This window comes from Drosophila suzukii (genome assembly GCF_043229965.1).
Source record: "Drosophila suzukii chromosome 2 unlocalized genomic scaffold, CBGP_Dsuzu_IsoJpt1.0 scf_2c, whole genome shotgun sequence".
NCBI lineage: Eukaryota > Metazoa > Arthropoda > Insecta > Diptera > Drosophilidae > Drosophila > Drosophila suzukii.
In genome coordinates, this window is record NW_027255896.1 from 3347265 (window position 1) to 3406553 (window position 59289).

At 43.8% G+C, this 59289-nt stretch overlaps 1 protein-coding gene, 3 long non-coding RNA genes and 1 pseudogene across 15 annotated transcripts; 1 reads left to right on the forward strand and 4 right to left on the reverse strand.

Annotated features, from left to right (window-relative positions):
- Positions 1-17534: 17534 nt before the first annotated feature.
- On the reverse strand, positions 17535-18688 carry LOC139354035 (ribosomal RNA-processing protein 7 homolog A-like). 2 transcript variants are annotated; one of them, XM_070998276.1, is made up of 2 exons: positions 18538-18688; positions 17535-18482 (listed from the first exon to the last, which is right to left on the reverse strand). In XM_070998276.1, the coding sequence occupies exons 1-2, from the start codon at positions 18560-18562 to the stop codon at positions 17707-17709; spliced, it is 801 nt and encodes a 266-aa protein (XP_070854377.1). In that variant the 5' UTR covers positions 18563-18688; the 3' UTR covers positions 17535-17706. The 2 variants fall into 2 exon arrangements, with proteins under 2 accessions (XP_070854377.1, XP_070854378.1); XM_070998277.1 differs by having other exon boundaries at positions 18542-18678.
- A 584-nt stretch (positions 18689-19272) lies between these two features.
- Positions 19273-20919, reverse strand: LOC139354036 (uncharacterized). Its single transcript, XR_011605137.1, has 3 exons — positions 19883-20919; positions 19538-19771; positions 19273-19480 (listed from the first exon to the last, which is right to left on the reverse strand). It is a non-coding gene; the product is annotated as an uncharacterized lncRNA (long non-coding RNA).
- Positions 20920-29469: 8550 nt separating this feature from the next.
- LOC139354261 (uncharacterized) lies at positions 29470-30162 on the forward strand. The gene is made up of 2 exons (XR_011605406.1): positions 29470-29642; positions 29718-30162. It is a non-coding gene; the product is annotated as an uncharacterized lncRNA (long non-coding RNA).
- Positions 30163-36476: 6314 nt separating this feature from the next.
- On the reverse strand, positions 36477-44080 carry LOC139354137 (uncharacterized; annotated as a pseudogene).
- On the reverse strand, positions 39225-40823 carry LOC118877280 (uncharacterized). Of its 11 annotated transcripts, none has more exons than XR_011605283.1 (4): positions 40645-40823; positions 40070-40248; positions 39762-39968; positions 39225-39677 (listed from the first exon to the last, which is right to left on the reverse strand). It is a non-coding gene; the product is annotated as an uncharacterized lncRNA (long non-coding RNA). The 11 variants fall into 11 exon arrangements; XR_011605279.1 differs by having other exon boundaries at positions 40414-40823; XR_011605287.1 differs by having other exon boundaries at positions 40719-40735.
- Positions 44081-59289: the final 15209 nt, after the last annotated feature.

Here is a 59289-nt window from a genome sequence, read left to right on the forward strand (position 1 = left end):
TGCAACGCGGCACAACGCTTGGTGCGGCTCGTGGATCGGGTGATAACAGCGGAGCTCAGATGTATCGCTCCAGATTTTCAGACGCACTTGAAATACTTGCGTCGAGTAGCCCACAGTCTGAAATCAGCCGGATTGACCATAGGGTTAAAGAAGTCGAAGTTTTGTTTCAAATCTTTGACTTACCTAGGTTTTATAGTTGGAGGTGGACTGCTGCGGATGGATCCTGGACGTGTTTGGGCAATCCAGAGTTGCCTTACCCGAAATCCATGAAGGAAGTACGTGCCTTTTTCGGCACAGCACGATGGTATCGGAGGTTCGTCAAGAACTTCGCTACGCTATCCGCACCACTCGACGGTTCGTCAAGAACTTCGCTACGCTAGCCGCACGACTCTCAGAGTCCTTGAAGAAGGCTGGAAACACAAAGTTTTCCTTAAGTCCCAGCGCCACCCAGGCAGTGGATGACCTGAAGTTGGCCTTGACGAGCGCGCCGGTCCTGGTTCATGCGGATTTCAAGAAGCATTTCTACATCCAGTGCGACGCATCCCACGTTGGCGTCGGCGCGGTATTGTTTCAGCGGAACCAGAACGGAGACGAGCAGCCCATCGCGTTCTTCTCGGCCAAGATGAACAAACACCAGGTGAATTACTCGGTTACGGAAAACGAGTGTCTGGCGGCCATCCTAGCCATTCGGAAGTTCAGACCGTATGTGGAAGGGATGCCCTTCACATGCATTACTGATCACGCCAGCCTTAAGTGGTTGATGACAATGAAGGATCTGTCCGGACGACTCGCAAGGTGGTCTCTCCAGCTGCAGGGCTACAATTTTAACATTGAAAATCGCAAAGGCAGCGAGAACGTAGTCGCCGACACTCTATCCGCATCATCGAGGAAGTCCGGATAGATCCAACGGAATCTGCGACCCCAGTTCTATTGGCCAGGGATGAATATCCAGGTACGGGAATACGTCCGTGGTCGCGAGGTGTGCTAGGAATCCAAAGCGCACAAACTTCCGGATGCAGGTCGGAATCGGAAGAAGGGTAGAGACGGAGAGGCCATTCCAGAAACTGTACATCGATTTCCTGGGCAAGTACCCGAGGTCCAAGAGTGGACACGCCTGGATATTCATCGTGGTTTACCACTTCTCCAAGTATACCTTCTTAAAAGCGATGAAGGAGGCGACGGCGTCGAACGTTGTAAATTTCCTGGGAAACGAGGTATTTTACAAGTTCGGGGTGCCTGAGATGATACATTCGGACAACGGCAAACAGTTCGTATCTAAGGCGTTTGAGGAGATGATCGATGGCTTCCGTATACAGCACATGAGGACTCCCGTATACTCACCACAGAGCAATACCGCGGAGAGGGTAAACCGGAACGTCTTGGCCGCAATTCGCAGCTTCTTGGACGAAGATCACCGGGAATGGGATGCACATTTGCCGGAGATTGAGGTGGCCATCCGAAACACTGTCCACTCAGGCACAGGGGAAGCGCCGTTCTTCACCGTATTCGGCCATCACATGTTCCTCAACGGTTCCAGCTACAAACTAGCCAGACGACTCAGGTCTCTGGTCGACCATGAAATGGCCGGAATGCAGACCAAGGACAAGCTTCGGGTTATCCACGCCAAGGTGCAGAAGCAACTGGAGGGTGCATTCCAGACGAACCGGCAGCGCTACGATAAGCGAGCCCGTACGCTGCTCGCCAAGCCAGGCCAAGAAGTCTTCCGCCGCAACTTCGTGCTGAGTGATTTCAGCAAATCTTTCAACGCCAAGTTTGCTTGCAATTTCCTTAAAGCCAGGCTGGTCAAATCCGTCGGTAGCAATGCATATTTGCTGGAGGACCTCCAAGGCCGCAGTCTGGGAGTGTATCATGCCAAAGACATCCGGTTGTGACCTGAAAGAAGGACAAAACAAAGTATACGAGCATCGCGATCACATCTGTAATACTTCCCGTCATGCGTGGGCCCCGCGTTAGGCGCCGATCGAACTGCAGGATGGTATCAGTGCCGTGTTGAATCCCATCGTATCTCCAAAGTCCGGATAGATCCAACGGAGTTACTGGGGTTCGAGGCGACCGAATTTGCTGCGGAGGACTACAAGGAATTAGAGCAAGACGTGGAGTCCAACAGGGAGCACTTACCGGACCTCAAGGTGGACGGCGGACTCATCTTTAAGCGCATGAGTAACCCAAAAATGGTCGAGGAACTGGAAGGATCCGAATGGAAGCTGTGGATCCCGCAAAGCCTGACGCACAGCTTGATAGAGCGTGCTCATTCGGACCCCAAGGCTGGCCATGGTGGGATGACGAAGACCTTGGAGATCCTGCGACGCCAGTTCTATTGGCCAGGGATGACTATCCAGATACGGAAACACGTCCGGGGTCGCGAGGTGTGCAAGGAATCCAAAGCGCTAAACTTCCGGATGCAGGTCGGAATCGGAAGAAGGGTAGAGACGGATAGGCCATTCCAAAAACTGTACATCGATTTCCTGGGCAAGTATCCGAGGTCCAAGAGTGGACAGCCTGGATATTCATCGTGGTGGACCACTTCTCCAAGTACACCTTCTTAAAGGCGATGAAGGAGGCGACGGCGTCGAACGTTGTAAATTTCCTGGTAAACGAGGTATTTTACAAGTTCGGGGTGCCTGGGACGATACATTCGTCTCCTAATTCAGGCTGCATCAGCTTTCGACGACGTTGACCGGAACGCTGCTCCTGCTCGTCCTCTTTGGCGAACTCATCGCGGGTGCGAATTCCTTGCGGCGCTATGCCAAACTCTCCCAGATCCTCCTGATCCATGAAGTCCTCCGGTTTCAGCTGAACCCTCGGCGTGGCCTTCTCCGCCCGCGAGCTCTGAAAGGTCTGCGTGATCGATGGCTTCCGTATACAGCACATGAGGACTCCCGTATACTCACCACAGAGCATTGCCGCGGAGAGGGTAAGCCGGAACGTCTTGGCCGCAATTCGCAGCTTCTTGGACGAAGATCACCGGGAATGGGATGCACATTTGCCGGAGATTGAGGTGGCCATCCGAAACACTGTCCACTCAGGCACAGGGGAAGCGCCGTTCTTCACCGTATTCGGCCATCACATGTTCCTCAACGGTTCCAGCTACAAACTAGCCAGACGACTCAGGTCTCTGGTCGACCATGAAATGGCCGGAATGCAGACCAAGGACAAGCTTCGGGTTATCCACGCCAAGGTGCAGAAGCAACGCTACGATAAGCGAGCCCGTACGTTGCTCGCCAAGCCAGGCCAAGAAGTCTTCCGCCGCAACTTCGTGCTGAGTGATTTCAGCAAATCTTTTAACGCCAAGTCTGCTCGCAAGTTCATTAAAGCCAGGGTGGTTAAATTGGTTGGCTAGGCCACCGATAGCCACCAAACGTAATCCATTTTCCCGTCAATATCTGTAGATTTTTGCATTGTTTACGTTTTTTTTGTCATTAGTGATGACCGATTAGTAATGTGAGACCGTGAAGTTATCGATATTTATGTTGCGAGCTGTGGCATTAGGGGTACTCTGCCCTGAGAAAAGACTGAGCTAGCGGCACTGCCACCGAAAAAAGCAGTTCGTAACATATTGGCGCCCAATTTAAACAAAATAAATTGTCGAGGCGACGACGTCTCGCCCATTTATGACCCTGACGCCCCCGCCATCACGACCTATGGCTTGCAACATAGATTCCAATTGCTAGGGAGTGGTGACGGGGAAGTATGCTGTGTAGGGAAGTTGGAAGTAGAACGGGAGGCGGGTTGGCGACATTGCCGACGATTTGCTCCTGGTCACAGGCTTACCAGTGAACCGGTGATGGCATCTTGGAGCAAACCAAGATTTGCATCACGGGATGCACTGAAGAAAATCTGTGATAATTTCTGTGAAAGAGTAGTTTTAAAGCTTGTATTTTGTTATTTATTTATTTGAAATGTTTTTTTGTTAGGATGTTGGGTCCTGGATTTCTAATTTTATGTCGGTTGTAAACTTAATTGCGTAGTCGTGACCCTACGCGCTGCACGGTTGCCTCGATGTAAAATAGAAAAAGAGGGCGGGAAAGAAAAGCCAACAGGAGCCAAACCGAGCGGATGTCCTTAACTGGCGGCTATCACCACGGGTGATAGCTAATCCAGTTGACGAACGGCTATGCGGTGGCGGAAAATAGGAGTTTTGGAGAAAGCGCGAGACGAGTTAGGTCGGAAGCCCACCGGCGAGGGTCAGTTCCATCTGCCCAGGTCCAGCTGTAAGGAAAATAAAAGAAAATAGGAAGGGAGGAAGATTTGTTCATTGTTATTGATTTTTGCTATTAGTTATTTTCGTATTTATTTTGATATTTATTATATTATTTATTTTTGTATTTATTTGTTGTCTTATTTATTTATTTATTTATCATATTTATTATAGTATTAGTAGTTATTAAGTATTTATTTAAAAATTCTTGGGAAGTATGTCCGAGGGTAAGGACGTCAGGGATAGGCACGGACACCAGCTCAGGTCGATGGGTCCCCCTGGCGACGACAAGGACGATGTCTGGTCCACGGATGTTGAGCGTGCTGCTAGCTTGCCGCGGATATCGCTGGCTGGGGGCTTACCCAGAACGCCGGTAGGCGGTAGTGCGGTGGATCGGATTAGGGATCAACCGGCGGATCTGGAGCACCATCGGTCGGCCAGGGTCCTGGATTTCAAGGCAATTGTCGAGGCGCAGGATCGACTTCTGGTTCCGGAGCAGACGGGACCACAAAAGCTGAACACGGAACGGGATACAGCGGCGGAGTCTGCGATGAACGCAGCTCTGGCACATAGCAAACATATCATAACATAAACACATGGCAAACATATCGGGCATCGCAAGAGTTGGGAGTGAGCCAGGCCTTGCGGGAGAAAATCAAGAAAGGATTCATGGACATGATGAAGTTGTTAAACGATGTCCTTAGGCAAGCCGAAAGCAAACCGCAGCCGCTCCAGGAGGGCGCGAGTCGCCAAGTGTCAATGGTGCCCACTCCGTCGTGCCTGGAAGGCGGCGCAAATGGTCCAGCGGAAGTTCAGCAGCGGCAGGAGACAGGAGGAGGCTACCGAAGGCCGCCGGAATTGAAACCCAGGCAGCGACCTCGACCTCAGGTGAACGACTCTCCAGGGATCGACAGCAGCCTGAGCCAGGAACCGGAGTGATCGCCACGCACGGCCGTGGCGCATCGAAAACCGAAGAACGGCGGATTTTCGTGACGAGCCGCGGGAGCCGGCAACGGAAACCGCTACATCCGAGTGGACCGCTGGAACCTCTCCTTCGGCGGCGATGGCCATTCCGTGAACGACTTCGTGTTCCGTCTGGAGTTCCTGCAGCGGCACCATCAGTGTCCGTGGAGTGAAGTTCTGCGCAACTTCCACGTACTGCTATCGGGCAGAGCGAAGGAGTGGTACTGGGTACACGTACGCCAGTCCAGAGTGGACACTTTGGCCCAGCTGCGCAGGGCTCTGATGGATCGGTTCCGTGGTCACCAGACGGAACTCGAAAGGATGCACGAGCTTCTACAACGTGAGCAACAGCCGGGAGAGAGCGCGGATGACTAGATCCATGCGATGCAACAACTCGCCTCACGCCTAAAAAAACCAATGCCAGAGCGGCAGTTTGTGAAGGTGGTGAAAAAGGGCTTGAGGGACGGCATCGCTAGGTACGTTTACGCGATGGACGTACTCACGGTGGACGAACTTCGCGAAGAGTGCGTCGAAGTAAAGAGGAGCTTCGGTCGTCGAGGGCATGCGGTTAACTTGCAGCAGAGCAAGTTACGGGTCAGCGAGGCGTACAGGACGAAGTCGACGAGCAGCGAAACCTGGAAGTGGACGAGCTACGTGGGCGAGTCCGAAATCCATTCAGGCCAGGTTGCTGGAATTGCGGGGCTGCGGAGCACGGATTCCAGGATTGCGAGGCTACGGAGTGGAGGAGGTTTTGTTTCCGGTGCGGCAAGCTGGGCGTGATTTCTCCGAAATGTCCCGATTGCGCGGAAAACGGTGGGCTGGGCAGTCCGAGTGCGGGAGGGACTCGCCCAGGTTGGAGTTCCGCGAAGTAGTTCCGAAGAAAGAAGAAGAAGAAAAGAATGTACATAGTCCATCTGATAGTCACAAGTATTTGTTAAGATACCTGCCGGAGGATGATAGGCCTCGCAGTTATATGGAGGCACGGAACCGGATCTTCTCGGAGCATCAGCTGAGCGGCATGCGTTTGGTCTCACGGAGAGTCCAGAAGGCAAGGGAGTGCTTCAGGATGAGGAGATCCAGACGACGAGAGGTGGTGGCGGCCGTTAAACGCATAGATTCCGCCGATCCTTGACCCTTCGCCGACGTGGAGACCTTGGGCAAGCAGGTCACCGGCTTGTTGGACACAGGCGCCAGCGTAAGTGTGCTGGGCAAAGGCTGTCGAGAGCTCGTGAAAACGCTGGGAGTTACCGTCCAACCGTATTTTTCGGTAGTCCGGACAGCTTCTGGCGAGGATCGATTCATCATCGGACGCTTGGAGCTGCCTGTGAGGTACAAAGCCGGTCACGTTCTACCTGTGTCCATACCTGGAACAAACTGCGTACTTCGGAGTCAACTTCTGACGAGCCTTCGGACTAGCTCCAGCCGTCGTGGGGAAGCCGGCGACGAGAGGCGTCAAGGCAGCGGAGGAAATCCATGCCAGCCAGATGGAGCACTATGTCGACCAGGAAGATGAGGACGAGGTAAGGGAGGAACCCGAATCCTGGAGCCTTTCTGCGGAGGAAAAGCTAGCGTTAGGCAAAGTCAAGGAGGAGTTCCTTACCTTTGAGAGGGACGGCCTCGGAGTCACCAGCATGAAGAGGCATTCTATTGAGCTGATGGAAGAAGCTCGTGTCTTTAAGGATCGTCCGTATTCGATGTCTCCGGTGAAGCAGAAGGTGGTCAAAGACGAAATCGACAAGATGTTGGAGCTGGGTGTTATCGAGGAAAGCAAAAGCCCGTGGAGCAATCGCAAGAGCGGTTCTGCCTGGATGCCCGGAAGTTGAACGCCATGACTATTAAGGATGCGTACCCTCTGCCCAGTATAGAAGGAATCCTCTCCAGGATAGATCAGACGCATTACATCTCCAGCGTAGACCTGAAGTTTGCGTTTTGGCAGATTGAACTGGATGAGAGAAGCAAGGAGTATACTGCGTTCACGGTTCCAGGCAGGCCGTTGTACCAGTTTCGAATGATGCCATTCGAACTGTGCAACGCGGCACAACGCTTGGTGCGGCTCATGGATCGGGTGATACCAGCGGAGCTCAGATCTATCGCTCCAGATTTTCAGACGCACTTGAAATACTTGCGTCGAGTAGCCCACAGTCTGAAACCAGCCGGATTGACCATAGGGTTAAAGAAGTCGAAGTTTTGTTTCAAATCTTTGACTTACCTATGGTTTATAGTCGGAGGTGGACTGCTGCGTATGGATCCTGGACGTGTTTCGGCAATCCAGAAGATGCCTTACCCGAAATCCATGAAGGAAGTACGCGCCTTCTTCGGCACAGGGGGATGGTATCGACGGTTCGTCAAGAACTTCGCTACGCTAGCCGCACCACTCTCCGAGTCCTTGAAGAAGGCTGGAAACACAAAGGTTTTCTTAAGTCCGCGCGCCACCCAGGCAGTGGAAGACTTGAAGTTGGCCTTGACGAGCGCGCCGGTCCTGGTTCGGCCAAGATGAACAAAGACCAGGTGAATTACTCGGTTACGGAAAAGGAGTGTCTGGCGGCCATCCTAACCATTCGGAAGTTCAGACCGTATGTGGAAGGGATGCCCTTCACATGCATTACTGATCACGCCAGCCTTAAGTGGTTGATGACAATGAAGGATCTGTCCGGACGACTCGCAAGGTTGTCTCTCCAGGTGCAGGGCTACGATTTCAACATTGAACATCGCAAAGGCAGCGAGAACGTAGTCGCCGACACTCTATCCCGCATCATCGAGGAAGTCCGGATAGATCCAACGGAGTTACTGGGGTTCGAGACGACCGAATTTGCTGCGGAGGACTACAAGGAATTAGAGCAAGACGTGGAGTCCAACAGGGAGCACTTACCGGACCTCAAGGTGGACGGCGGACTCATCTTCAACGCATGAGTAACCCAAAAATGGCCGAGGAATTGGAAGGATCCGAATGGAAGCTGTGGATCCCGCAAAGCCTGACGCACAGCTTGATAGAGCGTGATCATTCGGACCCCAAGGCTAGCCATGGTGGGATGACGAAGACCTTGGAGATCCTGCGCCGCCAGTTCTATTGGCCAGGGATGACTATCCAGGTACGGGAATACGTGCGGGGTCGCGAGGTGTGCAAGGAATCCAAAGCGCCAAACTTCCGGATGCAGGTCGGAATCGGAAGAAGGGTAGAGACGGAGAGGCCATTCTAGAAACTGTACATCGATTTCCTGGGCAAGTACCCGAGGTCCAAGAGTGGACACGCCTGGATATTCATCGTGGTGGACCACTTCTCCAAGTACAGCTTCTTAAAAGCGATGAAGGAGGCGACGGCGTCGAACGTTGTAAATTTCCTGGGAAACGAGGTATTTTACAAGTTCGGGGTGCCTGAGACGATACATTCGGACAACGGCAAACAGTTCGTATCCAAGGCGTTTGAGGAGATGATCGATGGCTTCGGTATACAGCACATGAGGACTCCCGTATACTCACCACAGAGAAATGCCGCGGAGAGGGTAAATCGGAACGTCTTGGCCGCAATTCGCAGCTTCTTGGACAAAGATCACCGGGAATGGGATGCACATTTGCCGGAGATTGAGGTGGCCATCCGAAACACTGTCCACTCAGCCACAGGGGAAGCGCCGTTCTTCACCGTATCCGGCCATCACATGTTCCTCAACGGTTCCAGCTACACACTAGCCAGACGGCTCAGGTCTCTGGTCGATCATGAAATGGCCGGAATGCAGACCAAGGACAAGCTTCGGGTTATCCACGCCAAGGTGCAGAAGCAACTGGAGGGTGCATACCAGACGAGCCTGCAGCGCTACGATAAGCGAGCCCGTACGCTGCTCGCCAAGCCAGGCCAAGAAGTCTTCCGCCGCAACTTCGTGCTGAGTGATTTCAGCAAATCTTTTAACGCCAAGTTTGCTTGCAATTTCCTTAAAGCCAGGCTGGTCAAATCCGTCGGTAGAAATGCATATTTGCTGGAGGACCTCCAAGGCCGCAGTCTGGGAGTGTATCATGCCAAAGACATCCGGTTGTGACCTGAAAGAAGGACAAAACAAAGTATACGAGCATCGCGATCACATCTGTAATACTTCCCGTCATGCGTGGGCCCCGCGTTAGACGCCGATCGAACTGCAGGATGGTATCAGTGCCGTGTTGAATCCCATCGTATCTCCAAAGCTACCAATTATTTCATCGTTCTTCTCGGCCAAGATTAACAAAGACCAGGTGAATTACTCGGTTACGGAAAAGGAGTGTCTGGCGGCCATCCTAACCATTCGGAAGTTCAGACCGTATGTGGAAGGGATGCCCTTCACATGCATTACTGATCACGCCAGCCTTAAGTGGTTGATGACAATGAAGGATCTGTCCGGACGACTCGCAAGGTTGTCTCTCCAGCTGCAGGGCTACGATTTCAACATTGAACATCGCAAGGGCAGCGAGAACGTAGTCGCCGACACTCTATCCGCATCATCGAGGAAGTCCGAATAGATCCAACGGAGTTACTGGGGTTCGAGACGACCGAATTTGCTGCGGAGGACTACAAGGAATTAGTGCAAGACGTGGAGTCCAACAGGGAGCACTTACCGGACCTCAAGGTGGACGGCGGACTCATCTTTAAGCGCATGAGTAACCCAAAAATGGACGAGGAACTGGAAGGATCCGAATGGAAGGTGTGGATCCCGCAAAGCCTGACGCACAGCTTGATAGAGCGTGCTCATTCGGACCCCAAGGCTGGCCATGGTGGGATGACGAAGACCTTGGAGATCCTGCGACGCCAGTTCTATTGGCCAGGGATGACTATCCAGGTACGGGAATACGTCCGGGGTCGCGAGGTGTGCAAGGAATCCCAAGCGCTAAACTTCCGGATGCAGGTCGGAATCGGAAGAAGGGTAGAGACGGATAGGCCATTCCAGAAACTGTACATCGATTTCCTGGGCAAGTGTCCGAGGTCCAAGAGTGGACACGGCTGGATATTCATCGTGGTGGACCACTTCTCAAGGTACACCTTCTTAAAGGCGATGAAGGAGGCGACGGCGTCGAACGTTGTAAATTTCCTGGTAAACGAGGTATTTTACAAGTTCGGGGTGCCTGAGACGATACATTCGGACAACGGCAAACAGTTCGTATCCAAGGCGTTTGAGGAGATGATCGATGGCTTCCGTATACAGCACATGAGGACTCCCGTATACTCACCACAGAGCATTGCCGCGGAGAGGGTAAACCGGAACGTCTTGGCCGCAATTCGCAGCTTCTTGGACGAAGATCATCCAAAACACTTTCCACTCAGCCACAGGAGATGCGCCGTTCTTCACTGTATTCGGCCATCACATGTTCCTCAACGGTTCCAGCTACAAACTAGCCAGACGACTCAGGTCTCTGGTCGACCATGAAATGGCCGGAATGCAGACCAAGGACAAGCTTCGGGTTATCCACGCCAAGGTGCAGAAGCAACTGGAGGGTGCATACCAGACGAACCGGCAGCGCTACGATAAGCGAGCCCGTACGCTGCTCGCCAAGCCAGTCCAAGGAGTCTTCTGCCGCAACTTCGTGCTGAGTGATTTCAGCAAATCTTTTAACGCCAAGTTTGCTCGCAAGTTCCTTAAAGTCAGGGTGGTCAAATCCGTCGGTAGCAATGCATACTTGCTGGAGGACCTCCAAGGCCGCAGTCTGGGAGTGTATCATGCCAAAGACATCCGGTTGTGACCTGAAAGAAGGACAAAACAAAGTATACGAGCATCGCGATCACATCTGCCATACTTCCCGTCATGCGTGGGCCCCGCGTTAGGCGCCGATCGAACTGCAGGATGGTATCAGTGCCGTGTTGAATCCCATCGTATCTCCAAAGCTACCAATTATTTCATCGTTCTGCTGAAACTCCGGGCAGCGCCTCTCGAAATCTTTGGTTGATATCGCAATTGGAGTCGAATGGGTGCAACGTTATCGATAGGTTAGGTCGGTGGGCGATAGCTGCAGCAGCGGGATGAGTCTGGCGGGCGATCTGGCCATTTGAAGATTAATCCCGGTTCGCTTTGGGATTACTTTAAATGGACCCATGTATCCAATGACCCAATTTTGAGAGAGGCCATGTAATATGGCGGGGGGTATGAACGAAGATCAGCAGATATCGAGATAGTCGCGGCCATACTGTCCAACAACCAAAACAGATGCAGCTGGAAGTGATCCTATAAATTTTCTTTGTGCTTAAAATTAAATAGTGAGTTATTTTAAAATTATATAGTAGTTCGGTATTTAATATTTATCATTTATAAAGGCAGCCGTGGTCCCAACACAAAGGGCCCCGGAATATTTTTTTGGCGTTCTACTGACATCTGCGCGACTTCGCCATACCTACCAGCCCGACTTGGCTGCCCAGCAACCGGTGTCCGTTCGACCCGTACCGACGACCATCCAGAAAAGCAGTCTTCGCAGTCGACGCCGACGACATCAAACATTTCCCGGTGAGTCCGTTCCGGTGTGCCGCGTCCACCTCATCTCGGGGACTTCCAGCCGTCGCATCGCGGCGTTGAGAGGTACCGCCATTTTGTCGGGCGGCCGAACCTCCGACTGCCCTTGCATAACTCACCGGAGAGCGCCAGTTTCCTTTCCTGGAGACCTGTATCGCTGCTGGCCTCCGGCGGGAAGTCATCAGCCCGGGCTATCATCGCCTCCAGGCCCGGCCCAACAGTGGCTGAAATTTAGGAAAATTTAATTACACGTGTACCTTGATTATATATATTGATATTTACTTCCCTGTTTGTGAATTTATCCGGAGTTAGACCCGAGAGCCTTATTTGTCCTCGATGATTGCCTAAAATTAAAAAGGTCGCGAGCATTAGTTACAGTGCAGTTACGTACCTTTTTGGCCTGTCCCTTCTTTTCCCCTGGAGCTCCTCAGGATTAGGTGACCATACAGACGCGCATCGCGCATGTTCCTTTGAGGGCCGCGTTTCCATGCGAGCTCTACCAATAGCTTGGCTAGGTCACCGATAGCCACCAAATGTAATGCATTTTCCCGTGAATATTTGTAGATTTTTGCTTTGATTACGATTTTTTTGTCATTAGTGATAACCGATTAGTAATGTGAGACCGTGAAGTTATCGATTATTTATGTTACTCTGCCTTGAGAAAAGACTGAGCTAGCGGCACTACCACCGAAAAAAGCAGTTCGTAACATATTGGCGCCCAATTTAAACAAAATAAATTGTCGACCCTGACGCCCCCGCCATCACGACCTAAAGGTTAAATATCTTATTTTTTCCCTAAATAAAGAGAGAATTATAGCTTCGTTTGCCATTTTTGTATTGTTACAAGTATCTTTAAAGAAATTTGTGCCAACTGAAATCCTTCGTGTGAACAGAGAATAAGGACAAATAGGAGCAATACTATCCAGGATATATTTAAATTCAGCATAAACACTACTGTAACTAGTATTTTTGGCTACAAAGAAGTTAGACAGAAGCGACGCAGATGGTAGTCCATGAGCGAACGTTTTGGCCAACTCCTTCGCTGTAGCGAATTTAATCCTATAAGCTGGAGATAGTTCAGCTGCAAGATTATAAATAATATTAATTGGAGTCGATTTAATTAGTCCTAAGGCCTTTCTATGGTGAAAATTAGCATGCTTATTTATGTTGCTTTGTACTGATTTCGAAATGTTTTAAAAAAAGGAGCGGGCATATTCATATCTAGTTATAATAAATGCTTTATAAAAAGTAATGACTTGCTTGGATGTACTCCGAAGCGGCAGCCACTGTGCATTTGAATAAACATAATCGTTTGATTCGATTTAGAGATCGTTTTATTTACATGCTGAACAGACGAGTTATTTGAACTTATGACTGTACCTAAATAATTTACGCTATCTACATTTTTTAAAATAATATTATTGTACAAGACACTTAAAGGTTTTTTTCTTAGATTAAAGTGAATGGTTGCTGTTTTGTTTGGATTAAAAGTAAGATTTTTAATATTGCACAATTCCACAAATCTATTTACTTTTTGTTCTAATTTCTTCTCAGCCATCGAAACGACTTTGTCATAGCAGACTAGAAAAAAGTCGTCAGCGTAATGGAACAAAATACTGCCATGGTCATTACTTAAGCTGTGAAGCTCAGCTGTATGTAAATTAAAGAGGATTGGACTCAGACAACTACCTTGACTAACTCCTTTGTTTACTGTAACCTCTGCAGTACCCATAGTAAGAAGTCTTTTACAAAGGAAACTGATAATAAAATAGATATGATTGTGATCGATACCCAAACTGATTAATTATTATTTAATTTTCTTTATTTTCCGCGTTGTTCTGGAATAACACCATTGTCTGAAGTAATGTTTAGCAGGGATACCAGTTTTACTATTTGTTCTAAGGGTAGAGCTAAAAGCATTCTGTATGAAATGTTGTCAAGACCCTTAGCCGAGTCTGGGTTACGAGATTGTTTGGATTTAAAATATTTTTGTCTGCACGCGTTTCCTAATCGAAACAATTTTTTACAGATCTCGTCCCAATACTTTTTTTGAACATATCTATTGTTTGTATTTATTTTAATTGAGTTGTTAGAGTGTATTGTTTGGGATGAGTTGGAGATGCTATCTATCGTTGTAATTTGAATTTTGGAAAAGTCTTGAATTATATTTTGATGGTTAAATTTAATAATATTAGTCGAAGCAGAAATTTTGTTTATTTCAATTAAGATTGGGAAATGATTGCTATTTGATATTTTAGAATATTGAGGACCAGTTAGAACAAAGATTGCTACTATTAATGAAAGTGAGATCGAGTGTTGACCTATAGGATGGGTTATGAGAGTAAGTTGGAGAGCCGTTGTTAAGGCAATAGAAACCGCCGCCTCTGGCATCTTGAGTAAATGCTGGATTTGGCTTTAAAGTCACCACCTATGACAGTTAGACCACTCGATTGAACAGCAGTAGTAAACAGATCATCGCTACCTTGTTGAGAAAAACTAATGTCTGTGCTGGGTGCAGCATAGACACTGAAAATATTAATATTATTTCTTAGGTTAATTGTACAGATATTAATGACTTCCAAGCTAATATTACAGTTGATTTGTGATTCCAACGCCTCCATAACCATTGTTACGAGGCTTACATACAAAACTATAATTTGCCAAGCTACACATGGAATTATTGGAAACCCATATCTCTGATAAAATTGCTATGTCTATGTTGTTATTTACTAAGAATAATTCCAGTAATTATTTGTTATTATTAGCAGCTAAGCTCTGAATATTAGGATTTTTGTTGTCATTTATATAATATAATTTTAGGTTTTATTTTCAAATGAAAACAGATAGACAAATAAAAGAGAAAAGGAAAAACGAACAAATAAAAAAAAACTGGTTGTTTCGTTGACTAAAAATCTCCGCAGCTTCAAGAGCTGGATTGTCTAAAAAAGGTTGACTAGAGGGTGAGGAACTAGGCGGATAAGAATGAATGTGAGAAAACTTTTCGTTTAGAGTGTACTCGTGTTCATGAAGAGCAGCTCTACAGCTGATCATAGTGTCGCGGGAATTTTTATCTTCGTTTCTCTTGTTAAGAGAGTTCTTAACAACCTTGTTAAAAGGGTTTTGTGCAAATATATGTTGGGTAGCTATTTTGGTATTATTTTGTAACACTGGAATGGCGGATTTTCTTTGCCATGTTGGCTGGGGGAAATGGGTTAAATCGATGGTGTCGGCTTCATCTAAAATTTGGAAGAGAGGGGTACCTAATCTTCGTTTCATTTCGTGATAAATTTTCAAGAGTCATACATTTCTGGATAGCGTACGCTCTCTTACGAGCAGGGCACTCAAGAGAGGTGGCTGAGTGATTTGGTTTGCAGTTGACACAAACGAGTTGACTACATTGTTGTTCTCTTGAGTGCGATAGAGAACATTTAAATCATTTTTGTTCAGTTTTTTTACAATGCTGAGAAAAATCTAAAAGAACGTAAACATTGACTAAAAGGAACAAATGGACTAACATTAATTTTGGTGTACAGAAAGACAATCTCGTTGGGAATTTGAGAACCTTTAATCAGAATCTTAATCCTAGGAGTGTTGATAAAAAAATCTTTGTTGTATCAGTCCTTAGTCTTCACACGAATTAATTCTTGTATAGGTACTCCTTAAGATCAGAGTCGGAAAATTTTGTCGGAATATTAAAAATAATACCCATTTTAAAAATGAAATGCTTAAGAATTTTTGGTTCGTAACCATTACTTTTAAGATTAGAGGACAGGATGATATTAGCTGCCGTTGCTGACTTGCACTCAGCCTTGCAGCGCCCATAACAAATCTTATTTATTGAAATTATATCTTTAATTTTTAGTTTTAACAAGACAGTATTTAATTTAAGTGGATTTATAGGAACTCTTCTAGGTCGATTTTCGTCATTGTTTTCAGAAATTTTGCCACATTTTCACTTTCCCTCTTCTCTTCTTTGCTAGCAGGGTCCGTTATATTTCTACCACTTACTTGACTGCTTGGACTCGGACGACTTACAGGGTCATTGACCTCCTTCATCCCAACTTCTTCGCTTTCCGATTCCACCAAACCGTAGCTTTTTTCATTTTATTTAAGGGCGATAATTTCGGCCTTTCAATGTTGCTCAACTCCGAGTAAGGGTTTTTTCCTTGGCCTCGGAGGATGCCATTTATCTTGGGGTAATTTTACCCGTAATTGATTATTATTTATTTAACCAATAACAAAAAACAAATATTTATAAACAGTATTTAAACGTATGTATATATTTCGATATATTTTTGTTTTGAAAAAAACAGATCATAAGTACAAATCGATAATATCACACACTGCTCAAACACCTCCGTTGCATGCAACAGTCCGCACGCGAAAGAATAAGATTTTCGACTAGTGAAACTCTTAGCCGATCTGAGTACTAGGGTTAGGCCTAGTAAGAAATTTAATCTTGGGCGGTGTTGATGCAGAAGCGGTGGGGAATTTAAAAATTAAAAATAGAAAAAAACGCCTAAAGGAGGTCAGTGCAGATGAAAAAGGACGCCTCATCCAAGTTGTTGCCCATTGTTGTGGGCAGGAAGCAATAACACAACAGGGCAAATCCGCAATAGTTATGGTGCTTGAGGAGATCCACTAGAGAATCCCAGTGTGAAGGAACATGGGAAATCGTTCGATCTCCGACGAGCTCTCTATTGAGGACTCCACCTCCACCAGCTACTTGGCAGCTAAAGCGAAGATGGAGGACGCACCGGCTTCTATAGGGAGGTGGAAATAAGGTCGTCCGCTAAGGGACAGCTGGAGAAACCATCACCAGCCATTACCAGGACGACTTCATGCAGCATCAGGCGGAACAACCCCGTTCCCAATTCGGCTCCCCCTTCCTCAAGGTCTAATATGCTTATTGGGATTCGGAGCTGGACTACAGATGGCGCGGGGAAGATGGCGAAGCATTCGTAGGACGAGAAGAAAGCCTTGAACTTCTCATTTATATGAATAAAAACATTTTTTGAACATTTCATTTATTTTTGTGCACCAGCAGACTCTTCTTTTTTAAATTGCTCCAATTGATTTCTTTTCCGTTTGCGAACAGGCGCAGCTGCTTGGCAGTAAAACCATGCCAAATACATTGCGGGTGAATTTTGAAAACTTCGGTCACACTACAAAGAACAAGGTTTATCGACTAGTGAAACTCCTAGCCGATCTGAGGTGGTGGTGGAAAAGGTCAGTGAAGCGGAATTTGGTCGCTGAAGCGGTAACCCCCTCCTGTCTAAAAGGGCTATTACCTTATTTGATTACCGCGCTGAAAGACAGACCCGAAGAGCGTTCGCCGCCTATTCGCCTCTGCTATGGTTGGCTCGCGATTTTCGTCGTGAGGATTTTATATCAAGCCTGTTTAAGATCATCCAGGACCTTAAAATAACGTTTTGAGATAAACAAACAAACTTACAATCAAAATACAATTTTTATTTTGGAGTCCCCCAAAATCTTGTTTTGCATACAGGCGAACATGGCTAGATCAACTAGGCTAGTGATTCTGGTCAAGAACATGTATATATGTACACTTTATAGGGTCGAAAACGCTTCCTTATACCTGTTACTTACTTTCTGCCGCAACTTACATACCCTTCTAATCTGCGAGTTACGGGTTTAGATATACATACTTTGTTTTATAACATATTATTGCACTTTGCCTTTGTTTCGACATAGCGCCGGCAGTCCAAAACTGGGCGGATTCAGTAATGCCTTTCACGCATTGTAGAGGAGCGATCGCGTGCTGTGTGCACTGGGCGAGTAAGTTACTGGCGCTACGACTCCACAACGATGATTATCAGCGATTGTTGTGCTGAGCTCTATTGCCCACTTTTTATAAGCTTTACTGCCGCCGGTTATAAGATATGACATTTCACTTTTATTTTGTCGTGGTCAGAACTTGGTCGCGGTAGTGTCAATGGCAAAACAAATTTATGACGATTTACGTGCGGTCATGCTGGCTGGATTTTTCAGTTTGGGTCTGGTACCATATATATGTTTATTCGATTCTTAACCTAGTTTTACTGACTAAAACGGTTTAAAGCGACGCGACTGTTTAAGCAGCTCAATCTTTCGCTTGTCCTCCTCGAACTTTTTACGAATCTCCATGATATTCTGCATCTTACTCTCGCGGATCTGAAAGGTGTAAAAGTTCTTCAATTCCTTGGACTTGTTTTCCGTGGGCACCTTTTGTTCCAGGCGTCCCATCAGAGAGGCCTTTTGCTTAAAGCCAGCGTTGCGTCCCTCGTTGCCTACGGTGACCCATCCGTCGGCATCAGATTTCCCGCTCTTGGCCGCCTCCGACGCAGCTCGCTCCCTTTTGTCGTAACCGGCCATGTATTTCCTGATCTGTACCTTCGCCTTGTAAGCCTCCAAAAGGTAGTTTTTATCGTACTCCTCATGCCAGAGCTCCATGCCTGTTTTGAAAATGCACTCCCCGCTGGTATTGAAGAGGTCAATGCTTCCCAAGGCCAGGGCCTTGTTGATGCTGCTGGCCTTCTCAAACACAATGTAGGCTACCTTAAAGATAAAGAACGGGCGAGCGTAGGAGAACGTTTCCCCGGTGCTCTCGTACCATTTGGTAGTCTCCTCTTTTCCCGGCCTAACGGCGAACTCTACGGCCTGAATGCTTCCCGCCCGACTGAAGACCGTGTTCAGGCTGTCTTCCGCCACGTAAGGCGGAACATTGAGCAGGAAGAGTGTGCGACCCTTGGGTTTGTTGGGATCCATCAGATGAATAAAGTGCTCCCGCATGAAGACGCTGTGGCTGCTTTTGGAATTGGGCTTGGTGCGTAGAGGAACCACTAAGGTTGAGTACTCATTAGCAACATCAGAAACTGCCAATTTTTTAGTATTTACCTACATAGCCCTCCTGTTTTGCCATTTTGCGTTTTGTATTGTATAAACGTTTAAAGCCAATGTGACCGATGCTTCTTTCGCCTGGGGAAATGTACTATTAAAGATGTCCGTCAAACTAGCGTCGGCGAGTTAGCAAGGAAAGTGGAATGGTGGAACTTGGAACATGGGTGTTCATATTATGTTTTAGTTTTCTTGCTATTTGGAGACAAGAAATTAATGCTGGCCGGTGTGGCCGTGCAAAAAAACACTTGATGTTCTCAAAATCTATGGTTTTAATTTTGACGAGCAAGTTTAACAAAAATTCAAATGTATTTTTGAAACATTAGGAGGCCTCTGATTTGCCCCAACCCATCTGGATCGTTTGACCTTTTTTGCTTAACAATTCTACATATTAGTTATTTCGATTTCGTCCCCAGCCAGATTGCAAGAAAATTTAAAAAGAGCCCCATGTTCCAAATTTCTTCAATCCACTTTCGTTGCTAACTCGCCGATGCTAATTTAACGGACATTAGTGGCATAAGCCTGGTATTCAGATCGGCTAAGAGTTTCACTAGTCGAAATATCTTATTCTTTATAGTGTGACCGAAGCTTTCAAGGCTCACCCGCACTGCATGTAGCATGGTCTTATGTCAAGCAGCTAAGCTTGTTGTCAAACGGAAAACATATCAATTGGATCAATTATAAAAAAGAAGAGTCTGCAGGTGAACAAAGATATATAAATAAAAATAATTAGAATGTTCAACGGATGGTTTTATTTATAAAAATTAGTTGTTTTAAGCTTCCTTCTCGTCTCACGGATACTTCGCCATCTGCAACCCAGTTCCTTCTCCCTATGGAGGCCAGTGAATCCTCCATCTCCGATTTAGCAGCCAAGTACCTGGTGGAGATTGATTACTGTGGTTCGCCAATGGAGAGCTCGTCGGAGACTGTTCTGGTGGTTCTGCTAATAATGATACTTCTATTAGTAAAACGTAACCAAATTTGTTTGGCCAGAACTTACTTTATTTGTGAGGAGACGCTTGGCAGGGTGTCGATGGGAGCGAGGTCCCACTCGGCATGTTCTTTACCAGTGGTATTCTCTAGTGGATCTTATCCAGCACTTCAACTATTCCACGGACTTGCCCTGTTGTAATCTTGCTTCAGCTTGGATTAGGCGTCCTTTTTCATCTGCACTGACCTGCTGCAGGCGTTTTTGGAGTCTTCCTTCCATTTTTATTTTTTTAAGTCCACACTGCTGTTGCACAACCACCGGCAAATATTAAATTTCTTATTGTTTGGGCCGCGGCTAACGGCGTTCATCGAAATTCACTCGCTAAGTCTGGTATTTTTTCTGGTATTTCCTTACCTCATCTAAGTACCGAGCTGAAAAGCAGACCCGACGAAAAGCTTTAGCCGCGAATTTGCCTCTCGTTCACTCCTATTGTAAGCTCGCGGTTTTCTTCGATGTGAGTACTTGGTTATAGGTACTTATGCTACTTTAAGCCTAGTACTCACATTGACGAAAGCCGCGAACTAACCATAGAAGTGAGCGCGAGGTTCACTAGTCGAAAAATTTTATACTTTGTAGTAGGACCGAAGTTTTTAAAGTCCACCCGCAATGCAATTTAAATTCGTCGTTAATAGATGAATTAAAAAAATTTATTTTTTTTTTAAAACTTGGGTGATAAGCCTTTATTCTTAAAATCAATTTATACAAGACACTTTTTGAAAATTGTGAACCGATCGCGGTCTCGGATAAAATAGGACTGAATCTTAATTCTAAAAAATTATCCAATGAACTTCGGCCAGAAGCTTTCCTTTTCTTAAGCTTCCAGAACTTTAATTTTTGTTTAAAATAAAAGCTTATGCTGAAACTGTCGCATCTCGTTGTGAAATGAAATTATGCTGACCGATGCAATTTGATTGAAAATCGGAACGCAATATGTTCTGAACTTAGAACGCAATACTGTGGGCTTTGAACGGAAAAGTTTGGGCTTCGAACGGAAGCTTGTGTTTACTTTACGATTGGTTTATTTATCTTAGCAGAACGGTCAAGCGCGGCCCTCGAAGTGAATGGCAAAGGCAAAGGCAGAATCTTAAACAAAGGCAAAGGCAATGTCGCTGAAGGCAAGGGTAACATAGCTGAGATTGAATTCAAAAATTTGTTTATAAATTCCATAAGTGGAACCGTTTCACGTTTTGGATAACTCTCCCCATTCTAAAATGGATCGTCCCGATTCAATATGAAATTCATTTAATTGATCTCTTAATTCTGTTAAAAAATTTTCTTGGTTAATAGATTTTTCTGGTTCTGGCCGTTGTTTTTTGGTTACAAATAATATGACATTTTTGTATTTTATAATAAGTAAAAAAATCAAATATATAATGATTAAAATTAATAATATAAAGGTAAGTGGTATTTTGGTATTATTAATTTTAATGAAAGGATTTAAAATGTTTATATTATCTAAAGAAAGTTCTGAGTTATTTGATAATATGTAATCGGATATTTCATAATTTTTGAAGTGGTTCGTAGTTAAGTAGTAAAGAATTTTGTTTTCCAAATTGGTATAAGAAATATTATTAATTTCGGTTGTACCATTAAATGTTATCAAAAATGAACCGTTTAAATGAGAGTTGTTCACAATATTGTTACCATTTAATGGCACCATCTTGTATGATGTCTAATTTGTTATTTTTCTCTCTTATTTTTTTACAAGTGGGTTTCTCGCCATTTAATAAGCGGGTAAAACAAGTTTTTTCATTATTTAAAGTGCAATAATTATTAAAAAGTTCGTTCTTAAAGTTAGACATTTCATAAAACATATTTGCGCATTTCGCGACTTGAATGCTTAATACTAGTTCCCCATCGATTTGGGAAATCGCTCTAGCGTAATATATTTCGCATCTGTTTTTTATTATTGGGTATTTTATATAAATTATTACAAGTTCTTTATGCAGTGCGATTTTAAAAACAGAGATGTCCATTAGGTCAGCGATAATTACTGGTTTTTGTTCATGTTTTAATATTTCCATGATGTCATCATTGTTTAATATTTTGGTATTAAAAACGTCAATTTTTGCTAGTGTGATTGTGTCAATTAAATTTTGCAGATCAAATGTTAATAATCGTAAGCGATGTTTTCGCAGTGGTAAATCTTGATCAATAAAAACATTTTTAAAATCATCAGAAAGAGATTCTATTTCTTTAAACAGTTTGGAATTGATAATAAATTGCTTATTATTATTTTCAATTAATTCATCGATTTTATTCTGTATTTTAATAAAATCATCATGATCCGGAGCTCCAGCTAACCATTTCCACACAGTGCCTATCTCATTTATCCCCCTTTTTGACCTAGTTGATATTAATTGGGATAAAATTAATTCGATTGCTTCTATGTCATATTTAATTTCCCATTGTGACCTTTTATTAGTATCCCTTTTTATATTTTCTGATTCCAATTTTATTATTTCTTTATAAAAACTTAAGTTAGTTACGTGGAATAATTCTGCGTATGAATCGTACGTCAATACGTCTTTATTGTCCTTGAATAAAAGATACTCGTGACTTCTATAGTCTATTATTTCTGATTTTGTTAATAAAATAAGGTGTAGTATGAGCACCTGATAAAACATTTTCTGGAAAAGGAAAAAAAAAGTAACATAAATTTTTAGAATTTTATATTCTCTTTGTGAATAATTCTATTTCTATTGTTGATTATTATTTTGTTAGGTAATTTTCTTTAACTACTTGTTTTTTATATCTAGTTTTAAGTTTATTTCTTTCCCCGTGTTTCTTTTCATAAATTACCTGTCCTACATGATATACTTTTTCTTTTCTGTTTTCATTATGTGTTTCTAACATTTTCTCTTGTGTATTTTTTAAAATTTGAGGAATGTTATCGTGCTCTATTTTATTATATAGTACGTCAAAAGGTTTTTGGTTCGTTGTAGAGTGAATGCTCTGATTATATTCTTGAGCGGCTCTTATTACTATTTCGGAATAGTCGGTTAGATTAAATTCTTCTTTAATGCATCGAGCTAATTCTGTTAGTGTAGAATGTGCCCTTTCAACTTGTCCGTTTGAGGTACTGTCATTATTACTTTGGCTTGTGGAAATTGTTGAAGAAGTTCCATTACTTTGTTTTCGATATTTAATTTATTTTGGATTTCTTTTACTACTAAAAATGTTGAGTAAGCGTCAATACAAGTTATGAAAGTTAGACTTTGCGCGTAATATATGTCGATGTGTAAATTTTCGCCTTCCTTACTCGGGATTGGGGCTTCTCCAATTGGAATTTTAGTTGGGTGTCTGTTATAGTTGTTTTCATTGCAAATTTTACAATTTTTTACATATTCTTTTAATTTTGTTAGTAAGTTTGGCCAATAATACAATCTACTGATTTGTTTATAATTTTCGTCAAGTCCCCTGTGTGCTCTGCAATGTGTTTCTTCGATTATAAGTGCTCTGTCCTCAGGAGTTTCTAAATCTTTTACAAATATTTTTGTATACAAAAATTTATTCACAAAATTACCTTTAAGTGGTTTTTGAATTCTATAAAAGTCCTCTAAAGTACAATGAATACCTACCGTTAAATTAGGAGGAATATATTCTCTTATGATTGATATCAAATTTTCGGGAGTGTTAAATTCTATTATATTTCTGGTATTTTCGAATATATTAATCGTCTCATGTATTGTATACCTCCCCGTTGCTAATAGCAATTGTTGCTTAAACTGGTTTAAGGGTTTACGGGTTTCTTGTATAACATTCTCAAAACTACTGTCTGCTGAATGCTGAGTGTTTTGATCTGAGACCGATTCGTTACTGTCAGTTAAGTTGTTGATCTGAATTCTTGATAAGGCGTCTGCAACTACATTAGTTGTACCTGGCTTAGAAATGACTTTAGGAGTGAAACTTTCTATGAAGGAGTACCAGCGTTTCATTTCAATATTAGGATTTTTATCAGAGATTGCGAAAGATAATGGTTGATGATCGGTTTGGATTTCAATTCCAATCACTCCGTATAAGTAGTTTCTTAGATTTTTAAGAGCCCATACTATGGCTAAAAGTTCCTTCTTATTAGTTGCATAAACTTGTTCCGTTTTAGTCAAGGTTTTTGAAATAAAAGTAATTGGTTTACCTTCTTGAGATAATACTGCACCAATTGCGACGTCCGAAGCGTCGGTGGTCAGGGTACATTTTTTATTATAATCCGGTTGAACTAATTCTACTTGAGCAATGAGATTTTCTTTCAGCTCGTTAAAAGCATTAATAGCTGGGTCATCCAGCTGAATTAAAATTTTTGTTGACATTTTTTTTGAAATTTTGCCATTATGACCTCCAAGATATTTTGTTAGAGGTTTGGCTATAGAGGCGTAATTTAAAACAAATTTTCTATAATAGCCCGTAAGGCCTAAGAAACTTCTTAGTTCCCGAATATTATTTGGAAGCGGATATTTAATTATGGTGTCAATTTTTTCTGGGTCTGTCTTGATGACGTTATAAGATACGATGTATCCTAGAAAACTGGTTTCGCGTTTAAAAAACTTTGATTTTTCTAAAGAGATTGTCATGTTTGCCTTTAATAATATATTTATAATTTTGTTTAAGTCTTTATAATGTTGTTCAATCGAGTTTGAGAATATTATAATGTCGTCCATGTAGACATGACATGTTTTCCCTATTTGTTCTCTTAGGATGTCGTCCATTGCTCTCTGAAAAATTCTTGGTGCATTTGTTAGTCTGAATGGCATTCTTAAAAATTCGTATTTACCATTATTTATTGAAAAGGATGTTTTTTCTACATCAGATTCTTTCATTAATATCTGATGAAAACCTGATTCTAAATCTATTGTTGAAAAATATCTTGCTTTTCCCAAATTAGATAGAATTACTGATGGGTCTTGCATTGGGTACCTGTCAGGTATGGTATTTTCATTTAATTTTTTATAGTCAATGACGAGTCTTAATTTACGGCTTCCGTCTTGATTTTCTCCTTTCTTTGGTACTACCAGAACTGGTGAATTATAAGGGCTTCGACTAGGCCTTATAATTTCCTCTGCTAACATTCTACTGATTTCGCTGTTCACAAAGTCGGTGACAGAAAAACCGTACGGATATTGTTTCCCGTATATTGTCTGTTCTAAAATGAATTTGCATATTTATCTTTGAATGCTCTTTTTCAATATAGAGAACTATTTTTTCCTTTAGTCCGTCTAATTGATCAGTACCTATATTGTTTATCTGTTGTTTGTCGGATAACTCAACGACGGCGGGCTTGAAATTTTTATATTTCAAACGATTTTTATTTATTTGATTTTTGACGGTAATTACTTCGTCGGCACTCTCAGGATTTTGAATTCCCAAGATATTTGTATTTTTATTGACGGTATTTACTTCGTCGCCACTCTCAGGATTTTGAATTCCCAAGATATTTGTATTTTTATTGACGGTATTTACTTCGTCGGCACTCTCAGGATTTTGAATTCCCAAGATATTTGTATTTTTATTGACGGTATTTACTTCGTCGGCACTCTCAGGATTTTGAATTCCCAAGCTTTTTTCACTATTTTCCACAAATAAGAATCTGTGTTTTCGCTATTTTTTTCATCAAAATATTTTTTTATAATAAATTCTTTTAACGGAAGAATATTATTTTCTTCAATTAAACTTATTTCAATTTTTTCCTCATTATCATAATATTTTAAATTTTCTGTTTTCCCTTTATATTCCAAGACTCCCTTTTCTATATTTATTATAGCTCCAATTTTTATACCCGTTACTCGTAGAGTAAAAGGGTATACTAGATTCGTCGGAAAGTATGTAACAGGCAGAAGGAAGCGTTTCCGACCCCATAAAGTATATATATTCTTGATCAGGATCACTAGCCGAGTCGATCTAGCCATGTCCGTCTGTCCGTCTGTCCGTCTGTCCGGATGAACGCTGAGATCTCGGAAACTATGGGAGCTAGGCTATTGAGATTTGGCGTGCAGATTCCTGAGCTTCCTACGCAGCGCAAGTTTGTTTCAGTAGACTGCCACGCCCACTCTAACGCCCACAAACCGCCCAAAACTGTGGCTCCTACAGTTTTGATGCTAGATAGAAAATTTTAACTGAAATGTAATGTTCTCATCAATACCTATCGATTGACCCAAAAAAAAGTTTGCCACGCCCACTTTAACGCCCACAAACCGCAAAACCCTGTGACGCCCACAATTTTCATGCTAGATAAAAAATTTTAACTGAAATGTATTGGTCTCGACAATACCTATCGATTGATCCAAAAAAAAAATTTGCCACGCCCACTCTAACGCCCATAACGCTTAAATCTGTATACCGCCGGTAGGTGGCGCATTTTAATATCGCTTTGCTCCTTGCATATCTCCATTTAGCTGAGTAACGGGTATATGATAGTCGAGGTACTCGACTATAGCGCTCTCCCTTGTTCTTAATAAATTAAATCCAATTAGCAGGTCAGATTCTAATCCTTCGATTTTATAAAATAATTGTCTTGTTTCAAATATATTTATAATATGGTAATACCTAATAATTGAATACCCATGAACTGTAGTTACCTTTTTGTATATTGATAACTCATTTTTGTTTTCGAAAATTCCCTTTTTTATATAACAAGCAGTGGCTCCTGTATCTATTAAAATCTTTAACTGCTTCTTGGTTTTTCGGTCTGTCCTATTTAAATAAGGCATTCCCCTGTAGGGGTCTGGTCTAAAAAATGACTTCGTTGATATTATTTAATCTGGTTACTTTATTAGCTGGCTGATTTACTGTTCCATCTGGTTCCCTTTTCTGAGCTTGAGTTTGCTCTTTATTTTGATTAGCGCGATAGTTATTTGATCGATTATTATATTGATAATAATTATTATTGTATCTACCTCGATTATTATTTGCCTGCCAATTATTGTTCGACTGTCGATTGTAACTAGGTTTATTCTGGAGTTGAATCGATGGATCAACATCCTTTGGCTCGACGGCTTGTTGCTTTTGATTATTATTATGATTATCGTTTTGCCAAAAATTTCCCTTTTGTGGCCAATTATAATTCTGGTTATTACTCCAATAATTTCCCGTTTTATTAGTATTATTGTTCTGTCTTTTTTGATCAAATCGTAAGTTGTTTCCCTGATATTTATTTTTATTTTTAAATCCATTAAACCTGTTTGCAAATTGAGCACGGAAATTGTTTGATTCTAGTTCTTGGACCTTTGCCAAAGCATTGGGTAAATCTGGTGGATTTGATGAGAAAAGGGTTTCTGAGATAGATCCATTTAGCCCAGATATAAAACTTCGTAAAGCATTGCTCCTTATTGTTTTGTTTGTTTCTTTGGCAATTACGCTGTCCTTTCCGTATGTCATTATGGTTTTGTTTATTAGTAGTGTCATTTTTTTATTGACTTCATTATAGTATTCTGTAACTGTCATTCGTCCCTGCCTGAGGATACTTAGTTCTGACTCGAGAATATGTATTGGTCGTTTATCGCTATATACAAAGTCCAATCTAGATAAGATTGCTCGAAAGTTTAAAACAGTGGTAAGAGCATCTGGCAGCTCCCAAAATTTTATTTCGTAAAATTGTTAAGGCGATAAAATATTGTTCACTTTGAATTTTATAGAGACTCATTACAGTTTCTGCGGCTTCCCTCCCACCTACATATTGTGTTGGTTCCCCCGTGAATTTTGGTAAAGATTTTACCACTTCAAGTGTTGTATCGCATTTTATAGTTGGGTCGATTATTTGTATTTTATAATCCTCCACAGTGTTTGCATCTGTGGCAAACTTTCCTTCTAAACCTTCTATTTTCCTGCTCACTTCATTTAATTGAACATTTATCAATCTATTTATTAATTCCACTGTTAAGCCGCCTGCTGTGGCTATACTACCTGCAGAAAAATTTGGTGCTGAACCTCCGGTTGCCATGGTTAGATTTATTTCACCAAAGCTATTTATTAAATCTTCCAGATTGTTTAATATTTTTTATTAAATCGTGAATCTATCTTACTTTCTATCAATGTTTAAATCTTATATTATTATATTTTTTTTTAAGTTCCCTGATCTTAGATTATAATTTTTAATTTTTTTTTTATTGAAAATTAATTTCTCACGAGACTGTCCCGATGGGGTCTTCCTTCTGTGAGGTTGTGGGTTGATCTTCCTTCCTGAGTTCAGTAGAAATGATGGGCAATAGAATGCCCTTCCTTCCTTCTTTAATTTTTCCTGTTTCAGCGAGTTGTGATTTTGTTGTTGTTGTTGTAAGAGCTGGTTTGTTTAACTGTTTTTGTTTAGTGCGTTTCTGGTTTTGCTTTATTTTGTGTTCTTGTATTTTTTTTATTTAAGATTTCGGTCCACCTTTTTTTTTAAAGTTCACCTTTAAATGGATTATTTCATTTTTTAATTTCCATTTAATTATGTTTAACGACCACTGTCACTTTGTTGTGATGTTTGGTGGATTTTTTAATTTCTCCACTAGAAATGTTGAGTTGTTGGCCGCGCGAGCTCCGTTTATATTTAACTTATTTTTCACTAAATAATTTTTGGAACTTTTTATTTAACGCGGCCCCACGTTGGGCGCCAATTAAATTCGTCGTTAATAGATGAATTAAAAAAATTTATTTTTTATTTTTAAAACTTGGGTGATAAACCTTTATTCTTAAAATCAATTTATACAAGACACTTTTTGAAAATTGTGAACCGATCGCGGTCTCGGATAAAATAGGACTGAATCTTAATTCTAAAAAATTATCCAACGAACCTCGGCCAGAAGCTTTCCTTTTCTTAAGCTTCCAGAACTTTAATTTTTGTTTAAAATAAAAGCTTATGCTGAAACTGTCGCATCTCGTTGTGAAATGAAATTATGCTGACCGATGCAATTTGATTGAAAATCGGAACGCAATATGTTCTGAACTTAGAACGCAATACTGTGGGCTTTGATCGTAAAAGTTTGGGCTTCGAACGGAAGCTTGTGTTTACTTTACGATTGGTTTATTTATCTTAGCAGAACGGTCAAGCGCGGCCCTCGAAGTGAATGGCAAAGGCAAAGGCAGAATCTTAAACAAAGGCAAAGGCAATGTCGCTGAAGGCAAGGGTAACATAGCTGAGATTGAATTCAAAAATTTGTTTATAAATTCCATAAGTGGAACCGTTTCACGGGTTGGACAACTTGCATGTGGCATGGTATTACTGTCAAGTAGCTGGGCTTGTTCCCAAACAGAAAACAAATCAAGTCTAGCAATTTTAAAAAGAAGAGTCCTTAGCGGTCGACCTTATTTTGTCCTCCCTATAGAAGCCGGCGCGTCGTCCATCTCCGCTTTAGTTGTCAAGTAGCTGGTGGAGGTGGAGTCCGGTGGTTCCTCAATGGAGAGCTCGTCGTAGATCGAGCAATGTCCCATATTCCTTCCCACTGGGATTGTCTAGTGGATCTCCTCCAGCACTTTAACTATTGTGCGGATTTGCCCCGCTGTGGTATTGATTCCTGTCGGTCAAGTCCGACAATTACTTTGTTTATGCTAAGGGTTTCATAATTTCTTAAAAGCGTGAAATAACCGTAAATGTACCGTTTATGCGACACGGCCGAATTCATGCATTTTATCAATCTCAGCTGACAAAGATGCCGGACCGGTGGAAAAAGGTGTTAGCGATTATTAAACCAAGAATTTCACTTTAAAATGTAGACTAAATAGCCGTTAAGAATCTTTAACTTTTGACATGCAACACATTGTTGTAAAAAGTCACGTTTGAAAGTTATTAATGAACAAAAATGGGCACATTTACCAGTTCAGCACAACTAACGCTTCCGAGCAGTGAACTTTTTTTGTGCGTATTCAAACTCTATTTTAAGGTCTTGGAAATATTAAAAGGATCTTAAACATGGAAATTATAACCTGCTAGTTTAGCGGAACAACAGCTATAAATAACTAATTTTTGTACGCCCGTTACTTGTGATCTTTTCTTTGAAAAGGTTTTTTAGAATCGACACGCCGGCTCAACGAAGCAGTGGAAAAGAAGACATCGATACATAAGCGCTATAATGGCAACTCGGACTTTGCAAGGCGCCCTATTCTCTTGGCTTCCTCTTTGTGGTGTGGTTCTGGTATGCAAAACTGAGTGAGTTACAAAGTGGTTTGCGAGACAAGTATTACCGATTTTTCTAATCTTACACTTTTCAACATGAAACCTGAGTCTGATGTTTCAGACTTGGACAAATTGGTGAATTGGCAATCAGATCGTCACCAAGCCCTTAGGTCTACATTACAGAACTTAAGGAAAGATTCGAAGGCGTGGAAAACTAAAATTTATCTCAAAAAATGGCTGGACCAAGTGGAGGAGTTACGGAACGCTTTTCGGGAGACGCACCCGGTGATCGTTAATTTGGATGGACTTGATGATTCAAGCTACGCCACGAAGAATTTCCAATCAGATTATATGGACGCCTATTACGCTCTCGCCGAAGACTTCGACAAGCTTGGACCAGAAAATGCTACGCCGACAGCAGCAGCCGGGAACGCCGACCCGGAGTTGCGAGCAAACATGCCGCAAATGACGGTGCCTAAGTTTTCGGATGCGTGTGTGGACTGGCCAGGCTACTACTATCCCTTCACAAACCTAATGCACAACAACAATAATCTGAACAATGTCCAAAGATTGCACTTTCTCAAGGAGTCGTTGCCAATCAGTTGTGATAATAACAATCGTCAAATGCAGCTCACAGATGTTAACTATGCAGTGGCTTGGGGAATGATGATCAAAAGGTACAACAATCCTCGACTCGTTTTCTCACACCATATGAACGCAATCTATGCGTTGCCCAGATTGCAAAAGGGAAATACCGATTCTATTTGGTCGATGCTAAATGCAGAGTGTTTGCTTAGCTTCCGCCGCGTTCAAGCCTTGGAAGGGGAATCGCAGCATTGGTTGGCGCATTACGTAACATCGAAGCTGCTCCCTATCTTATAGGGATTTTGAATCATTTCTGAACGATCGACTAGTCATAATGGATGCGATTGAGAATCGAAGATCGTCGTATGACTCCAATGCTGGCCAGGTTCAACCATAATACACAGGAGCACTCAAGGCGTTCAAATCTTGGCGCTGGACTGTTACAAGCGCAAGGATAAAGTCAGCAGGGCTAAATTATGTGTCAATTGCTTGAGTAAGTCGCATGCCCTGTCTCGCAGCACCAGCAACCAAAGCTGTCAAATTTGCCGTCAGCGCCATCATACCAGCTTTCGAACCACGCTCAATCGCGTCCTGCCCGGCCGCCAACACCGCAGTTTTTGACGCCGGCATTCAGGGAAACAGTGTCTACATACAACATACATTCAACGTTGGAGCAGAATTCACACGCATCTTACAGATGTGATTCGGCGACGTCATCCAACCTTTCCTCGAAAAAGTACTTCTCGCTACGGCTCGTCTTGTGGTACGAAACCCGACCAACGGCCTGCAAGCAGTAATAAACGCTCTCGTCGATCAAGGATCTGAGGCAACCATAGTATCTGATCACGTTGTTCAGTCCCTTCATTTGAAACGATCTGCCGCCAGAGCATCCATTTTTGGTGTAGGTCAAGGTGCGGTCTTAGTTGCAAGTATACGGTCAATTTTGAAAACAACATCAATTCCCATTTTTCATTGGATGTTAATTCCGCATATGTGCTCAATTCCGTAACATCCTGCCTCCCCAGTCTCAGCTTTTCGCCGCAGCGATAGAATCGCATCCAAGGGCTCCCGTTGGCAGATCCAAATTATTAGCGATCGAAAAGAGTTGATCTCATCTTGGGAGTGGACCTGTTGGCACAAATTATGCTGCCAGATACGAAGATTGGATTGCCTGACGAGCTCATAGCTCAAAATACTCGTTTTGGTTGGATACTATCTGGACGAGCAGAAGGAGTTACAAAATCTTCCGAATTATGCTGTCATCGAGTAACTTTGGACACGGAATCATTCAATCAAGCGATTCTGCGAAGTCGAGTTGGTTCCTGATCGCTCTACAGAAACGGAGGAGGATCTCTGTTGCGAAACATTTTTCCAGGAAACTCATGTGCGTCGATCGGATGACCGCTCCGTGGTACTATTTCCCTTTAACATATATTTGGATCCAGCAATAGTTTTGGGGAGATCTTAAAAAATGGCGCTGAGTCGATTTATCCAATTGGAACGGCGTTTGTCGAACCTTCCGGATCGGTGGGACAAATATGTGGAGGAGATCGAAGAGTACTTTTCGCTTGAGCAAATAGCGCCTGCTTTGGGCAGTGAGAGCAGTTTAGTGAATCGCACATCTGCACCATGCGGTCTTCAAAAAGGAACTCCATTCGACCAAACAATGAATCGTTTTCGACGCCTCCTCAGGGACAAGTAACGGGAGATCATTGAACGACATACTTTGTACCGGACCCATTTTGCAGAACGCTATGTCATCGGTTATACTCAATTGGCGGAAATGTCGTTTTGATTTCACGGCGGATATACAGAAGATGTCTCGCTGTATTTTATTTTATGGCGGGCGGCGGATGGAGCCATCAACGTTTATGCATTATCGACATTTACCTTTGGGACGGCTTCAGCGCCGATCACGGCTATCAAATTTATTCAACAGCTGGCTGCTGATGAACGAAATATATGTAGACGACATTCTTTCTGGAGGACATACAATAGAAGACGCTGAGGATAAACGGTTTCAAGTATCGGGTGCTATAAAATCCGCGCGCTTGGAGTTGCGGAAGTGGTCCAGCAAGGATTCGAGACTTTTGCTTTCGATTCCGTCAGAGTACCATTGCAGTCAGACCCTGTTAAGTTGGGACACTACAGATCCTATAAAGGCTTTAAGAATGTATGGGCTTCCAAATAAGGACTGTTTTAAGTTCCAGATCAACTTCGAGATTCCAGTCAGCTCCGCCAAGAGGATGATCTTATCCAGTATAGCAAGGTTGTTTGACCCGCTGGGTCTCATTGCGCCCATCATCATCTCGGGAAAGTTAATATTGAAGGAGGTTATCACGGCCAAGACAATGCATGCAAATGGCACGCAGATGGTTCTGGACTGGGACGATGCGGTTCCTGATAATACTGCAGAGCGATGGCGAGTATTTCGAGACAACTTGCTGAGGATCGGCTAGATAAGCATAGATCGGTGGATCCATTACACCCCATCTTCAATATCCTCAGTTCAGATGCATGCGTTTTGCGATGGATCTTCTACATCTTATGCAGCTGCTGTGTACCTTAGGGTAGAGCATCAGGAAGGAAGGTGCTATTCATCCCTGAATCAAAGGTTACTTCCGCGGAGCCCTTAACTATACCTTATATAGAGTTATGTGGAGCGGTATTAGCCATCAAATTGGTAAGGTGGCTTACTATGACTAAGTGTCTAAGTTCCTGTCCAGGCTTTCGTCGTCATCCAATAATCCTGCCGAGTTCCCATAATTTCACAGAATAAGTAATAGGTCACTCGCACTATTTAACGCTACACGGAGGTGCGTACAGGAAGGCAATCAGTTCGAAGCGTTATACTGAAAGGCGTTGGCTGCTTCAGAACGCGACCAACTACTACGGCTACGGTGTCGACTATACAGGCGCGATAGAGATTAAAGCAGCGCCTCTACGAGGCACAAGCTTTTACAAGGAACACATCGCCTTTTCCATTTGTCTCGCAACAAAGGCGGTGCATTTGGAGGCGTTGACTGGTCTCACCACCGAGCATTTTTTACTGGCTCTGGACTGGTTCACCGGGCGACGAGGAATGGTTCAACAACTTTACAGTGACAACGGTACCAACTTTGTTGGTGCAGACAATGTGATGAAGACGGTGTACGGGCAGCTTCAAACGGATTACGAGAAGCTCATCGCCCCCAAGGCTTGCGTCGCTGCGCACAACGTGGCACTTCAATCCTCCTCTGTCACCTAACTTCGGTGGGATTTGGGAGGCCAATGTAAAGTCAGTTAAACACCATATACAGAGAGTCATTGCGAATCGACAGCTTACCTACGAAGAGTTGTCCACGGTGCTCGTAAGCATAGAAGCGTGTCTCAACTCAAGGCCGCTTTGCCCTCTCACAGCTGACGCGGACGATCTCGAAGTGCTCACCCCCGCGCACTTCCTCATCGGAGACTCAATGCTGGCGCGGCCGGAATCTCAGCCACAATCCAGATCCTTTCTCCCCAACTTGGAGTTGGACTGACTACAAACAGAAACAAATCTTTTCAAAATTTTGACTTCAAGACGGACAAATTCACTACTCGATTATGATAAAAAAATATTATATTATTTGTAAAGTCATTTTTTAAAATAAATCTTATAACAGTTACGATTTCTGGTATATACATACCCTGCAGGAAGCAGCGTAAGAGTGGAAATGCTGGAGGAGATTTACTAAAGATGCCCATTGGGTAGGAGCAAGCCGAGAGGGATTTTTGCTACCTACATGGATTTCTTATCGGACGTGTGCTCGCAAAGAAAGTGGGTTCTGGTCAAAAAAAACTTGATTCAGTTGCACCAATATAAGAACCATTTTAGCAAAGCCACCAGTAATACGGTCTCCAACGAGCTCTGGACGATTGATGGAAAACTCTGTTAGTGCTAGACGAAAATGCTACTAACATTTTTTTCGATAGTAGTTTTTTTTATTTTTATACCCGTTACAGTGGAGAAAACAGTATACTAGATTCGTCGGAAAGTAAGTAACAGGTAGAAAGAGTTTATTTTTTCACATCTTTAATTTTCCTGAAACCTCCAAAATTTGGAAAAGCCCTATATTTAAACACATGTATCTCAAGCTATAGCTATCCGATTATCTTTCTTTGTATTTATTTCTCTGAAACCTCTACTCTTAAAATATTTTTTTATTTTTTAACAAATTATATTTTTTTTTATCGGAGTGAGACGCCTCCCCTAACGCTAAAACTTGTCTGACGACCATATATTACCATAATATTACAATGTAATTTTTTAATTTAGTTATAGAAATTTAGTCCGTTAATACTAATTTAAATATTTAACACATTTTAATATTAACATTTAAAAAAAATTCATTTTGTGTTTTTACTTAAGGAATAAAACTTGTGTAGGAGCAGTGCCACGCGGCAACAGCGAAGCTAAAACAAAATAAATCATGTAAAGGGGTGGGAAGAAGACTTTGTGCAATCAGTTTCAGTTATTAAAAGAGAATGCTATTTAGGCTTTTTAAATCTAAGTTTAAAGTACGTCAATATTTAAGATGATTTATGGAAAAAACTTAAAGGATTGCATACCAAAAACTTAAGAAAATCAGTTGGTTTGGGGGAAAGAGCGGTGAAAGTGTAAAAGTGAAAATTTAGAAAATTTGATCTGTTGGGGCCGTTTGGGATAAATGCTCAAAACGGGTCGAATAACTCCTCATTTGCTTAAATCCGATGGACTGTTCAAAAGTTAAGAGCAAAACAAGATTTAGTGGGACTTCTTAGAACGAGAAAAAAGTCTTACGTACGCCCTCCACATAGAAAGATGCACATAGAGAAACAACGACGAATCTTGACTCGGTAGGAGGGGTGCAATTAACTAACCAGATTCAGATTGGTAAAGGCAGAAGAAAATTCAATTCGGCAATTCACGGGTCGCGTGGCCTTAACAACGGCCACGATCGACAAACTGGTAACCATACTCCGGTAGCTGGCAAAGTGCAACAGCCGACCGTTGACTCCCAAGATAGCAGATGTCAAGAAACAGTAGTCCAAGGAGGGAACACCTAGTTAATCCGATCCATACCGGCAGCCAAGTAGAAGCTCTAGTCTGGTATAAAAGACCTTAGACAGTAAGAGAAAGAGAGAGAATCCATTTGGGTTTCTTGCTGACGAAAGCCGGCAGCTCCCAGGAAAGGCGACTTTTCCAGGTTAAGTCGTCCACGGAGTCTTCTGCCACCAGGACCAAGCACCCTGTCGAACAGTCCCTGAGGAGGGCACAAATAGCAGCTTGAAGAAATCTTATGTTTCGGACCACCGCCGCTATTGTCATCAAAGAACGTGGAAAGGATCAAGCCCATGCTCCTGAAAATTGTGCAGCTGTAGGAGCCAACCGTTCAGAGGCGTAGTTACCCATAGCATACTTCGGAAAGAGTAATGATGAAATATAAATGTGTTAATCGAGTCAATCGAAGCTAAGGTGACCAATAGCCTCAAATAGTACAATTGGAGAACAAGTGAAAATAAGAGAAAAACATTGGAAGCATTCAAACATGCATTGAAATAAATTTAAACAATCGAATCATGCGAATCATGTTGTACAATTAAAGAGGAATAGTCTTCCCACCAGCCGTTGAATAAGTCGCATGCCTCTGGCATAATATAATTATATATTTTGTGTTTAAGTGAATTGGTACAATTTTATAGAGTACTATAAACCTTTCAGCGGCGAGTATCAGCCTTGTAGTTGTGTGTGCAATTGCAAGAACCCTCTGAGCGACGTTTGTAGTCGTGAATAGTCAGCGTTTTGCTGATGTGTGCAAGTTATCCAGCCCGCGAAACAGTTCCACTTATGGAATTTATAAACACATTTTTGAAAACAATCTCAGCTGTGTTGCCCTTGCCTTCACCGACATTGCATTTGCTTTGTTTAAGATTCCTTTTCCATTAACTTCGAGGGCCGCGCTTGACCGTCCTGCTAAAATAAATTAACCAATCGTAAAGTAAACACAAGCTTCCGTTCGAAGCCTACAATATTGCGTTCTAAGTTCAGATCATATTGCGTTCCGATTTTCAATCAAATTGCATGGGTCAGCATAATTTCTTTTCACAACGAGATGCTACAGTTTCAGCATAGCTTTTATTTTAAACAAAAATTAAAGTTCTGGAAGCTTAAGAAAGAAAAGCTTCTGACCGAGGTTCGTTGGATAAATTTTTAGAAATAGGTTAGGTTAGGTTAGGTTAGGTTAGGGCGGCTGTCGGACTATAGTCCGACACACTTAGACCTCAATGGGTCCGTTGTGATACCGCATGATCTCGTTTCTTCCTTCTCTAGGGTCCCGTTTCTAGTAGTTTCAGCCTGTGTTAAGCTGATCAGCATGTCTTCCACCCGGAAGATTTAATAAAGGCACTTATGCTTTTGAGATTAATCTCCGATATTTCGGTAAGATCGTCGATGAAGGGGCTTCCTAAGTGTTTCAGTCTGAGTCTGCATAGGGCTGGGCAGAAGCAGAGAAGGTGTTCTACCGTTTCCACTTCTTCCTCATCCCTACAGCTTCTGCAGAAATCATTTTGCGGGGCTTTTAGCCTGCCGGCATGCGCGCCAACAAGCCAGTGGCCTGTAAGAGCTCGGATCAACATGCCACACTCTGTGCGGCTGAGCTTGAGTAGCTCCGAGGTTTTCTTGTTGTTTATCACAGGCCATGTCTGGTGAGAGATGCGACACTGTGGTGCGTTTTGCCAATGGGTGTTGGCTAGTGTGTTGAAATGGTTTTTTATGTTTAGCTTGCAAGTAGCCATGGGCATACCGACACTTTCCTCTCCTGGTAGGAGAGGCTTGGTGGTGCCCTGCCTGGCTAATTCGTCCGCTATGCAGTTGCCTACGATGTCCCGGTGACCCGGAACCCATATTAGGCTGATAGTAAACTGATTTGCCATCTCGTGGAGAGATCTGCGACAGTCTGCTATTGTACGAGAGTTGGTGTTTGTCGAGTAGATCGACTTAATAGCCGCTTGGCTGTCACTATATATGTTTAGGTGTCCTCTCTGGAGGCTAAGGTTCCCTAAACAGGTTAGTGCTTCTTTTATAGCGTGGACCTCCGCCTGAAAGACGCTACAGTGGTTCGGGAGCCTGAATGACTTCCTGATATCTAATTGTTCGGAGTATACACCTCCGCCGACTTGTCCTTCTAATTTGGAGCCATCTGTATAGAAACAGATTGCGTCCGTCGTGCCCGGTCGGCCCTGTTCCCATTCCTCTCTATCAGGAATCAGGGCCTCAAAGGGTGTGTGACTATATTCAATAGATTTGCATAGATCCGTGATTTTCGGAATCGATTTATCATGCTGGAGAATTTTAGCATGGCCATATAATTGGGCTTTCCACTGCCCTGTGTCCCTCAGTCGAATAGCTGCCGATTTGGCCCTTTCCATGTCTGCTAAGTCCAGGCTAGGGAGGTTCAAGATCGCATTCAGCGCTTCATTCGGGGTGGGTCGAAGAGCTCCACTAATACACAAAGCCGCCATTCGCTGTACTTTGTTTAGAGGAGTCAGTATGCATTGTTTGTGTAAGGCGGTCCACCACAGAGCCACTCCGTACAGTAGGATTGGCTTGACTACCGCTGTGCATATCCAGTTAACTATTCTTGGGGATCCCCATCTTAGCCCGATTGCTTTTTTACAGGAGTAAAGTTCAATGGTCGCTTTTTTGGTTCTCTCTTGGTTGTTTAAGCCCCATTTGAGGCGTTTATCTAGTACTAACCCCAAGTACCTGGCGTGATCGCTAAAGGAGAGATTACAATTGTTTAAAGTGGGTGGGTTAAGTTGTGGAATTTTGTACCTATTCGTAAATAGAACAAGTTCTGTTTTCGAGGGATTTACCCCGAGTCCGTTCGCTATCGTCCATTCCGATAGCATTTTAAGTTTAGCGGTCATAAGATCGTAGTGTTTGTGGATATTTTCCATTAAAGATGATGGCGACGTCGTCTGCGTATGCCACGACCTTACAACCTCCTCCCTCCAGAATCCGCAGTAGTTTATTTACTGCGACATTCCACAAGATGGGTGATAGTACACCTCCTTGCGGGGTGCCTCTGTTCACTAGTCTAGTCTGGGTTGAGGTCCCTAGTGTGGCTGTGACCATTCTGCTTATCAGCAATTTATGGATTAGCCTCACCATTGGCGGCTCAACCCCTAGTTCTGTGAGAGATTCTGTTATAGCAGTGGGGAGCACGTTATTGAAGGCTCCCTCTATATCCAGGAAGGCGATCAGTGTGTATTCCTTGATGTTGAGTGATTTCTCGATGCTGCTTACCCCCAAGTGTAGCGCCGATTCGGTTGACTTACCTTTGGTGTAAGCGTGCTGTGCTTCTGATATTTGTGTCGGGGGTACGGTGGCCCTTATGTGTAGGCTTATCATTCTTTCAAAGCTCTTAAGCAGGAATGATGTTAGGCTTATTGGCCTAAAATCCTTTGCTGTGGTGTGAGTGGCCTTCCCTGCCTTGGGAATGAAAACCACCTTTGTTTCTTGCCATGCTGTTGGTAGTTCTCCTACCGCCAGGATAGATTCACTGATAAAAAAAACGTAGTAAATCCAAATATTTCATATTCAACCCAAATATTTTTCGCTTTGATTTTCATCCATTGCGGTTTTTATTAAATTTAAATATGCGCATATTAACTTTTTTTCCATATTAAATTTAAATATTTTCGGAATAGATTTTAATACTTAAATATTTAAGTTAAATATAAGCCATATTTAAATTAAATACAATGCATATTTCTATTTAATATTATGACTATTTGATTTTAAACTTTTAAAATTTGAATTAAATAGTACACGTGTTTAATATAAATAGAAACCATATTAAATTCTTAAATTTTAATAGTTAAATGAATAACCGAAATATTAAAATTCAATATAAGTCGTATTAAGATTCAATACTAGACATATTTATTCAAAATATGCCAATTATAATATTAAATATGATAAGTATTCAAATATTTTTGGTACACTAAAAAAAAATAGTACACAAATTTTATTTCTGTTTTTTCGATTTTATTTAAACATTTATTCTTCATTACGGCTTGCTGGAAGGTACAAATAATACAGTTACACTTATATTTATTTTACAGAGATCTGTATAAAACATATTTTTTAGCATTTACATCATACATACATACATGTGCATTGGATGGCTTGAAAACTCTTCAATGTTTTTTAAGAACTAATTTTTAATTATTCCACATTCATATGCCTGCAAATGGTTGCATGTTTTAACTTCTATAGCATTACACGCTACATACACAGTTGTCAATTCATAAACGAAAGAAAGTACTTTAAACAATCTTAGAGTATTACCAATCTTAATAGCTAAACACTAATTAGTTTTGTAAGTTATCTGCGAAATAAATAGTAAGATAAAAAAGAAAATTATAGATTTCGTTTTAAAGAGATCAATCAAAATATGAATGGTTAAAGATTTGGACCTGAAAGAAAACAACAAAAGAGCACAAAAAAAAATAAATAAAAAGACAAAATCCGAATGTAGTCTGACTAAAATTATAAATTACCAATTCCGGAGCCCGCGAGTCAGCATATTTTGGCCATGCTTTCAAAAGCTCAGCTCCATCGAAAGTTTTCACATCCTTACGCCGAGTATGGGTTTTATTCTCAACAGGAACCTCCAATATTTTATCCAGTTTTATATGCTTCGTTCTGGAATTTGTATATTTGGCATATATGTATGTATGTTGGTTCGAGAATGTATTTGTTTGCCACTGCGAGGAATGATATAGAAAAAATGTATTATTTAATTTAAAACCTACTTTGCCGTATTCTTACTTTTAAAAATTTATTTATTTCTACGTTTTTTACTTACCTATGACTTTGCCAGGAACGGTAAACGCACGCTGTGTGTGGGTAGATGTGTTGCAGAAAATGTACATGTGTGTGTTCGCTAGGGCACGCTCAACTTTGTTGGCGACCAAGCAACGGTAAACGCACTGTGTGGTATATGTATGTGTGTGTAGCTGCACTTGATTGTATGTTCATACGTTTCTGAGAACCGAAAATTTTAATCCACTTAATAATTAATACATTCTACGTGCATATGTATGTATACATATGTATGCGTGTAACGGCGCGCGCTAATTTGTTGTATTCTAGGAAAACGCAGTTCGAGTAAAATATTTTTGATAATTTTAATTTAACTTTTATACACACATATGCACATATTAATTTTTAGGCTATTTTCACTTTAAAAAAGATACGACACGTCCTACTTCTTTGGCTGCAATTATGAAATGGCAAGCGTCGTGCCGTGTTGAAAAAGCGGAATCAATTGTACATATGTACATATGTATGTATTTCCGAATACAGTTTAAAGAAAAGACATGCCGCGAAAAATGTACTTTTTGGCATTGAATGTTGCTGCCAACATACACACTTATTTACATATTTAAAGAAACTTCACATGATTTTTTGATAGCGCGATCAAGTTTAATTTTATATTTGTATGCCAACTTCACTTTTATAAAGACCCGACACGTCCAACTTCTTCGGCTGCAACTCTTCAATAACACGCGTCGTTTAGTGATCAAGAAGAAGAGTCATTGATCAAAGCAAACGCGAAAGAATGTGTGTAGGATAGAACAAAAAAAAACCGCCAAAAATTATCTTAGCGCCTTCGTTTTTGTTCTGCCCATTTACATAAGTACATACATATGTACATATGTCAATTTACTTTAATGTATATAAATTTGTTTTTAAAAATGTATAATGTTTGGCCTGAACAAATGTATGGACATGAGTATACAGTTTATGAAATAAATCTTTTTGTTATAGTCAGCTTAAAATATTTATTTTAAATATTATCGTACTTAAAAACGGACATGGCAGAAACTAATATTTAAATATGAAACATATTTAAATGTGATAGTACAAATAAAATACATTTTAATTAATTAATTTGTACGTAAATATAAAAGATATCTTCTTGAGGTGTTTTTATTTGATATAAACATTGAAAAACCCTTTCAAATTGACACTTTGTATATTATTATTACAAACATTTTTATTTTAAATATTAAAAACTTTAAAATAAAATAATTTGAATACTCAAAATTAATATGAAACATTTTTAATTTAAATACGGATTTTTTTAATTCTGAAAATATTAACGATAAATATAATATTTTTAAAAATAAATATAAACAAATTTAAATTAAATATGCTCTTCTTTGATTTAAATATTTTAGTATTAAACTATGCAATTTAATATGTTTCGTATTTAATACAATGTTTTTTGTATTAAATTTAAATACGAAATATGAAATTTTTGATTCAATATGTGGATATTTAAATGTACTATTCCATTTTTTTATCAGTGTTGGAAGAGGTTTTTCAACCAGTTTATGGCTAATTGTCCTGCTTCTTGGATGTGAGCCGGTGTTATCCCGTCCGGTCCCGGCGATTTGTATGAATGGACCATTTCATGTTGCGGTCTGATAGGAGTGGATCTATTTCGATTCCCTCTCCTGCTCCTCTTTCAGGTGGATGACCTGCTTGTTGGCTCCCCGGGAAGTGAGCGTCTAGGAGCAGGTCCAAGGACTCTTTACTGGAGTCTGACCATGATCCATCTGCTTTTTGAAGATAGCCCAAAGGCGCGGCTGTCTTAGAGAGTATTTTCCTGAGCCTTGCGGCATCAGTTGTTTTTTCTATTTAAGAAATAAGAAGTCAGTCTATTTCGGATTGAAGCCGCGATTGCTCATACCTAATAGTTAAAAGTAAAAAGTGTCTTGATGTATAAGTGAGTTTGTGAATTAAGGTCAATCACCAATAAAATAAAATTTAAAAATAAAAATTATATTTTTTTAAGTCAACGACAACGAATAACATTAATTAGCGCCCAACTTGGGGCTGCGTCATCAAAATTTCTAATAAAAACAACTAATGAAAAATAAAAATAATATTAACAAACGGAACTCAAGTTTGTAGTGGAAAAATTAAAACATCCACCAACGACACAAAACAAAGATTTAATGATCGCCAACACTTGAAAAAAATTTCCCACTATTAACAAGAAGAAATAGCATCTCACAAACTGAAGGAAGTCCCCATCGGAGAGTATCGTGAGGATAATGAATATTTTATTTTAAATAAAGTCTTTAAAATATAATAAATTTAAGACAACACTTTTTTTGAAAATTAAAGACAACAATCTGGAAAATTTAATAGATAGTTTCGGTGAATTAAATTTAGCAATTGCAACATGAGGTTCAGCTAATTTTTTTAAACTGTGGAATTAATTAATAGATTAATAAATATTTAATTGAGCAAAGTAAGCAAAAACAAGGAAGAACGAGTACCTCGACTATCAGATACCCGTTACTCAGCTAAAGGGACCAAAGGGAAATGGATATATGCAAGCAGCAAAGATTGAAATGCGCCACCTACCGGCGGTGGACAGATTTAGCGTTCTGAGCGTTAGAGTGGTGGTGGCAAATTTTTTTTTGGTCAATCGATAGGTATTGACGAGACCAATACATTTCAGTTAAAGTTTTTGTGGGCGCCACAGGCTTGGGCGGTTTATGGGCGTTAGAGTGGGCGTGGCATATTCGATAAGTTGAAGGGAGAGAGGAGAGCGGGGAAGAGAGGCGGGGCCGGGAACAACTCCTACGCAGTTGCCGTAGAATTTTACCCCCAAAGGAGCGCTAAAGAGCAGTAAACCGAACGACCTAAACGGAACGCAAAGCCCACCTCAGCGACTGCGCGTTCGACGACAACGGAAAGCGAGAGGAGTTGCTGTTGCCAAACGGAGAAAAGAGAGTCTCGAACTTGCCTAGAAGTTCACCACTGCGACTGCGTGGTGAGAAAATGGTGAGATCGTAAGGGCCAAGGGCAGGAGAACAAAAAAATTTGAAGGAACTCAGGGGGATTTGACACGCGAACATCGGAGCCGGATAGACCACTTGGCCAGTATTCCGGCGGGAGTTCTTAGACTTTTTCTTACCCCCACATTATTTCCGACGATTAGAAGACGACATCAGAGCTCGTTACCAACGTGAGGGAGAGGGCTTCAAGGATTTTGTTATCGAAATCCGAACGCTGATGCGACACGCAGGGTACGATCAGATGAAGGAGTTAGATAGGATTTACGAGAACTGCCTCCCCACATACCAGATGTACGTAAAACGTGGCGACTTTGAAACCTTAGGCCAGCTTTTACAGTTCGCAGTCGAGTTCGAGAGTATACAACATCGCGACCGTATACGATTACAGTCCCGAGATCGCTCTTACCGGAGTCTCGGCCAAACTCACGGGAACACAGATGCCGGCGAACCCCGTCCAGGTTAGCAACCTATTCCGAGGAAGCACGTAAACCGCCTCAAAACCTCGTCCCAACATCATGCCACGGGAAGAAATATCGAATAGGATGATGAATCAGGAGGCGCTACAAACACCTCCCGAAAGTCGGAGTTGTTTCAACTGTGTCGCAGAGGGTCACTTGCGAGGGAGTGTCGGAACCCCCAACGGTTGGTGTGTTGGGATTGTAGAAGAGAAGGGATCAGGACTATTGATTGATGTAGACGTCCCGAGTAGGGAAACGACCAACGTCCTCGACCAACCCGGGAGCAGTTGGGGACGAGAGTACCCGAGAACCGGGAATAGGCGCACCCCTGCGCGTAGAAGACGGGAAGATTGTAGCGCAAGTATTTGTCGCCGACATCTCTGTGTTAGCCACTGTCGACAGCGGGGCTACGAGAAGTTTCATCAACGAAACACTCCTCAGACAGCTGAAAGCATCAGTGGCAGTGAGAGAGGTGTGCACCGGCATACACTTGGCAGACGGGACCAGCGTCAGTATCACAGGAATGGTGGTCACCAACATCGACCTCGGAGGACAAGTAGTAGAATTAGCGCTACTGTTAATGAACTCTATGCTAGATAAAGTAATATTAGGACTTGACTTTCTTCGACTTTGACTACGCGATCGGCACTACAATACGATGTGGACGGGCTCGACTACATCTTCGTGGGGCGGGACCGAAAACCACCCGCACCAACGAGAACCATCACGCAGGGTACCGGCCGGTCATGGCTAATTTACAGGGGCTCGGGGCAGAGGTGACTCAAGAGGGATCTACCGCCGACATGAAAGACGTGCGCAAGGCGAATTGGGAAATAACAGAAGTCGGAGAGAGGACCGTGGAGCATACGGAAAACGAACTGGAGGAAGGGGAGAGGACACAAGAGGAAAACCAGGGAACACAGGTATACCAGGAAGAAGAAGCCACGCCCCCTCGGCGAAAAGGGGAATGGTCAGTAGCGGACCAGGTACACATAAATCGATTCCACCAACAAGAGCTGGAAGAATTCGAGGGGATGTCAGGGGTATCACACATCGCACAACACACTATCACAATGCGAGATGATCGCCCGGTGAAACAACGATACTACCCAAAGAATCCAGCGATGCAACGAGTTATTGACGACCAGGTGAACGAATTGTTAGCCGCAGGACAGATAGAACCTTCCAAAAGACCATATAGTGCACCCATCGTCCTAGTACGTAAAAAGAATGACGAGTGGCGTGTTGTTGGTTTGTCAGGAATAAGGCGAATAGATAGCGCGACGTACGGTGAATAATTACACTAACTCGTATTATTAGTTATAGTATTTTAAAGATAAACAAATGGATTACAAAATATGAATAGATTTATCGGCTTATGAAATTTGTACGTTGCGATGTGTCGTTCTCGCGGAGCTGACGTGCTCGTGTCGATCTCGTTCCACAATTACTCGCCAACTGGCTTCGGTTGCCACACAGTTGCTGTTCAATGGTTCTCCATCGGAACTGGATCATGACAGCTCGGCCAATCCTGCATTCGGATCGTCCTCGGTTCGATCATCGTCATCGTCGGGAACATCCAGCTCAGAGATGTTGGAGCACCACGGCTGGATTTTGTCGGAGGAATAGACAGAACAGTATTTACGTCCTGTAATCTGAATACCTCGGATGTCTTCGATTACAAAACGATCATTTCCAAGGACCTTGACGACGATGTAGGGTCCTCGGTAACGTGGTTCGAGCTTTCGCGACTCGCCTGTAGCGGCTGGTTCGTTTTCAACGACTACAAGATTACCTGTGGAGTAGATAGAAGGGTTAGCGTGTTTCTTGTTAAACCGTTGTTTCCATTTAGCTCGCTCGCTTGCAATATTGACGAGCGCTTGGTTTCTGTTGTCGATGACAGATTCCTTCTCATCTTTTCCCAAACCGGCGTGTATAGCTGCCGTGAGATGATTCTGGACGACGTCAATAGGATTAAAGTTAAACACCAAATCAATTGGGCTAAATCCTGATGTTTCGTTCTTTTGAGAGATTACACTCCACTGAAGATTGTGTAAAGTAAGATCCCAATCCTTCGGGTTGTCGTTCATGGCGCGTACATAGTTGAGAATAGTTTTGTTTGCTCGCTCGACTTGTCCATTTGCACGAGGAGTTCGCACAGCGTTTTTAATGTGTTGTATCTGATTGTGCTTACAGTACTCTTCAAATTGTTTCGAGGTAAACGCTGTTCCACGATCGGATATTATTATCGTTGGCAGACCGAAGTAGCTAGAAACTTCATTTAAAATGTTCAGCACTGGAGAGTTTTTGTGTTTTTAACTGCCTTTACAATCAGATATTTACTGAAGGGATCGGATATGGCTAGTATATGGGTATTTCCGCGTTTGCTTCGAACAAACGGTCCCAAATGATCAATGTGTAGCCTGCGAAATGGTACTGGATTGATGTCATTGTAATGCATGCAACCTTCGGGCTTGCCTCCTTTGGATTTGTAGTAGCAGCATTGAATGCATGTTGAGATATATTCACGTATTTCCGCATTCTTGGGAACCAGAATTTTTGTTGAATTCGTCCGATTGTTTTGTCAAGACTGAAATGTCCAAAATCATCATGACACATCTAAACAATGCGCCACCTCACGTTCTTTGGTACAACGAAAGCTATTCCTTTTTCGACCTTGCGATATAGACGGTGATTTTTGATTACGTAATCAGCTTGAAGTTGCTTTAGCTGATTTCCGGTACGATGTCCTTTCAATACAGCAAATATTTGAACAAGGGCCTCATCCTGAAGCTGCATAGTTAACAACCAGTCATCGACGTCCGAAATTATGGTGCGCACTACTTCTTGTAAGGATTTTCCAGGAGGCCAATCGGGAGCGCGGCTCATGGCATCCACATGGGCCGTTTTACTGCCATCACGATTAACAAATTCGCAGTCGTAGTCCAGTATTTTAATCCACCAACGTGCGACTAGCGGGATTAATTATTTATTGAGTCTTACTTTAGCGATGGCGGAACAATCAGTAACGATTCGGAAGGGTTTTCCTAGAATATACACCTAAACCTTTGTAGTGTTTCTACGACGGCCAACGTCTCGAGTTTATAGCTATGGTATCTACTTTCCGCGTCAGTACAGTGCCTACTAAAATAGCAGACAGGTCGCCAATTCGTTTTGTCTTCAGATTGCAATAGGACTCCTGCTAGACCGATCGCACAAGCATCTGTGTGTACCTCATGATGTGCTGCAAAGTCATACAGAACCAGAACAGGAACACAGCACAATTTGTCGATTAGCTCGTTTAAGCCCGTTGCTGGTCATTTCCCCAATCAAAACTGGTTTGGTCTGATTTACGCAACAACCGTGTAAGGGGTCTTGTTATTAAAAATCGTCTGACATCCTTTACGTTATTGGGGACTTTAAAGTTTTTGAAAGCGCTCACCTTGTTTTCTCCAGGAGTGATACCATCTTTGTTGACAATATGACCCAAGAAAGTTATTTCTGATTGAAGAAACTTGCATTTGTCATAGCGAATTGTTAAGCCGCTCTCTTTAAGAGTTCGAAAGAATTTTTCGAGTCGTTGGGTACCCTCATCAAACGTTTTGCTGGGAACTATGACGTCATCTAAATATGCGAGTACCTCACCTGGCTTCATGCGTTTGACTACTTTGTTCATGACCGCTTGAAAAACTCCTGGGGCATTGACGAGACCGAACGGCATCCTGTTATATTAGTAGTGGCCGTCTGAAGTTACAAATGCTGTGAATTGTTTGGATTATTCGCAAACCTCGACTTGATGATATCCCATACGCAAGTCCAGCTGAGAAAAATGGGCCTTCCGGGCTAACTGGCCAAATTGTTCCTCCAGATTTAGCATTGGAAACGGTATTTTGACGGTTATACTGTTGAGACGTCGGTAGTCGTCGCAAAGACGATGTTCACCATTCTGTTTTTTAACGACGACAATTCCAGATGCATAAGGAGAGTCCGAAGGACGAATGATATCACTATCGAGTAACTCTGAGATAATATTACCGACGACAGGTCTAAGTGCAAAAGACGTACGGTAGGGCTTAGTGTAGCACGGAACGTTTGATGTTAAAGCTATTTCCATTTTGGTTAGAGAACATTTGCCGAGCTCGTTAGCTTTTTCCGCAAAGCAAGAAGCGTTTTCCAATATCAATCCGTTAATAAGTTCGTTCTCAACTGAGGAACGCTCTTGGCTTGTTTGAATTTTTCGAATGTTCTCTACTTAACACTCATTACCGAGGATGATCAATTTGTTTCCATCGCTACAAAGGATATCCTTACCCAAAAGTACATTTTCGGCTATTAGTTTATCTTCTACGACCAAAACTTCAACTTCGTAATCAGAATCGTCAATCACAATTTTCACAAAAAGTTTCTGTGTGCAAAGGAATTTCCCACCACCAAATCCGTTCAGAGTAAGAGCACATCGTTGTAGAACCCCTACGTTTTCGGCGAATGACTTACGAATTAGCGTTCGCGTACTGCCTGGATCTACGAATGCGACGGTTTCATTGCCGTTGACCGAGTTCAATTTGGAGATTTCCGAATCAGAATCAGAGTCTGTTTTATTAATTTTTGGACCTGTTTTTGTGTTATCGGGGCAGCTGGCAGAATCGTGTGTTGTGCGATTGCAATGCGTGCAACGAGGCTTGCGCTGGGGCTCTGGACATTTTGACGAATAATGTCCAACCTTCTGACAATTGTAGCATTTAACCGATACTTCGACTTTATCGTTAAAAGGACGTTTTGTAACCAAGGATGCATTCGGCTTATGAAGGCTGACGTTAAGATCCCGTTTGTTTAACATTTAACTGGCGTAATGCTTTATGATATTATGCGCTGAGTATGCAAGAATGTAGCGTAGAAGTTCGTTACACGAAACATAACTGTTGGATACCTTTCTCTTTAAATCGTAGTCGTTAATCCCGTTGATAATGTGTGTGCAAATTGCTGAATCTGGTTCACCCTTTTTACCTAAGGCTAGCATCTTGTAGAAATAGTCTGACGGTGACTCGGTGGAATCTCTATGCGTTTTTGACATCTTAAGGTGAATGTCTGCCGGATTTCTAAAACATGGAAAGTCATTTAAAAATCTTGCAGTAAACTGGGGCCATGTTTGAAATATTTAATCCGTAGAGTCTACCTAATAACGAGCAGCACCCAGCATCCTTTGTTGAACTGCAAATATTACCTTACGATCATCCCAATGACAAGCGTTACGAAGGGAGTTAACACGCTTTACAAATTGATGTGAGCTCAAGGATTTACCAGACGATGGATTGAATTCCGGAAGCAGCGCGACAATATCACTGATGTTTCCATAGGAGGGATTAAGGTTTTCATTGCCAGTAGGGATCCTGTTATCCAAGTAGCCAGCACGAGAATTCGGATACTCGTTATACATCGGTTGATGTATTGGAAAAGTACTGTATTGATTAAAATCGTTTCCCGAAGTTACAAAATTTCCAAAGTTGGAATAAGTGACCGGGATGTTTACGTTTGGCTGTGATGTAGCACAGTCTGCAAATTTCTGTGACGTAGAAAAGTGTACGGTGTGCGGCTGAGTCGGGTGGATAACATTTCGCTGTGACCTAGTAAAGTGCATATTGTGTAGTTGAGTTGGGTAGATATCGTTCTGCTGTGACGTAGCAAAGGGCATGTTGTGCGGTTGAGTTGGGTAGTTATCGTTCTGCTGTGATTGAGACGTTGCCAAGTTTACGTTTGGGACATTCGTTAATTTTTGCACATGCATCTCGCTGGATCCTAGGTCGATTTCTTGTTGTTGCCGTTTTTCATCATGCCTCTGACTCGTTGTATAGCTACCGTTGGCTGGCTGAACTTCGTTTACTGTTGCAGATTTTTCGATTGGTGATGATATTACGGAGGGGTGAAAAGATCTCTCCTGAAGCTCTCAAATAGTTCGTTATTAATTTCGCTTTACGTTGTGTCCATTAAATTTTGCTCGATTTCACTTATTGCGCACTATCCCACTTCTGAGAATGTCACACACTTGCAATACTTAGGCGTTGTATAGGGGAATGTGTAAGTTGCTGTTGGTCTGTCAGGAATAAGGCGAATAGATAGTGCGACTTACGGTGAATAATTACACTAACTCGTATTATTAGTATTATAGTATTTTAATGATAAACAAATGGATTACAAAATATGAATTGATATATCGGCTTATGAAATTTGTACGTTGCGATGTGTCGTTCTCGCGGAGCTGACGTTGCTCGTGTCGATCTCGTTCCACAATTACTCGCCAACTGGCTTCGGAGTTGCCACACAGTTGCTGTTCAATGCTTCTCCATCGGAACTGGATCGTGACAGGCGGATGTGTGTCGACTTCCGACAATTAAACGCGAGGTCAATACCAGACGCGTATCCGACACCTCGTTTTAATTATATCTTAGAGAGACTCAGCCAGGCCCGAGTCTTGTCGACATTAGACCTAAAAAGTGGCTACTGGCAAATATCCATGGCATCAGACAGTAAACAGTATACTGCATTCACAGTCCCGGGGCAGGGTCTCTTCCAGTGGCGTGTCACGCCATTCGGGTTACACTCCGAAGCCGCGACGTTCCAACGCGCCCTAGATAGTGTCATCGGGCCCGAACTAGATCCGTTCGCGCTTGCGTGTTTGGATGACATCGTTGTAATTGGGAGAGACTGAGCAGAACATACACGAAACCTACGAGAGGTATTTCAGAGACTCAGGGCTGCTAACCTACGCATTAAAAAGGAGAAATGTTCATTTTTTAAAAGAAAACTCAAGTACCTGGGCCACATGGTAAGCGAAGATGGTATTCGTACAGACCCCGATAAAATAGCAGCAGTAAGGGAGTTACGACCACCTACCTCTGGATGGCATCGTGGTACCGTAGATTCATACCTAACTTTACCACGATCGTTCAGCCGATGACCAAGCTCCTAAGGAAGAGCGTTAAGTGGCGCTGGGATACCGAAGAACAGGCTGCCTTCGACACACTTAAAGAACGTCTCACGAGCGCCCCCACGAACGATGCACGGTCCAGACGGATGCGAATGACGTCGGATTGGGAGCAATATTGACTCAGGAGATGGATGGAGCGGAAAGAGTAATCGCCTACATCAGCCGCCGGCTAGAGAAAGCTGATGAAAATTATACCACGACCGAAAAGGAGTGTCGATCGTATGGGCCAACCGAAAGTGGCGCTGCTATCTCGAAGGATACGAGAGCCGAAAAAAAGCAGATCTTAGGAAGCCCGGAGAAGTTCCCGGATTTCACCTATGAGAACGTCGTCTAGGGACCAGACCAGACGACGCCGATTTCGTGCCATTGAAGCTGTGCGTATCTCAACACCACCGGAGACGAGTACTGGCAGAGTGCCACGATGCACCAACGGCAGGACACCTTGGCATACGAATGACGATCCTACGGGTCGCTTCGAAGTACTATTGGCCAGGGATGTATCGAGATGTAAAAAGGTATGTTCAAAGCCGGCGGGACAGATGTTGTCTCGTCGAATAGAGGAACCCTGTTTGACATGATGTGCCGACTTTGTTGGACCTTTGCCGAAGTCAAAGTCCGGTAACACACGGTTGTTGATTTTCTTCGACGCGTTTGCCAAATGGGTTGAGCTCATCCCACTCAAGAGGGCCACCACCGCGACCCTAATCAAGGCGAACGTATTCTTGGACACTTTGGGGTCCCACGCACGTTCGTGTGTGACAACGGCACACAGTTTACAAGCCTCGCCTTCAAAGAATATATGCGAGAACTCGGATGTGCGTTACGCCATACTCGCCCCACGAGTATCCTACGGAGCGTGCAAACCGCACCGTCAAAACCATGATCGCGCAACTCATCGAGGGTGAACAGGCAAGTTGGGACAACCTTCTACCAGAGATAACACTGGCAGTCAACTCTAGTATCTCAGATACTACAAACTTCAGCCCCATTTTCCTGATGCAAGGCCGCGAACCAAGGATGCCCAAGGAGCTATACGAAGAGAAGTTACGAGGGAACGGGAACACCCCAGAAGACTTCACAATCAAAGCGACCAAGATGAAGGAAATATTTGAGGTCGTCAAAATGAATGCGGAGCGAACGACTGCCGACCAGATGCGCCACTATAACCTAAGAAGACGCGAATGGCGCCCCGCCTTGGGCTCTCTCGTGCTAGTAAAACAACACCAACTGTCCAGAGGAGTCGACGGCTTTGCGGCGAAATTGGCGCCGAAATATGACGGCCCGTTCCGGGTCCTGAAGTTTATATCGCCGAACATCGTACGGATCCAGAGGCCCGGGGAACGTAAGAGGAAAATGGCCAACATTGCAGAGTTAAGAGAATTCCGAGACGACGAGGCAGGGGAAGGTGAAGAAGTAACGTAAGGTATCCTTAGCTAACATCAAGTATCTTAAGATTGTAACTAGATATAAGTCGTTTATTGGGAGCTGCACCAGTAGGCAGGGAAATCTTAGGGTCAGTTGTATAAAGTAAGTTATCTACCCACCACAGATACTAAGGGGGAAGAAGAGTCAGACTCCACTCAAGAGTGGACCGGCGAGGATGGCGAGATGGACGACGGTGGATCCGAATCGGAGGAGGAGGTCCTATCGACCTCACCTTGGCGGGCACGGAAGACAGTGGACGAGGAGGCTGCGACGGAAGCAGAAAGGGACATCCCATCGTGCTCGAGTGAGCCGCCAGACGAGTCAACCCGGGACACCTCACTTGGGAGTACATCCCCCAGGGGTGCGTCTCCACGGTACGCGTCTCCCCGGTATGCGTCCCCACGCTACGCGTCTCCCCAGTATGCGTCACCCCGTTACGCGTCCTCGGATTTCCCGACATACTGGATTTCCCCAGCATCCTTTGCCAACCTGGGGGGGAATTAGTATGAAGCCCGACACACCGACTACGCACCCACCGGAGGTCGCTTGCGTCCCTGGGGGATATCGGGTCACCCAAGTCCGGCAGGTGACGATGGTCATAATTCCGCCACTAGGACAAGGTCCCGCGTTCCAGTTTGGGGCAAACTGCGGCAGCACTCGTGCACCTCCCCTGGCTGCTCGAGCAGCATGGAGGGAAGGATACTCCAACGAGAACATCCAGGTGGCCCGGGAACCCGACAATGCCATGCAGAGTCGCGAGGACAGACGGAGCACAGGACAGGCGACAAATGACGAACAAGATGCCGCTGAGCGAACTGGAGTCGGATACGCCCGCGGAAGTATTGCACCTGGGACTCCATCCCGTCCGAGGAAGACGAGCAAGAGGACGACCAACCGCTCCTACGGCGTAGATACGCTGAGTCGTCCGGGTACGAGTGGGAAGTTTCCCAAGATACTAGCTTTCCGACTCTATGTCTCCGACGACGAAACTCTAGAGCCGCGACGATCGAGCCTGAGGAAGCCCTATCTATACCAGAGGCGGAACCCGGAACAGAGGCCGGAGTAGAGAACCTGGACGTGATTGATTTCGACCTAGGACTGGAAAACGACATCGAGGCGCTAGAGCGAGCCGCTACTGAGACCCTTTGACGGGCGTTGTTGGAAGCACCGGAGACCTGGAGGTTCTACACGCCCGGCCGTATGCTCCCAGAAGAGTTAGTGGAAAAATTTTCGAGACTCGTGCCGCACGGACCAAGGAGGGACTGCTTCACCCGAGAAGTCGATGGGGACGTGTATCGAGTGACACGGAATGTGGACGCAGAAGGGAAAACGGCCCTGATCGTAGTTTTTCGTCCTCCCAAGTAAGGGGGGGATGTGTGACGGCGATTTCGACGCCGCCACAATTATTCCGAATCCCCACGGAGGGGGAGGAGTTATTAAGCCTAGGCGCAAACAAACATAAATATATTATTAGATAAGTAGAAGGGAGAGAGGAGAGCGGGGAAGAGAGGCGAGGCCGGGAACAACTCCTACGCAGTTGCCTATGAATTTCACCCCCAAAGGAGCGCGAGAGAGCAGTAAACCGAACGACCTAAACGGAACGCAAAGCCCACCTCAGCGACTGCGCGGTCGACGACAACGGAGAGCGAGAGGGAATATCGAAATGCGAGCTTGGCAGAGCAGAGGAGTTGCTGTTGCCAAACGGAGAAAAGAGAGTGTCGAACTTGCCGAGAAGTTCACCACTGCAACTGCGTGGTGAGAAAATGGTGAGATCGTAAGGGCCAATTGCAGGAGAACGAAAAAATTTGAAGGAACTCAGGGGGATTTGACACGCGAACATCGGAGCCGGATAGATCTACTTAGGAAGTCGAGATAAGTCGCAATAAGGCAGACCACGCGGTTTTTGTAGTCGGTAAGCGAAACGGTATAGTCGTGCAGGATTTTTACTGGTGCAAAAAGAAACGCGATTAGAACAAAAAACTGTAGACGGAGATTTGTGAAGTTGTGTGAACGAGACGAGAAGGCGAGAGAAGCCAACGGTGAATAAAGGCATATTTAATGAATTAAAATTTTGACAAGGAGTGTGTATTCCTTTTCCTTGACTTTCGACCCTTCTCTATCAAGCCCGTCGAATAAATAAATAAATGATAACGGATGATAATAACCCTAACTCGAGAATCGATCAAACGTAACGGAACCGTAACTCCTACACGTAATTAACTAACATATCGGCCGTTAATAGAGTTATATCCTAGTTATCAATAAAACCCTGGGTCCGCCTGAGTTTTATCGTAATTGGTAATTAAACCCTGGTTCCGGGATTAGCGGACTAAAGACCCTTAAATTGGGAGGCTGGCTAACGTAGTTAAGGAGCAAGAACTTTGATCAAAAACGGATTTTCGACGAGAAACATAAAAGGAGCACACCGGATATTACGCAATGGAAGAAAACGAACAAGAAAAGAAAACTACTTTTGGTTCGCCAGACAGTCGCATAGGGACTCGCTGGATCTATAAGGAAGGACGAATTACTCATCTTCGCACAGGAATTCGGATTCGACGGCACAGGCAAGGTGGACGAGATGAGAAGGCGTCTTGCAGAAATCGTCAAAGCAGGTGAGCTCTCTCCATCCCAAAGGGCCCGAATGGCCCGATTAGAAACCGGATTTGCGAATGTGGGAGCAAACGACGACGTGAAAAGGGTAGAAGAAGACGACCTAGACCCCAGGTCAATCCAATTACAGGTACCAGGATTTTTCACCCCTAGAGGCGGGAGCCCTGTCGACCGCAAACGAGCAGTGGCTACTGAGGGAGCCACCAGCCGTATTAATACCAAAAGTAATCTTACACAGGAGAACGAAATGGGTTGGGGAGGGTCACAGCGTACGGTGACATAGCAGAACAAGTCCGAAAATGGGGTCTCAAATTCAATGGACATACCGACTCGTTGGGGTTCCTAGATGAACTGGAGGAGAGGGCTACATCGTATGCCCTTCCCTTAGCCCAACTACCAAGAGTTATGACAGAAACTCTTACAGACAGGGCCTCCCGTTGGTTGAGGACCAGCCAACTGCAGGGAGCCACTTGGCCAGTATTCAGGCGGGAGTTCATAGACTTCTTCTTACCCCCACATTATTTCCGACGATTAGAAGACGACATCAGAGCTCGTTACCAACGTGAGGGAGAGGGCTTCAAAAATTATGTTATCGAAATCCGAACGCTGATGCGACACGCAGGGTACGATCAGATGGAGGAGTTAGATAGGATTTACGAGAACTGCCCCCCCACATACCAGATGTACGTAAAACGTGGCGACTTTGAGACCTTAGGCCAGCTTTTACAGTTCGCAGTCGAGTTCGAGAGTATACAACATCGCGACCGTATACGATTACAGTCCCGAGATCGCTCTTACCGGAGTCTCGGCCAAGCTCACGGGATCACCCGAGAGTCTCCTAGGTTACAGATGCGGCGAACCCCGTCCAGGTTCGCAACCCTTTCCGAGGAAACACGCAAACCCACTCAAAGCCTCGTCCCAACATCATGCCACGGGAAGAAATCTCGAATAGGATGATGAATCAGGAGGCGCTACAAACACCTCCCGAAAGTCGGAGTTGCTTCAACTATGGCGCAGAGGGTCACTTTGCGAGGGAGTGTCGGAACCCCCGACGGTTGGTGTGTTGGGATTGTAGAAGAGAAGGGATCATGACTATTGATTGATGTAGACGTCCCGAGTCGAGAGTACCCGAGAACCGGGAATAGGCGCACCCCTGCGCAAGTATTTGTCGCCGACATCTCTGTGTTAGCCACTGTCGACAGCGGGGCTACGAGAAGTTTCATCAACGAAACACTCCTCAGACAGCTGAAAGCATCAGTGCCAGTGAGAGAGGTGTGCACCGGCATACGCTTGGCAGACGGGACCAGCGTCAGTATCACAGGAATGGTGGTCACCAACATCGACCTCGAAGGACAAGTAGTAGAATTAGCGCTATTGGTAATGAACTCTATGCTAGATACAGAAATATTAGGACTTGACTTTCTTCGACTTTGACTATGCGATCGGCACTACGGGACCGAAAACCACCCGCACCAACGAGAACCACAACGCAGGGAACTGGCCGGTCATGGCTAATTTACAGTGGCTCGGGGCAGAGGTTACCCAAGAGGGATCTACCGCCGACATGGAGATGTACGCAAGGCGAATTTGGAGGTAACAGAAGTCGGAGAGATAACCGAGGAGCATACGGAAAACGAACTGGAGGAAGGGGAGAGGACACAAGAAAAAAACCAGGGAGCACAGGAATACCAGGAAGAAGAAGCCACGCCCTCGGCGAGAAGGGGAATAGTCAGAAGCGGACCAGGTACACATAAATCGATTCCTCCAACAAGAGCTGAAATAATTCGAGGGGATGTCAGGGGTATCACACATCGCACAACACACGATCACAATGCGAGATGATCGCCCGGTGAAACAACGATACTACCCAAAGAATCCAGCGATTGTTGTTAGCCGCAGGACAGATAGAACCTTCCACAAGCCCATATAGTACACCCATCGTCCTAGTACGTAAAAAGAATGACGAGAGTCGCCATGATATCGATACCCATCAGCTACCGATATCGCTGGGGCGGAGTTGCCACTTGCTCGCTGCGATATTCACCATGAACTACGTTTCAATTTTGCGTGTGCCCATCGATCGCACTATCATCCAGTGCCAAACGACCGCCTATCAAGGCGACCCCTTCCTTGGGTCATGGTGATTTCGCAACTTTCATAGGAAAGTTTTCGAATTTCTTTACTCCTTTCTACCCCAACCTTTCTCTCTCCTTTCATTCTTTCTCGCCCTTCCGTCGTCTTCAGTCGGCTGAGCCTGGTTCCACGCTAGCAACACTCGAGACCGGGTGCGGAGAGGACTTCGCATTTGCCTCGCAGCAGGTAAGTACTGTGGTGTTTGTTTTTTGCTTCCTGCATTTGCTTCTTTGCATTTCAGGTTGCTGGAGCCGCCATGTATGCCCCTCTCCGTAGTCAAACTCCAGCACGCGATCCTCAAACACGCGGCCTTCGAAAGCACCAGAAATGTAAGCCTTGACGAAGGCACCATCGCTGGGAGTGCGCTTCTTATCGCTGGCCTTCAAATATCGTCGCCCTTCCAGCCCGTCTTTAGACGCCCTGTTCTGATCCCTTTGTGTTCTTGTCGTTCTCGTATTTCCTTGCACCTTTGTAGTTGCCCTGTAGTATCCTTGCAGATGCCTTGGACTTATCTTATCGAGTTCTTGTAGTTATTTCGTAGTATCCTTGGCGAGTCCCTGGAGTTATCCTTGGAGTCACTTCGTAGTAGCCTGTCGCCTGCTGTCGGTTAGGTGGCGACCATTGGTCGTTTCCCCGTGTCTCCTGGCTGCTGTCTCTTCACATCTTCTGCATGTTTCCTGCGTTGGTGATGATGACTAGGACTTTGAGAATTTGTTTTATTGCGTAAACACTTCCCGTTCCTTTTCGAGTTCTTCGTACTCATCTGCTCATATCATCTGCGTGTCCAGGTCCGACACGTTGTACGCCCTTAGACAGATCCTTAGACTTGGGGTGCAGTTTTCCTTGATGATCCTTAGGGTCTCTTTCGCAGAATAAGTGGGCTCACCATCGTCTGCATGTCGATCATGTAGTCTTTGAACGACTCGCTGAAGCCCTGCTTCCGTTGCCTGACCTGATCCGCCAGTCTGGTAAAAAAGTCTCTCGGCAGAAACTATGTGTAGAAGCTATCTATGAACTCCGCCCAGGTTTTCCATTGTTTGTTTTTGGCGATGAACCACTTAAAAGCCCTTCCCTTGAGCAATTCCGGCATCGCTCAGGGAATCATTTCTAAATTCAAGCCGTATGTGTTGGCGGACCATTCCACCTGCTCCAGGAACTCGAACGGTTTTTCCGCACCGTCGAACCTGGACGACCATTCTCGGACCTGTTTAGCGATCCTTGCATAGTCTTACTGACTGGGTCTCGAGATCAGCGCTGCTATTTTCCTCTCTTGGCTTGACTTTCTCCTGTGTGCCTCTTTTTGTAAGTTGTCAACGCTCAGGCTTGCCACTAGGTTGTCCCTAGTTAACGTGATGCTTGGGTCGGCTTTGTCGTGGTATGTAGCTTCCAGCTCGGCTCAGATGTCGACGAGTTGTGGGTCATTAACCGTTTTTCAGTAATACTCGGATAATGCCATTCTTATGTCTTCTAATCTGCCGTCCAGGGCTACATTAAACCTCTGTGCGACATTGGCGAAGTCCTCCTTTTCAAGCCGGTAGATCCACTTTTTTCCCATTCGGTTTAAGTTGCTTTCAGTGCTGGGACAATCACGTTGGGCGCCAGAGGTAACGAACTGATTTTTGTGGTCTGCTCGCTACGAGATTCGTGCGGCTAGCTCAGTAGATTGTGTGTTCGTCCCACCAAATTTATATAAACCTTACCTCCCAGTAGCTCAGTGAGAAAGTACAGAATTCACGGGTTTGTAGTGGGTTTATTGCGGAAATGTTAATACAAATGACTTGGTAGCTTGGTTGGCCTTTATATCGCCAGTTGTGGCCTTCGGTATCTCCGACGGTCCTGCTTGTCTCGACAACCTCTCGCCTCGTTGTCTCAGTGCTCCAGTCCTGTAGCTCCCTGAAGATCATTGAAGCTCCCTGAAGATGCCCGCTCGCTGCTCGTCCCTGACGCGCTGATTCGGTGACTGCTTATGACGACTCGGACTCGCGAGGGGGGTCAGCCGTGCGGCCTTAGGGAATTGTCACCGTTCTCAGACTAGGGTGAACAGATGCTGCGCTCTCCAGGATCACTCCTTTCAACACACCGCCGCCTATCCCTTGCTTTGTCCCGGATGGTTCCACTGAGGTTTCTGCTCAGCCCGCGCGGACAGTCAAGGCTAAACGCCTGGAAGCTGCCTCTCCCTTTAATTCGCTTCCTCGCCTAGTGTCAACTACCGTTCCTCCCAAGCCTCACCCTTCTGCTTATGGTCCGGGACGATTCCGCGTGGCTCGATCTGTCCTGCGTGTTTGTCGTGATGTGGTGGCTGGCTTGCTGCTGACAATGTCTTGCGCACTGCTCCTGGCCGTGCTGGCTCCGCGGCTGGACGTATCGTGGCTTCTGGTACTCGGAGATTCGGGCGTACGTCGATCCGGGACTTCACGAGTCGAGACCGTAGGGCTATCCTGGACAACTCCACTCGAGACCGTACCGATCGACCGCTCTCCCTTCTGGCTTGTTATACTCGGGATTCTACAGGCATAACGCCAGGACTGCTACCTGCGTCTCAATTCAGAGATTCCTGGTATCCCAATCCCGAATGCCTCGACGTAGCGATCTTGCT

What these genes read in the sequence shown, in the direction of transcription:
- LOC139354035 (XM_070998276.1), bottom strand. Translation starts at nt 18,562, where the DNA reads ATGGCAAAACAGGAGGGCTATGTAG. An exon ending in AAAACAGGAGGGCTATGTAG is followed by an intron (nt 18,483 to 18,537) that starts GTAAATACTAAA and finishes ACTCAACCTTAG; the next exon opens with TGGTTCCTCTACGCACCAAG.